Source organism: Motacilla alba, chromosome 1A, assembly GCF_015832195.1.
Source record: "Motacilla alba alba isolate MOTALB_02 chromosome 1A, Motacilla_alba_V1.0_pri, whole genome shotgun sequence".
NCBI lineage: Eukaryota > Metazoa > Chordata > Aves > Passeriformes > Motacillidae > Motacilla > Motacilla alba.
Window position 1 is genome coordinate 62,648,217 of NC_052031.1, and position 72,089 is coordinate 62,720,305.

General features: G+C 44.4%; 1 protein-coding gene and 1 long non-coding RNA gene across 2 annotated transcripts; both read left to right on the plus strand.

The window, feature by feature from the left end:
- Positions 1-8,689: 8,689 nt before the first annotated feature.
- Positions 8,690-10,809, plus strand: ASCL1 (achaete-scute family bHLH transcription factor 1). The gene is made up of 2 exons (XM_038154370.1): positions 8,690-9,441; positions 9,632-10,809. The coding sequence occupies exon 1, from the start codon at positions 8,763-8,765 to the stop codon at positions 9,417-9,419; it is 657 nt and encodes a 218-aa protein (XP_038010298.1). The 5' UTR covers positions 8,690-8,762; the 3' UTR covers positions 9,420-9,441; positions 9,632-10,809.
- A 2,088-nt stretch (positions 10,810-12,897) lies between these two features.
- LOC119708240 lies at positions 12,898-40,726 on the plus strand. Its single transcript, XR_005258992.1, has 4 exons — positions 12,898-13,180; positions 35,325-35,534; positions 36,538-36,648; positions 39,743-40,726. It is a non-coding gene; the product is annotated as an uncharacterized LOC119708240 (long non-coding RNA).
- Positions 40,727-72,089: the final 31,363 nt, after the last annotated feature.

Consider the following 72,089-nt stretch of genomic DNA (forward strand, 5'->3'; position numbering starts at 1 on the left):
GTTTTCACTTTTTCAAGTCAACACATCGTTTTCGGTTCAGCCTCCAGCCCGTTCCTTCCCACTGCAGCTGCGTGCTCAGCCTCAGGTGGGTTTCACCTCGGGGTCACTCCCCTTGGACAGATATCAGACGTTCTCCAGGATGTGTTCTTTGCATGTCAAACGTCAGGCACGGAAGGCTCTGGCAAGGCACAGCAGCTGAGGGATTTGTCCTTTAGTAGGACCTCTGGGGCTGCTTCCAAAGAGCTCAGAGAGCAGGAGACACCACTCTGCTCACCGGACACGAGGGAGACACCCAGGACAGGGGAAGCATGAGACAGGAGTTAGCAGCATGAACTGGGATATCAGCCTGAGCATGGGGAAAGGGAAGAAGGTAAAGGAAGAAAAGGAGCAGGAAAGAGTAGGTCAGAGCACCAGGGCAGGAAGATGTAGAAGAGCTGCAGATGATGCTGCATATGGTGTCAGCCATGGAAAGCACACAGGGAACAGGGTGAGACACATAAATGATTTCAGGAAAGGTTAGTAAAGTACTGATATGAAGGAGCCCAGATCAGATTTGGCTTAATTAGAGTCACCAAAGGTGGTAAAGGAGATTGGAAAGCTGTAGTCCAGTATCAGAGGACAGTGAAAAAAGGAAGGAGCTTGACAAGTATCTGTCTTGCTATTTGGGAAAATGAAGTCTTACAAAGACAAACTGCCAAGGCAGGTAATCTTGCTATATTTTCATGATGAAGACAAATTCTCTTTACAGATATTTTGTCCTTGAAGGAAGCTCTACTACACACACCTGTGCAAACTCATATTGGTGAGCACAGAAAAGACTTACTGTAAATTTTTCATACCTACAAAGCCCAGCAGCCTTACAGTGGGGAAACTGAGTGGAACCATTTTATAGTTCTAACTGTGGAGTCAGAATCCATCCCACTGAAATTATCAATTATGTTACATGCATTTGAAGTGACTTCATGCTTTGGGTGCAAATACGTACCATTTTCAGAAGAGCTAATTCTTTGTGCACCCTAAAACTGTGCCTGTAGGGTAGAAAGTCATTTCTGAAGTGATCAGCAAGCCTGTGGTATGGGCTGGCAGGTCAAGATAGCGAAATGTGATGCACACTAAACACACTGGATCCTGCTCACATGGCAGTAGGATGGGGCAAGGAAAGGCAGAGCAATGGGGGAAAGTATCCCCAGTGATTGCCAGCAGTAGAAAAACTACTTAGTTTTTCTAAAAAAAACCTACTTAGTTTTTAACTACTCAGCCAGTAAATTCATTATGGTAGCCAGTATTTTGTGTCCTGTGTTTGTGCAGCACAAGGCGCAGCCTTATCCATGATAGGGAGACTGAAGGCCACCTTGGAAAAAAAATAACAGTGAGAACTCTGATTATAGCCCCTGTGCAGGACAAGACAGACTCCAGAAACTAATCTTGTTTACTTTCCCCACACACCATGCCTTGCCACCTGGTATATTTTTCAGTGAGATAAACTATTCTTTCCTCTGTTTGTGCCTTCCTCTTTCTTTCCTTATTCCTTCTCTTTTCACTAATCTTTAATCTCTCTTTTACTTTGTTATGGCTTTTACATGCTTTTGGTCTTCATTCCTTCCCTTTCTCCATCCCTTTTATCATGTGTCTACTCTACCCAACAGCAAGACAAAGTGAAATTACAAATACCTAGAATACTGCTCATGCCAAATCTTTGTAATCATCTATTTTGCCTCCTAGCCCCTGCTTTTTTGTATTTATTTTGCAAGATCACTCTCACCCTTGATGTTACACAATCATAGTAATATCACCAGTCTATTACCACCAGTCCACTGTTTGATCAGTCTGCGCTGTCAGAGGTTGCCTGGTAGCAAAAGGCACTGGCTGAAGGAAACAAAGTTCCATCTTGCTGGGAGGAATTCCCAAAGCTCTTGTTTTGGAGCAAAGTGGTGCGTGGGGGTGGGTGAGTATGTGTGTGCCCAGTGATGTTACTCTTAGGAATACGCAGTTGCACCAGCATCTGTTACCTTGGGCCATTTCAGAGTCCAAACTGCTGGAGCTTCCCTGTCCTCTCTGAAGTACTACTTCAGTGTACCAAGCATGGGTTCATCCCCCTTCAGTGACACTGCCAACCAGGTTTTCCCACTTGGGTTTTAAGCTTCCTCATGTGCCTTATTCCCTGGCTGGTGTGAGCAGCTGGGCTTTTAAGTCTCTTAGTCCTGCTCTGGGCTTTTGCTGCTGCACGGAGCACCCCCTCTCCTTTCAACAATATGCAGATATGCACTGATGTTCCACCTTGCCTTTGCCTAAAAACACGTGTTCTCCCCCCAAAACACACTTCCTTTGGGTACACCCACACACATGCACACACCACATGTAGTCCTTTCTGGCTGTGCTCTCAGCCACAGCTCACAGGGCTCTTTGCACTGAAGTTGGCAAGCTCCCCTGGCCGGCACGATGCGAGTTCAAGGGGCCACGGACTTTGGCTGCTTTTCAGACTGCTCTTTGCCACCCATTTGCAGAGTGGCGGCTTCCCTGGAGCTGTGAGTCTTTGTGTCTGGGCAAGGATGTCCCTTTCTGTGCCAGGACACTGGGCCTATCCTTGGCCTGCAGTTCCCTGCTTCCCTGCTGGTTCAGGATATCCCAGTGCATGTGAGGGTACAGTAAGAAGTAGAAGGGGAATTTTCCAATGAAAACAGAAGCTAGTGGAAAAAATTCCGAGATGAGGATTCCACTAGTATCATAGGTCATTTGTGTGTGTGTGCATGAGAGGGGGGCATCCCCCTTACCAACGTCGTGTATGCATTTACCAGAGATCTCAGGGTGCTGTAGCTCTCCCTTACACCCCAGACAGACAGCATATCCTCGCACGTCCCTCTGCATCGTGCTGGCAAAGCCACCCAGCTGTGTCCCCTCTCACTGCAGAGCCGGGCTCCCCGAGACCTCAAGGCTGCACCCCATTCCTCTCCACCCGGATTTCCCCGGCTCCTTCACTCCTGGGCGCGGGTGGCCGGGAGGTGGCACTGTGTCCTCACGGCAGAGGCGGCTGGCGCCACCGGGGACCCCGGCTGTCCCCGCTGCCTGCCCTCCCCGGGAATAGCGGGGGATCCGCTTCCCAGCCTGCGCAGGCATCACCCAAACCTCTCTTACCCCTCCTGCCAGGGGACCACCGCTTCTGAGGAGCCGGGAACAACCCACCCCCCACCCAAAATATTCAGCTCTCCAAAAAGTGGCGCTGGGGGTATGCGGGAGGGCAGCGCGGTGTGATTTATCCCCTGGGGCTCTGACAGACGCACAACTCGTGGCCGCACAATGGGGCCACCCGGCAGAGCCGGCAGCGAAGGGCTCCGCTCCGCTCCGCGGAGGGCAGGGGAGCAGCGGGCGGCACCGCCCGGCGGGACCCGCGGGAGCTGCGGAGGGGCAAGCGGGGCGGGACCGCGGGGGGAAAAGCTGCTTCGGCGGCTGGTTTGGGTTTGGGGTTTGGGGGGGGTTGTTTGTTTGTTTGTGGGGTTTTTTCTCTTTTTTGGTGTTGGTTTTTATTCTTGGGTGGGTTTTTTTTCTTTTTCTTTTTTTTTTTTTTTTTTCCCAGCCCTATATGCAAACTGTCACTTCAGGTTAGCACAAGACCTGATGTAGCTCATTAGCATGAGCTGTATCTAATACGCTTAAAACCTCTAATTATTTATTATGCCCTAATTGGCAGCCCAAGAAATGTCTGCAAAGTGATGAGTGTTCATCCCAAGACGCCTTTCGAGGAGAATTCAGCAGTGTCCCTGGTCAAACATCGTTTTTAATTCTTCATTGAGGCACAGGCTTTATTCCTCTTGTAGACGATACAACACCAAGAAAACTCGAACTTGCTACCCTGATAACCTTCTCCACTCTGGGCAGGATGGTCAACAATTAATCAAGAATAAGGTTTCTTGGTTAAGTTCTTATTTCCTTAAAGGGATGCTTCAGAAGAAGCATTAAACTTTATCGACTATGCAAAAGTGCAAACACACATTCCTTAAAAATTACTTACCCAAGGGATCATGCCTTTTCAGGAGAAAATCTCTTTCCTGACTTCTGAAAGTTGCAAATGTTGAAAATTATATTCACATGGAAACTGTTTCAAAATAAGTTCAACTCTCTGGGGCTGACCCCCCCACACTCCACTCAAAGTGCCTTTTTTTTTTTTTCCCTTCCAAGTCTGTATTATGTTTCTTCAGGCAGCACCAACTATTTATTTATCTTTATTCTTTCTCTCTTTCTTTTCATTCATTATTCTCTCTCCCTCTCTTTTTTTTCCCCCTTTCCTTGTGTGTGTGGCTTCTCGGTCTGATCTGTAGCTTGTTACCACCCACTGCACGCTCTCTCCTGCAGCCGAGGTGTTTCTATACAAACTTCAGCGTCCAGTTGTCATATTAATTATTACACTGAGTAATGACTGAAATAGTCAAAATAAGGGGAGACTCAAGAGAGCTTTTTCTTGCTGCTCAAAGATTCAGCAAAGAAGCCTTGCAACAAAGCACTAATTGGTCCCCAGAAATACTCTGACAAGGCATGGAAGATAGGTTTCATAAAGCCCAGCAATTGTGAAGGGGGAAAAGATCCTTGAATAGACCCCACGCTTCTTTTCTAAACTCTCTTGCTGAGCAAAAAATGGACTGCTTCTTGAATACTGGACTGATCTTGAATGCTATACCCAGCAGAGAAAAAAATGCACCATTTATTGTAAGTTTTTTTTCCAGCTATTCATGTGTTCTATGTGGAGAATAAGCTGGTTTTGTTTACCATGAAAGACCTTTTACTTTATTTTCACTCTTGGGGGGGAAGCTGGAAAGGCGAGGGGGAGGGCGAGGGGAGGGAGAGAAACACATGTGCCCAAATCCAGACGAGCTGCCTACTGTAACAAAATGGAGTGTAACAAATCCTACAGAAGTCCCGAATGTATCGATTCTTTGAAGATCTATATAGATTAACGACTTTCGTTCTGCTTTTCCAAGACAGCATTTAATCATAACGTAAATGGCCTTTAAAAAAGAAAAGAAATGGCAAGGGGGAAAAAAAAAAAAAGCATACCAGAGCTGGTTTTTTTTTTTTTTCTTTAAAAAAGGCAAGGACTTCAAAAGGCCTCATGAGTATGGCTACAATTTAGGCACACAAAAAAGTCACTAGAAAATAATGACAGTTGTTCAAGATTTAAAAATAAATAAATAAATAAATACCAAAATAAAAGCGCCAAACAAAAATGGCAAGGGCTATTTATCATTATATTAGAATTAAGAATTTTAAGGTGCAGGTGCAGGACTTTGCATAGGAGTGGGTGGAGGCGGGGGACCTTGGAACAATATTTATTCTCTAGGAATCTGGTCCCTTACTCTGAGCGGTGAGCACACAGAGGAGCTGGTGAGATTGGAATTACCTCAGGCATAGCGGGTGAGTTCGTTCCCCGGTGGCAATGGGAGGAAAGAGAAAAGGGAGGAAAAGGCTCTGCCCCCCTCATCTATCCCCCACACAAACACACACCATGACCCAGGGTAGCCAAATGGGTACAGGGCCACAGAGGCACAATTACATGAGTTACACTTGGTGACCTCTGGGACTCACAGTTTTTGCCTTTTTAAGAGCCCTCTGAGACTGGAGAAGAAGGGACCCAGAACATCCAGTCTTATTCTGCCACTTCCCGGAAAAAGGGCAGGAATGTCCCTATGTGGTGTTTCTACACCCGTTCTGGAAGCAGGCTGATCCAGAAAAATTTGTCTGTTTAAATATATATATATATAGTTTACAGGGCTAAAATTACTTTGATATTTCTGTTAGCACTTCCCAAAGTCATAATGCAGAGCTGGTGATGCAACAACTGCTTCCAGCGCAGTCTGTTCTGACATCAGACAAGGGATGTTGAACAAACCATCCAGGAGACCTGGAACTGAAATAGGAGAGCTCCCCATACAGGATGTACAAACAAACACTTTATACTGCTAAGGTCTGGCTGTCCTGCCCAAGAGTGGATAAAATAAGTTAAAACATTTCCCATGTGATGAGACAGTAGGCTAGAAGTCAGACACTGGTCAGTGATCAGTGAAGAGGCCCCAAAATAAACATGACCACACAGAACTACTTCACATTTTTCCTCACACGTGCTGAAAATCTGGCATGTTTAATGTGACGCAGCATTAAAAGCTGACATGTTAAAAAATTACACAATTACTAGCTAGCAGGTGCACATTGAGGTTCCCCTGCTTAGCCCTTTTTTAACTCACACGCACAGCCAGGGTCAGAGATCCAGTGGCAGATGAGAAGAACTGATTTTTTCAGCTCTAGACTGCTGTAATTGAGGTCAAAAACAGTACAGGGCTTACTTTTGCAGTAATTTCCACTGAAACCTTAACATGGACTGTGCAGGTCCCCTTCTTCCATGCTTTGGAGCTGGTGTGAGTACCAGGGATTAAAGCCACCTACCAGGGACTTCCTAGAGCCATAATATCACCATGGAAAGGCTGTCATACCATGGCTCTGCTCCTTTTAGTGGATTAGAGAGTACACACATCTGAGTTTACAGAATGGAAAGGTGCAGAGAGAAGTGGAAACGAGACAGAGTAGAAGGTAGAAAATGTGCTAAAGATTTCAGAAATACATGGATATGTGGAAGGCAGGAGGGCAGGGGGAGAATGCCAAGATCAGCATTCTCCAGTGCTGAACCTGGTCATGCCTCCCAGGCTGCCTACACCTCTGCAGCCCCAAGGGTCAGTGTGACCCCCAAAGAACACCAGCCTCAAACTCTCAGCACCTCAGTGCTGCTTTGCCTCATTTGGTCCTGAACCACAAGTGAGACTTCACCTGAGAGCAGTGATAATTTCCCCTGCATAGGCCAGGTCCATCCCGACTCCCCAGTTACAAGCCAATGCCATTGCCTGCTTGGAAAGCTGGTGCTCCACTTCCACTTTGCAGGGTGCCACGGGAGGAGCAGGGGGTCAGTGGCTTCCCCGGGCCCAGCAAGCAGATTGTGTGGCCTGGGAAATGGGATCTGGCAGTGAAGGGTGGGCTGGCTCCACACCTGCCAGCTCTGCCCAGCACACCCCTACTTTATGAGGCGAACCTCCTCCCTACCTGCGCTGGACCGCCCGCCTGGGACGTGCCCAGGAGTGGCTTGTTCTTTCTCCCCTGACAGGCTGACCCCGTGGTGATCAGCATTCCAGAGGGGTAATTCGAGGTGACTTCTCCCGAGAAGCCTCTACCCTGCTCCGCTCTCAGCCGCCCTCCTCCTATCACCCAGCCCGGCTCACCCGCGCTTGTCTCTGGCTAATAGAGCCATCAGGCGGTCCCGGGGCGTGTGCGGTGCCGGGCACACGCTGCTCCGGCCGCTAGAAGCGGGGCGGGGGGGACGGCAGCCCCCGGCGGTGGGGCTCGGACACTCATGGAGCTCAGCACGGCAGCGCTCGGTGAGCGGAGAGAGCGATACCAGGCTCCCGGTGCTCTCTAGGGACAAGGAGGGGTCCCGCACACGAAGTTTCCCTGAACGCGCCGCGTCCCGCAATGGCAAGGGCGCTCGTCCCGCGGGCACCGCTTTGCCTGCCCACGCCACGGAACGCCTCCGTGCCTACGCATCCCGCACCGCGGCTCTCCCCCCCTCCACACCCCGGCAGGTGCCGCTGAGATGGCCCCAGCAGGGGATGCCCCGCACACCCTGGGGCTTCGCCGGGAGTCACCCGCTGCCTCTCCCTCAGCGCGGTCCGCGCCCCGTCTCGGACGCCCCTCGGCGGGCAGGGCTCCCCCCGTCCCTGTCCCTTTCCCCCTCACGCTTTCCCGCCCCCGCACCCCCCCCTCCTCCCCCGCGGCGCCCACGCGCGCCGCCCCCGCCCCGCCCCCGGCCCGCGCGGCGCCCCGGCGCGGGTGTTTGCTCAGGGCCGGGAGCGCGGCACGCGCCGGGCGCACGCACTTGCGACAACAAACCCGCGAGCGGCGGGGGCGGCGCGCGGGGCGGGGGAGCGGCGCCGGGGGGCGGCGGGGGGAGGCGGGGCCGCGCGGCCGCCAGCGCGTGTGCGGCGGGGGCGCGGGGGCTCGCGTGTGCGTGCGTGTCTGTCTGTCTGTGTGTATGTCTGTATGTCTGTGTGTCTGTCTGTCTGTGTGTGTGTGCGTGTGCGTGTGTGTGTGTGTGCGTGTGTGCGTGCGTGTCCCGCGCTGAAAAGGCGACGGCGCTCCGCGCACCGCGGCCGGCAAAGCCGGGGAGCGTGGAAGGCGCAAGAGCAGGGTGTGCGTGTGTGTGAGCGCGGGGGGTGGCGGGGGGAGGTTTGTCTCTGTGAGTGTGTGTGAGAGAGAGTGTGTGTGTGTGTGTGTGTGTGTGTAGGAGAAGAGGGGGGGGCGAGCCCCGTCCGCCCCTTATAAGAGACACAATCCTCAGCCACTTTTTTGCAAAAGGGGCTTTGCAAAGCAGCCTGCGCACACGCGAGCGCCACGAGCCTCCCCGCGGCCGCCGCACGGAGGGCGAGAGGGAGGGGGGCGGGCAGAGCCGCCCGCCGTCCCCGCCGCCCGCCCGGCTCCGCCGTCCGCTCCCGTCGGTCGCTGCTGTCCCTTTCCCCTGCCGTCTGTCGCCTAGCTCTTTTTCTTCTTCTTTTTTTTTTTTTTAATTTTAAATTGAACGTCGCAAGTTTTTCCTTTTTCTCTTTTTGATTTTTTTTCTTCTTCTTCTTTTTTTTTTTTTTTTTTTTTTTTTTTTTTTTTTTTGTGGTGGTGGTGGGGGGACGGAGACCGGCCGTCACTCGGGCGCCCCCGCCTCGCAGGACGTCCCCTCGCCTATGGCCAGCGGCAGCCCCGCCAGGATGTCCAGCGCCGCCGGGCAGCCGCCCTTCCTGCAGCCGGCGTGCTTCTTCGCCGCGGCGGTGGCCGCCGCCGCCGCCGCCGCCCCTCCGGGGCCGCCCCCGGGGGCGCCGCCGCCGCAGCTCAGCCCGGCGGGCGGACAGCCCTCTCCGGGCGGCAAGCCCTCGGCGCCGCGGGCGGCCAAGCGGCAGCGCTCGGCCTCGCCGGAGCTGATGCGCTGCAAGAGGAGGCTGAACTTCAGCGGGTTCGGGTACAGCCTGCCGCAGCAGCAGCCGGCCGCCGTGGCGCGGCGCAACGAGCGGGAGCGCAACCGGGTGAAGCTGGTGAACCTGGGCTTCGCCACGCTGCGGGAGCACGTCCCCAACGGCGCTGCCAACAAGAAGATGAGCAAGGTGGAGACGCTCCGCTCCGCCGTCGAGTACATCCGCGCCCTGCAGCAGCTGCTCGACGAGCATGACGCCGTCAGCGCCGCCTTCCAAGCGGGCGTCCTCTCGCCCACCATCTCGCCCAGCTACTCCCACGACATGAACTCCATGGCGGGCTCCCCCGTCTCCTCCTACTCCTCCGACGAGGGCTCCTACGACCCGCTCAGCCCCGAGGAGCAGGAGCTTCTCGACTTCACAAGCTGGTTCTGAGCGCCGGCCGCGCTCCCGGCAGGTGGGTAGGAGCCCGCGGAAGGCCGGGGGGACAGCGGGGGGACAGCGGGGGGACGGACGCGGGGCGGCGGGGCCGCAGCCGCCGGGGGAGGGGGCGCAGCGTGTCCCGCGGTACTTACGAGCGGCTCCGCGGCCCGACGCTGCGCTGGTCGCGGCGTGGCTCTGATCTCCTCTTTCTTTTATTGTTACAGGACAGTTGCAAAAGGGAAAAAAAAACCACAAACCAACAAAAACCAAAAAAAAAAAAAAACCCACACAAAACCAGATCACACACAGAGAGACAAAAATCCACGCAGAAAAAAAGAACCTGTTGCGTTTCCAGTTCCCCTGCCGTCGGAGGGCGGTGCGGGCACGTCTCTCGGCGGGCGGGCACAGCGCTGCGCGCCGCGGGGGCGGTCGGGGCGGTCGCCCCGGGCCCCGGAGACCGGCCGGCCTTTGCACTCCGTCGCACTGCCACGGACTGCGCCCCGGCGGAGCGGCTGTCCGGCGGGGGAGCCCCGGGCCGCGGGAAAGGGCGCTGCGCTCCTCGGCCGGCGGAGGAGCTCTTCTTCTTCTTCCTCCTCCTCAGCAGAAAGGTGGCCCATCTCCGCACCTCGCCGCCGGCGCGGCCCTTCAGAGACTGGCGTTCATCACCTGTGGACAAAGTTAGTTTCCCGATGTCTGTGGAGATGCTGAAGTTAAGCTATGCTGTACTCAAAGAAGTCCCTGGAGCCCCATCTACCTTCCGTCTCCCCGTGCCTCTCCCTCCCCTCGATCCAGGCTTTTCCTCTCGTTTCCATCATAGAATGCTTCCAATCTTTTTTTTTGTGAATTTTTTTATGATAAGAAAATCTATTTGTATCTATCCTAACCCGGTTGGGGATATATTAAGCTATTTTTGTACATAAGAGAGAGAGAGAGATTTATAGAGGTTTTGTACAAATGGTTTAAAATGTGTATATCTTGATACTTTTTTTAATATGTAATGCTTATTACCTCTTCATGTTTAGACTCGTAGTCAACGTTACCTTACAATTGCCATTTTTGTATGTGGTTTTGTAAAGGACTTGGATTTCCTCCAGATGTACTTTAGCACCAATGTGTCTTACTTTATAGAAATTTTGTTAATGTATTAATAATGTCATTAAACAATGTTCAAAGTGAACAAAGTTTATGCAGCTATTGTCCAAACACAAAACGGTAGCGATTTGTTCTCATATGCTGCCTTTTGGGAAAAAAAAAAAAAAAAGAAAAAACAGACAAGCAAACAAACAACCCCCCCACCACCACTGCCTTTTCTTACTGTTTTATTACAAACTGACAAAGGTCCTGTATAACCCTATTTTATACAAAGTAGTTTCGTAATAAAACTTTTTTTTAATTAAAATGATCAGCTGCCTACCGCATGCAATTTTTTTTCCCTTTCTGCCATTGACAAGGATGAATGTAAGGACAGAATGTTAATCGATGTTATGCCGGAGCTAAGTTGCATATGAAGTGTTTGTACCTGCTGGATGTAACATATATATCTTTATCTATCTCTATATAAATATGCAAAGATCTAGCGCTATCACCATTGTTTCCTTGCCCTTCTGTGTTGCAAATGTGTATCCAAATCAAAAGGAGAGGGGATGATTAATGATTGCATTGTCCTTCCTGAAATCACTGCACATTACAGAATTCCTCCTAAAGCCCAAGTCTTAAAAAAAGAGGGCGCTGCATCCCGCGTTTCGGGATGTGGTGTGACCCTGTCCTCCTCCGCGGCCCTGACCCAACGGGGCAGGAAAACGCGGGGGATGGCGCAGCCGCCGCCACCCAAAACACGGGGCGCTGTGTTGCCTCTGCGAAGACTGGCTGGGTAAATAAAACCCTCGCGGGGAAGACGGGCAAGCGACAGAAGGGAGATAAAATTAAATAAATAAATAAAGTAGTAGAAATCGGTGGCAGCGTAGAGCTATTGGTCTTTCCAAACTTGTTATTCTGCCCAAATAGCGTGATCTGCCTGTAAAAGTACCCAATTACCAAGACTCAAAAAGAAATTGGACTCTTCCCCCATTCCCTGCTTTTTTTTTTTTTTTTTTTTTTTTTTTTTTTTTTTTTTGGCTAGCCTGCTTGTTGTCAGTTAGCAAGGACGTGACCAGAATTCGCCTTCTTTTCGCCTGGCTCCTGCATCGCTTGCAAATTCAGTTTGCGTGCACCAAGCCAAGCGGAAAGCAAAGCTCAAAATGCATCTTACCAAAAAAAAAAACCAAAAAACCCAAAAACCAAAAATCCCCCCAAAAACCAAAAAAAACCAACAAAGACTGGAGAGAGCCAGTGTGTTGTACGGAGTTAAAAAGAAAAAAAAATAGTCCGCTCCGCTACAAATGTGCCGTAGAGTTGCGAGGGATGCTCTATTTTTATAAAAGAGGAGGGAAAAACTTTGGTGGAGGAGCCCGGAATTTTTCCTCTGTGTGTGTATGTGTACCTATATATATATATATATATGCACGGAAGCATATGCATAGATGCATACATACACGTGTGTATTCCTGCATTGCTTTTCAAGCATACACGTTTGCCCCTTCGCCTCCTCCCCCCACGCCCTGAAATGATCAATACGTGATTTAATCGCGGGGGGGGAGGGAAGAGGAGGGGGAGGACGGGACGGGAGGACGGGACACGGTGGGGTCACGAAATCCCTCATTACTTTAGCACAAACACTCATTGTTTTAACCGCTCGTGGAACTAATGTTTAGTTATGAAAATAATAACCGTTATATGCCGCCGTCCGCTCTCCCTTTACAGCATCTCCCTTTTTATTTACCCACTTTTGCAAGTGTACAGATAAGGTATGCAAAGAAAGTGTAGCGAGTAATTTATAGCTATGAATATAACATTAGGATAATGTTTCATTCTGTTACAAAGGCGAAATTTCTCTTCCTTGTGTAGACAGGTGTTCTTTTTTGCTCACTTCTGAATAGTAAATATCCAGACTCATTAAACTAAAGGCAAAGTTACGCTGTTGTTCGCTACAATGTATAAGACAGGCTCAGAAATTCACCACCTCCTCCCTCCCTTTTCCCCTCAGCCCCCTCCAGAAAGAAAGAAAGAAAGAAAGAAAACACACACACACAATTTTACTGAAGATAGGGAAAGGGCAAAGCAGGATTGGGGTAAATCTCATTACATCTGCTCTAATCGCTTAGCAACACAAAGCCTTTTCTTGTATTAGCGCGGAGAGCCTTTCAGCGCTGCCTGACAGACAGTATTCAGTTAGCATTAGTAAACTCCATAAATCAGGGACTTCTTTGGGCGCAGTATAAGTTTTAGAACTACTCGGGATTTGGTTGGGGGTGGGGGAAGAGGAGCGGAGAGGGGATATGCGTGCGGATGAAGGCTGCTTGGCCACGGATTTATTAATTTGTCTACCTGTGTGTTTATTTATCGCAATGCACGAAAACTGTCCCGTCAACAAATGCCTCTCCCAGACTGAGTGCCCTCCCCCAAGCCACGACCCTCGGGCAGCGGGGTAGCCCGGCGAGGCCAGCGGCGGTGGGCAGCGCTGCCCCCGCCTCCCCACACCACGGCCCGCGGGATCCGCGGGGAGCCGGGGGCAGCCTCCCCGCGGCGTGGGGTTTACCCTCACTCCCCATTCCTGCTGCGCCGCTCTCCCCTCCCCACAGCCCCCCGTGATGCTATCTTATGCACAAACTTTTCTCCGCACGCGGGAGCAGCGCCGGCCCCGCGGAGCCTCCGCGCCCTCCATCCCTCCCGCGCAGGTAAGAATGGAGGGGGAAGCCCCTCAGGCCCTGTCCCCGGGAAGGGCTGTGGGCACCCTTTGAGCCTCCTATTGCGCCCAGCCCTCGTCTCACCTTCCCCTCAGAGAGGCGCCGACCCGCACCCAGCCCCCCTAGCACTGGCTTTTGGGGATCCCGGGGGTTCATCCCCTGTTCTAAAAACCTTTTTTTTTTCCCCCCTCTCTTTTTCCTTTTTTTTTTTTTTTTTTAATTTATTTGTTTGTTCCCCCTCCTTCTTCCTTTTCTTCTCCTGCCCCTCCCCGCGGCGCAGGTCCTGCCTTTTGTGCGCGGGCTCGCAGGGCAGGCGGGGGGGCGGCGGGGGCCGGGCAGGCAGCGGGCAGCGCCGTCCCCGCGCGTGTCGTGCCTCAGCCTTTATCCCGGCGGCGGCGGCGCGGCGGGGGCCCGCCGGGCTCGGGGGCGGCGTGCGCCCGCCGCAGCTGCCGCCCCGCGCTCCCCGCCCCGCGCCGCGCCCGCCCCGCTCCGCTCCGCTCCGCGCTGCCCGGGCCGAGCGGCGGCCGGGGCCGGCAGCACGCGAGGAGAGCGGGCACCTGCCCAAGGAGAGGCGGGCGCGGCCGGGCGGGCGCGGGGGGGGCGCACACGGGGCGCCCTGGCTCGCCGCTCCGTAATGCAGCGCGTATTACTCAGTGCATTCAGGGATTAGCTCGACTTGAAGTGTGGGGAGATTGTGCGCCTCCCTGCTCCTCGCCTCTTGGAAAGGGGAGAGGGGAGAAGCGCCCCCCCGGTCGCCCCCTCCGGTTCGTCTCAGCGCGCAGCAACTTCAGCTCCCAAGCGAGCGAGCTCTTAGCGTGTCAGGCCGCACAATGCGGGGCTAATTCCTGCTGCAAAAGGCAAGTGGTGAAGAATCAATCGCAGGCTTTATACAATCAAAAGGGATGATGGGCTTGGGGTTGCAAATTTTTTTTTTTATTTTTAAGTTCCCTACCCCAGTCTGAATTTCTCCTGCTCCTTACCCCCGTCCTATCAATAATCCCATGCAGGCGATTGCAGACCGAGGTAAAGCTATCATTTGTATGCGCCTGAAGATTAATTTCCCCCATGTACCAACTCAACGGCATAGTTATCTCTTTAACAGGGAAAACAGTTTGGCTCCATTGTCGGGTTGCCAAGACCGCCTTTTGAGAAAGGGAGCCCGGCTAGCCTCTGATCAAACTCAAAGGTTAGTTAAAAGACAAAAACAGCTGAAAATCTTCATGAATAATGCTGTTTCCCCGAGCCCAGTGTAGTGCAAGCGCACATTTCAATGCCAGAGCATTTTGTTATGCTGCTCGCCTAAGTCAGAATTTCACAGAAAAGGCAGAGAAGAAAAGCTCCAACAATTAGAGGGGGCCTGTCAGAAAACATTAACGCCTTCCTCGCCCAGCCTGTCAAGCGTGCTGGAAATAAAAAACGGGCATAGCGAATCGCACCTCCACCCTCCGGAGCTGCAGGAGGGGGGTGGGGGGGAGTTAGGGACAGAGAAGTAAAGAGAGAGAGACAAATGGACAGGCCCAGGCAGTTAACAGTCCCCCTCGGCTTTGCAGTTCATCCAAAAGCTGGAAAAAGAAGGGAAAAGGACCTGCAGCTGGATGTTCTTGCTTGATATTCATGCTTCTGTTTCATGCCCCAGAATTATATTTGTTCTCAGGACCATTGCACACACTCACACACACACACACACACACACACACACACATGCACAAACACGGGTGCACGCACTCAGACCATCCCTTTACACCTTCAGCCCTTTCCTGCATCAGCCCTGCAAAGCACACGAGGTACCTGGTGAAACAGCAGCCTGGCAGAGCTGTTGCTGCCTCCTGCTTTCTTCTCCCCCCAGTCTCAGGTCTAAGTTTCCATGTCTGTAACCATGCAGATGTCCAGGGTGGCCAACCTGCAGCTGGGCTGAAGGACCTCATGTCAGAGAAGCTGTGCTCATGTATAGCACCAGAGCTATCTCACTCTTTAGAATTTTTTTAGGAAAATGTGTTTCCAATGTACAGTTTTAACTAGTGAGATCAACAACCCATAAGCTCGAGTCCTTTTTCCTAGTTAAATACCTACTGACAAAGACACTAAAATTTTTAAAGCTTCCCCTGCGCTGGTGTTGATTTCTCTAAGTGAACATCTAGACTTTGACTTTCCTGGCCAAATCACAGAGTTTTGCCAGTAATTTAAATAAAAAGAGAGTTCTGGTTCATCTCTTACTGTGAGCGAAACCTCAGACCATCACTTAAACTTTTTTTTTTTTATTTTTATTTGGCCCTTGTTGCATTTGTTGTCTCACTGAAAAGGCACGTATATGTTAATAACTGAAAAGGAGCAGATCAGCACTGAGCAGCTTCTACATTCAGCCTTCTGCTGGGTGGGAAAGAGTGGGGGGGATTACTTCTGTGCATTGCAGTATTCATATGGGTGTTGAAAAAATGAAATTTCAGCCAAATACAAAGTAACTGAAGGGAAGGAGTACCTCCAATGTCCAATCTGAGGTGTTCCAGGGGTTATATCTGTAAAGGGATACAGCAACACAGTTCAGACAGCATGTGAAAGACATCAGACTGCCCATGGTTAGAGAGCTGTATGATTCCAATACATCCTGTGGGGAGAAAACTCTAAGCTTGGGGACAGGAACCCCAGCCCTCCATCCATACACACCCTGGAGCAGCACAGTACGTCCAGGAAAATGGTACCTGCTGCTCCCCTTCAGAGAAAGCAGGTATCTCCTGCAGCTTTGGAGCCAGATATATCCCTTGAAGGATGTATGAAAGAGAAAAGCCTCACAAAGCACTGGGACTTTCATTGGCTCTGACACTTCTGTCCTGGAGAAACACAAGCAACCGGTAGAAGAGGGGAGAAGTTTCAAGAGATACTTTTTCTCCCTCTATCTGGCTACCTGGTACTTACTATTCTAATTACAGAGGGGTAAGATGGTAAAAATGCAGGCATGGGAAACTGAGGGCATTGGCCATGGGCTGAAGCTGTCTAGATTCATTGCTGGCTATGACTTTGTCCTGACTCAATCCTGGCTCAATCCTGAGATCCACAAGTGCTAAGCAGAGACCATAAGTAGTTCCTCACAGGTGCCTGGGGACATGCAGCATTGGGAGAACATGAGAAAACTGGCAAGGGAGAGGGAGCCTCTGATCCAGACTGTGCTTTGTGCAAGGTGCTGTGGGAAGAGGCAGTGCATAATAATAGTCTGCCTTATTTTTCTGGGGGACAGACAATCCATGCTTCCTTTTATCCCACTGCAAATAAGATTCAATCCAGTTTTTGGTCCCTACCTAACACCCAGAAAAGGGCAGTTATGTGTCCTAAAACATCAGACTAAACATCTGTATGATGTACAATATGTGACCTGTAACTTGCTTAGGAGTAAAACTCCTTTGAAAATGTTACCCAACAAACCATATATTTCAATTTTCTCTTAGACTACGTAAGCAACTACAGCAGTCAATTGCAAAATTTTCTGCTGGTCACTGCTGCTTTGCACAAATATGCAGCTTTCTTGCTTTCTGCTTCTATATATTCCCAATAGCACTGGGGAAGGAAAGATAAACTTCACAAAGACTCCCTATAACCAGCTCCAGTGGCATAATCCAGGCTTTTGCTATAGGGGAGGGGAATTGTCTTCCTAAATGGAGCCCAAAATCATTTGGTTCAATATCACAGAAGCAGATCACTGAAAGAGCACAGGTTCCAGTTTTGAGTGAGGTCCTCCTCCTTCCCCAGCAGTCACACCACTCTCTTGCTCACTCTCCCCTTCTGTGGCTGGCCACAGCTTGGAGCTATTTTAATTTGCACTTGCTGGACTGTCAGAGCTATATTACTCTGGAGGAGGAAAAGCCCCATATTAGTAAAGTGTGAAATGCAGTTTTGACTGAAAAGGGAAGCCATTTCGACATGATTATACCGTGACAGTGCAGATTAAAACCCTGCCATATGGCCTAAGATAGGTTTGTTCTTACTTTCAGGTAACAACACATTGCTAATTAAGTGGTGATGACATTTCCAAAGGAAAAAGAAAAAAATAAAAAGAAAAGCCACTTGTATGTGAAATAAAGACAGTCAAGAGAAGGGAAGACATCAATCGGTGCCCATAATAGTGGAAATCAGCTTCCTTTTATCATTGTGGTTTGGCCTGAATAGAAGAGAATTTGTTTGATTTGTTATTGAGTAAACAATAATTCATGTGGGCACTTGTAGGTTGTAGGTGTGAACACAGTGCTCCTGAAAGGCACCCGACTGACAGTGCAGGAGAGCAAAATCCTGCATCACATCCAGGACAAACACAGCATGGGCAACAGCTCAGAGAGGCTCCTCATCCTGCTTTGCCAAGGCCCTGCAAGGGAGTGATGGAGGTTTCCCTGAGCAGGGTGGGAAGCCAGCCTGTCTCTTAAATGGCAGTCACATTTAAGCACATACTTTAATGTCTCTCTATCCTGGAGATCTTTGCTTTTGCATTTCAGGGGATACAGCAGCAAATGATGGCAGAACCAGCTGACACAAAACCCACAGTCCTGCCTACACCCACTACTGTGTCTCTGTGGAATAGCAGTTGCTTTAAGAGACTAAATGGAATAGTATCACACTGTTGGTTTACAAGCAAAGGGTCACTTTGCCCACTAACAACCAGCCCTTTGAGAGTTTCAGATGAAGGGTGTTCTTTAAAGACCCAAATTTTACTAGCAGTTTCTTTTACTTGGACATATATACATGTGCATATATTACTCCATGCCATACAGACTCCATTCAGAGCAGCTGACTCAAAAGTCTGAAAAACAGGCAGTAGGACACATTTTGCTTCATCTTGTTTTATGTTTCATAGCAAACCTCATTTTAGGTTGCTCTAACGTACATCATGTAGGTCTGCCTGGTTATGAGGCCTGACTTAGCAAGGACACTCACAGTGCCTATCCTGTCAAACAGGAGGTACTGTCAAAAAACAACCAAAAAAAGAGGCACAACTTCCATACTTGCATCTCTTCCTGACTGTGTTGCTGCTCAGACGAACTCCAAAGCTTCACGTGTTTCTCATAGATTTTGCATGCTCAATGATTTGAAGCTGGAATTCAGCAACCAATTAAGGATCTAGACAGATGTATGTCCATGGACAGGCCTGGAAGCACTTTATACTTTCTGCTCTCAATTTTTTGCTTCTTTCTCTTCTACCTCTTTAGCGTCCCACTTCTCATATCTGGGGCTGCACCATCTTGAGAGTTATGCCTGAACCAACTTCCAGGGTAAATACTCATTCACTTGCAAACATCTTCAGGAAGACATTCTCACATCTCTCCCTAGCTCAGTATATTGAGAACAAGTGTGGGTTGGAAGGAGACCAGCAAACCATGAAAAAAGCACACATGAAGACTTCAGAAGAATCTGCTAGCAGGTACTACATACCTTAGTTCCAAATCCCCCTGGTCTTCACTAAAGGTTTGTGTTCCGCCCCTTAGGGATGGTCTGGTGAGGATGGTGGCCAATTTCTCCTGCCTCTGAATCTAGCAAGCCTGCAGAAAATAATGCTGGGTAAAAATTCTGGCAATTGTCTCAACATGTGCAGAAAAGAGGATGGCATGGACCTGCAGTGTCAGAGGATGCAGTGCAAGATGCTGTGGCAGAAATCATGACAGGGAGAGGGGGCCCTACTGAACAGCAGTGCTGTGTACAGCACAGAGCAGGGCTCTCATGAGGAAATGGGAGCATATAGGAAGAGCAATGCTGAGGAGATCGTCCTGATACACAGGCAGTGGGTGTCAGATCCTCCTGGCACCCAGCCCCGGGAGACTATTCCATAGCAGCCAGCAGCACCTCAGGGCTCCCACAGGTCCCTCTCCTTGTGTTCATGCATATGTCAGAAGAGATGTGTTTGTGCAGGTAGAGATGCTTGTAGAGAAGGCTGGCAGGAGTGTGACACAAACACAGGAGGATAATGGCTTTATCCTTACTTCAGCAACTTGGTCTCTATCTGAAGACAGATATGTTTTCAGATATATTTTCACCTTCTCCAAGAGCTTGTGGCAATCACTCTGAGGAGATTACAACGAACAGAGAAACAGAAACAAAACAGCTGCTGGAGAAAGCAGTGAGCAAACCTCCTTCCCTCCTCCCTTGCTCCAAGTTAAATGTCAGAAGACCACTGCAGCCCCAGGGCAGGTGAGGAGGACAATGACACATTTGAGGAGCACTTTGCTCAGTCTGGGCTGTCCCTTGGCTTCTCTGCATGGCCAACCCCCATCTTCTTGGCACTCCACTTTTAGTTACCACTACTCCTCTCTCTCTGTGTGGGGAACTGCTACTGACCAATGGAGCATTTATAAATAGAACAATGTTTAATTAACACAACAGTAGGACAGACTTGTTGAAATACTTCCCAGACAGCAGGCAAGAGTCCTGACAAGGAGACTATTATGGGAATTTTAATGAATCCTTCCAGAGTGGGACAGCTTCCATACACCTACATTGCAATGACTAATTTTGTTTGTGAAAATTGTATTGGTAAATGATACAGAGTGACAATGACGCGAGGGACCAGCAAACTGAATAAAGTCACTGGGTGACTGTGTGAAATACTGCCTGCAGACAGAGCAGAGTGCTTACTAAACGCAGTGCAGTCATGGGTCCGAGTGCCCAAAAGCCCAGCTACAAATGGAGTTTGCATAAGGCAGGCAAAGAAGCAATTAAATAACCCAAACAAGGATCTAGCTGTGCCAGATGACACCACAGCATGAAAAGAAGCAGGGGCTGAGCAACTACTTCTGTGAGACACAACCAGGAGCATGTGCCTTATTAACACCACTGCTAAATGCATGCTAGCTGCTGCTGCTGTAATTGAAACCACTCACAGATATCCTTGCCATCTCCCTTTCTAAGAAAACAGGAAATTAAAATTGTCTGCCCCAGTGCTGGGCTTGTGTAAGGTTGCCACCTATGATACAGCAGCCTACTTCTTCTAACAGGGATGTGAGAAATGTGAATCAGGGGGCACTGGAAGGACAAAATGTACGATGTCAGTGCATTCCCTTGAGATCACCTCCTCCTAGCTCTGGAAACTCCTCTAGCAGAGACATTGTACACCATCAGTAACCCAGTGGTCGTAATTAGAAAGTACTAATGAGCTCAGAATTTCAGAAAGAGCTTTTTATCCTTAAAAATCTTAAGAAACAAAGTTCCCAGGAAGACAGTTTGCAATGACAAATGCGTTATATTCAGATTTTCCAGTTCAGCTCTCCACTGCTGTGCTGTACAGACAGTAGCCAGCAAAGGACTCTCTACAGGCCCTGTTCTTCTGACTTATTGTTATACATCTGAGGTTCTTTTTCCCTAAAGATCTAGATTTTAATGCATGGATTCAAGATATGCCTTATCTATCTAGAGAGCCCGGGCAATACCAGTTTTCTTCTCTGATTTTGCCATTTTCTCTTCCTTATGGGCATATCACATTTTTTTCTGGAGTACAAAAAGTAAGGTGAATGCACATTGACTACTGAAACGTGTTGCAATGCATTTCAGACAAAACAGTGTTGGAAAGTGAGCTTGGGATGGAAGTGTATGCTAGAATAGTGAGAAGAGCAGTAAAATAAAGATTTTGGTGCATTACTTCAAAAATTTAGGAGCAAAATAATTTCTGAATTGTTGGGCTTGACAATGATGTACACAAAGCTGACCAAGAAAATCATCAAAATTATTGTTGAAAACTTCAGTAACACATAAGGATTTCACAGAACTGAAGTCAAACTTTGCAAACTGCTTACTATAAGCTTTGGTTTTCGGAGGAAAAGATATGAGGAAAGAGAGACTATATTCTTTTTACTGCTACAGATGCTGCATTCAGAGGTGTAGGTCGCAAAACATTGATTAATTTTTATCCCCACGCATCTGTTTCCTGTTGAATTCTTCCTTTTGCATAATGTGGAGTCTTGCCTGTCAGATTAACGCAATGCTTCACCCCCAGACAAAAGTGCTGGCCTCTGACAAATCCATCTAGAGCACACCTAGCTCCATCGGTGGGCATATTATAAAAGGTAATGAGCTTGACACCCCCTCCAGCTCCAGCTGCTGCAGCAGCGTGTAATGAGCCCTGCTCTATGGGCTCCGGCACTCGCTCTGAAACGCCATTGAGAACTGAGACAGCATGCCACTGAATTTAATTTACTGCTTAGCATCAGCTGGCCCCAGATGATGGAAGGTCATCTGTATGGAGGGTCAAGTGGGATAAACAGCTCCAAATCTCCCTTCTGCCCAAGGGCTCAGAGCTGGTAAGCCCCAGGGCACACAGGCACAGACCTGATGGGGGCATGTTGGCTGAGCAGGCTCCACAGGCAGATTCCTTTGGAGCATCTGTTCTCCCAGATGAGAAATCCCTCCCATTGACCATATCCCACCAGCATTTTCACAGAAATTTTGAGGAAATCCATTGCAATAGGCCAGGTTCCTTGGGGGAGTTAGTCTGCCACTGTAGGTATTTCTTTTCTGGTAGAGTAACTTTCCTACCTTCATAACAAGACATCACACTGCATTTTGCTTGTAAGATATCAAGAATTTTCAGATCATAAAGTACCATCATTCTGTTTCAAGAAAGCAAGGCTGGAGGGAAAGTTTGAATAGCCCAGAAAGGGCCAATGCCAGAGATAGAAGGAAAAAAATGAAAAAAAGGGAAGAACATGGTGATACTACCTTTAGTGTTGTACATGTGAAGAGCCAAGGCAGTGATATTGTATTTAACTCTTCCCAGAGATTTTTTTCTGCCATGCCATAAATATGTTGTGACTTTAAGCTTTGTGTGTACATGAAACTAAACCCAGTCAATGAGAAAATTTAAAAGATTCATTTGTTATGTTCAACCTAAGGGCTGGACCTGCCTCTGCTGAGAGACTAACAAGTCATCCCACGCTCCAGAAGATTATGATCTTGGAAGAGCAGGACTGAGAAATGCAGATCTGGCAGGGAAGAGGGCCTATTTCCCAGTGAGAAGATAAGTAATGCCCTTTAAGGATGTCCTAGACGTAAACCCAGAGATGTGGCTGTGCAGTAAAAAATGGCACAGCCAGATTCAGGCGTCTGAAAAGCATAAAGATGCTAATGGGAATGGGGGCCTGGGGCATGGTGTGCTCCAGGCAATTTCTGCATCTGCTCTTCAAAGACACAGCCATTGAATCCAATGAGACCACCTGAGGAGTAGGAAACCTTCCTGAGAGAGCACAACAGGCAGAATCAGACCCCTAGGGAGTGTAATATAGGTCTTTAAAAATTTGTCTCACTGTGTGGTGGCAGGTTTCTCGCTGGCTTCTTTGCCTTCACGCCCGCCCGCGTGTCTGAACTGCACGGTGTGTGTGCTTGGTTTGATGCAGCCCTTAAGTGTGCACGTTCTTCACTGCTCTCAGGACACAGTCACACGTGGGGCTGGCAGGGCCCAAAGGCAGAGCTGCACAGCTACCTCCATGTGGGCAGGCTGTGCGGCACAAGGGCAGGTACCATCATCGCTCTGCCTGCACACTGGTACTGCACAGATGTATTTATGCGCCAAACGCTTCCCTTTCGTTAGATATTGCCACCTCTTCCAGTGCAGACAAAGACGTGTTTTGAGGCTGTGCTCCTTTTCTGTGCAGATGACAGGTGAAAATGAAGGTTTGATATAAATATACACTGGTCTGAAGTGGATCGGGAGCAAGATCTGGCCTAATATTCCACCCTGAACAAACAATTTTGCTTTGCTCAAAACTTTTTCTAAAAAGAATAAGCTCAATTAAGAAAACCACAACAGCACAACTTTTAAAAAATACCATCGTTATTGTTCATGTGGGTTTTGGGTGGGCTGTGGAAATTGATTTACGAGTCAACCACTTTTCTCTTTTCTTGCCATCTCTCGCTTGAGTGGTTTGTAGGCCTTGGCCCTTTCTTTCACTCAAGGAGAATAAGGTTGTCTATGGAAGAGGTCAGCATTTCAAATTGGTGGAGTTCAACTGCACAAATGACATAGAACTGACAAGAAAAGACAGGGGGTTTGGAGGTCATAGACTGCATAGGTCCTGGTTAGGGTTTTTGCTTTGTGATGGGACCTGGCACCAAAATGAATTAAATAACAGGCTTAAGGACTATTGAGGGAGGGCTGAATGCAAATCAAAGATAAGTAGAAGTTTTCTTTCCTAAAAGGGGAATAATTTTTTTTCCTTACCTCCCCCTTTCCATATCTGCACAGGCAAGGTCTGCATGTTAAACATGATTTAGCAGGCATTATTCTGGAGCCTTTTCATCAGGTTTCTGCAGTGATTGCCTATCTTGGCCTATGATTAATGATCTGCTGTGCAATTTGGAGGCTATAATGACTCAACAATCCACACACAAACTATATAGTTGCATTCCTTTTGCAGATTTGCCAAGCTGTTACCAAGGGGCCCACAACCAAGCCGGATTGTTAGAGATAGCTAAACATTTCTGCAAATGCCATTCTGCCCTTATCTTGCTGAGAAGTGCGTTGGGCAGCAGGCTCATTTACAAAATTCAAAGCCTAGATTTTAGTGGTTCCTTTAAAAAAAAAATCTGGACTGAAATAATCATTAAAAAGGCTGGTAAGAAAAGATCCTGGTATATGGCCTCTCAGTGATTATACAGACAAAATACTTTCTTTGTTTCCAAATTTTGAATCTGATTAATTGATGCCTAATGCTATTAATGCAGTTTGAAAGCGAAAAAAGTTAATCTTTGAAAACCCATGCCATAAATGAAATCTGAAAATCCAAGCAGATTTTGAAGTGAAAGCTTTGTCTTCATTTCAGTTTCTGTACAGAAATAGGCTATGGGATTTATTTATAGACTTCAACTGGATCCCTCTCCAGTTAAAAACTGTCTGTAGAAAACTGCTTTACAAACATTTTTTTGAAAGCATAGGCCTTGATAAGAGTGATTTTGGAGAATCCAGTTTCTATTTATAAGGTTGTTTTAAATAAAAGTAAATGTAAAAAGGAAAAGTGAAGATAGCTACTGATGGAGTCTGTCTTTCAGACATAAGTTATCTTCCGAAAAATAATTTTAGGATAATACAAATATGTTCCTGTTTCCATTGTTAGTTATTACATGATGACCAAATAATTCCACCACAACTGAAAAGATTTCTCATACTGGCTGGGTTACAGTCACATTCAGTTTAACAATTCATCTAGTTTCAGCTTCTGTCTTTTTTGTAGGCAAGAAGGATTGTGAACTAGAGGGGCAGTATAGCATATCCATGCACCCATGTCCATCCATGTCCATGTTATTGCTATTGTTGTTGCCATTTTTATTGTTATTAAAATGCCTGGGAGCTTTAAAAACTGTGCTAATATTGAAGCCTCATAACAACATTGAGTTCCATGAAGAATGCTGTCTCTCAGGCCGGTTCATAATTCCCTGAGACCCTGACTGCAGAGAGGCTTCATGGTCCCAGATTTAAGTACAAGTGTAAGTGATTTTCTGCATCCAGGCTTAAGCAAGTAAATCACAATTTAGTTTATGTCCGGAGTGAAGACAGACGTATCTCCAAGCCTTTGGGAAGAAGGCCTTTCTGATTCCACTGTAGGCAACAGGAAGCCTCAGAGCCCAATGTGTCAGAGAACACCTGTTTAAAGAAACATTTTTAACACTATAACACAAACAGGAAAAATACAATATGCAGCCTGAAGACTCAGAGCACTTAGAGTTTCCTACTCCTTTCCTACTGGCAGGGGGAAGGAGCAAGAAACATCCAGCTATGAACTCAAGCAAGCAAAGCAGTATTTGCCCTCTCTTTATCCAGGCTTTCATCCTTATGCTAAGAGTCAACCCACAGCTATGCACTGTGGATATCCTACTGTTTTATAGGTTTTAAACTAATCTTTGCCTCAAATATGTACATAAATAAATAAAATCAGCTGTGAGCAGAATGCTGTACAGCCATGATAGTGTTGCTGTGCATATAAGTCTATTAATCTCTGAATGGTTGTGTAGCTGACACTGCCTTCAGGGCAAAGCATTGGACTACATGAGAGTCAACAACCTTTCAGTGCTCTTCTAGCCTGTGGTTAGGCAGGACAGACAGAGACCATTGGTAGCTGGAAGACAGTGCCTCAGAGAGGCAAAAACCTGCTGCTGCAGTGGGATTGATCATTGGTCTGTGTGAGACAACCACTCTCCTGACTCAGGGGAAGAAGCAAAAGCAGCAGCAGAGAGACCTTTCACTCTCAGCATGCCATGGCCTCTGGCTTCCAGCCTTCCTGTGCCTCTGAAAATCAGTGACTGTCCTCTCAGGTAGATGGAGTCACCAAGTCTGTTTGGGACTCCCTTGACTCCACTGAAGTCAAGAAGCAACAAAGTATGCACTTTCCACACAGTAAAGATAGTATCAGAGCAGGCCTATACAGAGGAAATATTTTGTCTGGGAGCCCACAGGTGATTCTGAGAAAGATGGAAAAGTCAACAAAAAAATTAATGCTGATTTAAAAGCATCTTGGGTTGCTTCTTCTATGTGAAAGTTCCTTGGCATGTTTGCATCCACATGGATAATAACTTGGTTGGGAACTAGGCAAGGATCCCCACTGGCATCAGACCTCCACCATCCTCTGTAAAAGATGGCACTAAGAGGGACACAGGGTCTCCACTACAGCCATGTCCTTGGCTGTTCTACTAGAACCAGTTGTTACAGATGTGGGATGTGCTTTCTGTGAGACAGTCAACTGCCTGCTGGGCAGTGTGATGAGCTCAACCTTATTTCACACCTCTCACCTTCTCTGTTTCTTTAGTTCCCTTAGTTTGAACTGCTGCTTAAAAGTAAACTGGATGGAGATTTCCAGAGATCTTGGGTGGCTGGACACTGTGGTGTCTGGGTATGCAAGAGACACACTTGATACTCCAAGAATGACTTGTGTACGGACACAGGAGAAATAAGAATCACTCCAGCTTTGCTCATGGCACCTTTTTGTACTCCAGATGCTTCAGGAGGAAAGACTGTGGTCTTCAGTGATAGCTCAGTATTCCTGGAGGGCCAGAGTTCAAGAACTGGGATTCAAGTCTTAAGGAAGTTAGAGACTTTTCCAGGTGTCTGCAAGGCACAAACTAGTGTGTTCTGGAATCAGAGAATGACTTAAGGCATACTTCCCCTTTGAGGAAAGTAAATTTTGTACCCTCAAGAATGAGGGCAAGTGTGTAATTTTACACATGGCAGTGAAACAAGAAAACTGAATTTCATCAGAAGCTGTAAAATCTGCCCCAGATTCACCCAGAATCAATTCAAGCACTGGCATATATATATCAATGACTAGTTGCCAAACTGATATACAGTGACTATCTCAGCTAGTAGATCATTTATTCAAAATGGGTGTAAAAGACAATTGTACTGGGCACTGGCAAACAGGGGCTGACATGGCAAACACCATTTTTATGGGTTGTTTTTAAAGTGAAAATTGTATAATTTGAGACAGACAAGCAGGGATGACCATAGTTATTCCTAGGTAAGCCTGTCCACAGAAGAACAGCTTGCCCAGAGTTGTTGTTTCCCTCTGTTCATTCAGGAACCATCATTTTTGCCCAGCTTGCAGAATCACATTTAGGATGCACGTCAGCCAGTTGCAAAGGCAGGAGCTAGAAGTTAACCCTTTTAAATAAACAGAAAGTATTGAGTGATCAGTCCCTCTATAGAGAATCCCTTTCTCCATGCCTTTTTTAAAGTTATTTGAGCACCTTTATGTGTTAAAGATGGGTTAAATGGGGTCATAGGGCTAAAATAGCTAAGAACTTTGGAGAGACTTGGAAAAGGAAGATGAATGCCTCTTTCCTACACTGCCTCTGGTCATGCAGAAGGACAACAGTGAATGGTCCAGAAATAAAAAACTGGGCCTTCTGAAAAATTTTGCAATATAGTCTCTGCCTAAATGCAGAGCAAGGCAGAAATCTCTGTTATGTCCTGTGTACTCCACTGGTTTTAGTAGGAGCCATGGGACAGACTTTCCACAGACCAAGCTGGTAGGCTTTGATGTATTTGCTCTAACACTAGCAGTGTAATCCAGAGATTAATAGAATAAATACCAAGGGCTAAAACATAGTATTTTTCAATGCTAAGAACAATTGTGTTATAAGGGCTGGACCAGAAAGGGTTAATATCTGCTCTTCCAGATGTGAACTTCATTAATTTAATCTAAAACATCTTGAGAGATAATAATACACATATTTCCAATTACAATTATTTAAACAGAAAAACAATTATTTAAACAGCCCTAATCTTGCACTTCATGAAACCCTTTACATTCACTGTAATGTCAAGCTCTGCAGGGGAATATGTTAACAGAGGAAATCTAGCATCTTCTAATTACAGTACTTCTATGAAACAGAAACAAAACTGAGTTTTGAAGGTTGAGCTGAGAGGAAGAACTATTCCATGGCAGATGGGAATGCAGAAGCACTAGGTTAGATAGATGAGTATACCATACTTATTTCACTTCTCTGTGGAGGTACTGGCACACATGTCTGGGAAAAGATGTATAATCATAAAACCCACGCGTAATTTTGGAGTAAGAACGCATTGCCATTGACTGACTAGCTTCCGTAGTTATCGGTCACAAAAGAGAACTACCATGTAGTTAAGTGCTCTAATCTTTCTAAAAGCCTGACACAGCTCACCAGAGAGCCACAATCCAAAATCATTTACAGAATGAGTTGCATCTATGCAATATTTTCAGATTCTTGCTCAGAACAGAAAGGCAACTTTGACCTCTCTCTACTGGGGAGAGAGAGCAGCAAACAGCAGCACAGCATTTCCCTGTCAGTCAGTCCCGTTTCACTCTTGGGGCTTTGCTTCAGTTCTGAAGGCCTTCATGGTGCTCCCACCACAGGCAGCTGCCTCAGGCTGGCCTCCTGCATGGCTCTGTCAAGCCCAGCTCTTGGGGCCACCATAGCAGCGAGGAGGGTACAGCTAAGAAAAAAATCCCAGTGCCAGGACGTCACGTTAATGTACCAAAGCTTTAAAGGACATTCCAGGAAACACAATGTGAATTTGCAGATAGGAAAAATTCAGATTATTACTCCAGACATGGTGCAGACACTGCACCAGTGTGATGTCCTCCCGGGCACTGGGAATGCACCCACTGCTATCATGCATACGTGGGTGGGCAGCTCAGAGGTGCTCATGGTCCACTGAAATTCACGATGGGTTGGGTGCCACATTGCTACACCTGTCTTTGTAAATCTTGGTTCTACTTACATTATCTGGTTATCTGATAAGGCTTTCCCAAAAGTGACAATGACTTCAGTACTTTTTAGCAGTAAAAATCTGCAAATAATCTGATAGAAACAAAGACACCAATTTATGCCGGAACTCTTTGTATGACATCACACAAAGAACAAAGACTATTTCTACCAAGTGAGACTTGCTGTAAAGTTTTTCTCTCACATCATTACACTTGATCACCAAAATATGTATGCAACTTTTTGGAGATGGAGCAGCTTGGTTCCTCTTCAAATTCAACTGAACCACTGACAATCTGCAGTTGACAAAATGACTGCAGAAATGTAAGCATAGGAATATGTAATTCCTGAAATAAATGCACAGGTATGTGCTTCCACAGGATTACCTCGACCATTCCGTGATGTGACTTGCTGGTGCCATGTCTATGCTGTACAGTTGTATGAGTGACCTCCTTCCCACCCTCCATCCCCCTTGGTAATTGGTCATTTGCAGGTGGACAACACAAGAAGTATGGTGGTTCTTGTAAGAGCTCTGGCACACACAAAGAAATCAAAATCTGTCTTATAACAATGAAGCAATCTTTTGTGCAAAAAGATTCAAAGTGTAGCAAAAGCTCATCCATCTAATAAATGACCCCCACCCACCTGCCAGTGGAAAGGCTCGGCAGTGCAGGGGACAGGGGCTGCGAGAAGGTGATGGGGAGGGATCTTTTTTTTTTTCGAATTGTGATTGTTTGGGTTTCTGGTCCAAGGTAAATGACAAGAAATCGAAAAACACCCCCAACACACATATTTCAACTAAAGCAAGTGCTTGGGATTACTTTTTCCCCCTCTGTGTCTGTTTGAAGGTATTCTCTGAAGTTGACAAGCACGTGTTTTGGAGACCATTGAAAAGCTTCTGCCATAAATAGAGGAGGCAGCTTGGCTTAAGTGTTGCTAGGGAATACCTGGCAACAGGCAACAATAGTCCTTTTAGAGGGCCCAGGGCAAACAGTGACCGTGGTAATGGGGTGGGCTTAAGGGAGGCTCCTTGCCCGAAGCCCCTCCACTCACACTGCGCCTCCAGCCCTGGGATGTGTTCCGGAAATTCCCTGCACAAAGCAGGCCATTCAATGGGAGGTGGGCCCGTGCGTGTGCTTTTCTGGCAGGGAGGGGGGGCCGCAGAGGGAGGGGGCCTGCTTGCCAAAAAAAAAAAAAAAAAAAAAAAAATCCAAACTTTTCTGTTGTGTTTTTTTTTTTTTTTTTTTTTTTTTTTTTCCACGAAGGCTAAGAGAAGCACAGAAAGTGCTAAGTTTGTAAAAGAAGCTGAAAAGGTTCAGAAAGGAACATAATGGGGCCAGGGAATGCCCCATGAATTTTGAACAGAGAGCAGAAAAGAGACCCTAAAAAGCAATTAGTGATGCTGCTTGTCGCTGAAGAGGGAGCTTGAAGGAGGTGGGAAGGCGCAAAAAGAAGAGGGCAACTCCAATCACTTAGTAAAGTAGAGGGAAAGGGGGGGCAGGCACAGGGAGAGAGAGAGACTGGCGCCTTCGGGAATTTTTATCGTAAAAGTAGATGGAGTCACACGGCAAGGGCAGCGTCCAAGGAGTGTCTAGAGCCGACGGCACATGCCAAGATGCCTTTTGGCTTTGCCTTCCCTGCCCATTTCTTCAAAACAGGATCAGCAGGACTCGGCTGCTGTCTCTGCTAGCCCGATGTGTCTGTCACAGGCTCAGCCCCAAATCCTCACCCATCCCTTCCAGGAGGATTCCTCAGCCAAGGGTCTCTGCCTGACAGACGAAGGCGAAAAGACCTCCAGTCTCTCTTCCTCTGCTTCCCTCATTCCTATTTCTAGAGCCATGCACAGACACCTATTTAGCCATACATTCCCTGCACAAATAAAAGTAACGCTGTCTGCTCATTAGCTGGGAGTTGTTAGGGGGAAAAAAAGGAAGGAAAAAAGGGCCGTCTGAACAGAGCTGAATAGCTATAACCTTAATGGGTTGTCAGAAGTCTGCAGGCAGTAGGGTGAGGGGAGCCAATCCCCCTCTAGTCTTTTGTCCTAGACATTGTTTAGGACCAGTGGTAGCTCATTAGGTCGGGACAGTAATATTCCTAACGATCCTGTGGGGCTGAGGCTTCAGAATGTGTCTTCAGCTGTTTTCCTGATGTCAATCTGATTCATGGAGAGGCATTTATCTCGACAGAGATTTTTGGTGGAAAGCGTTATTTACCTTTCATACCCTGATTACTAACCTTTGACAGAAGTTGCAGCTGGAAGGGGAAAAAAAGGAAGATAAGAGAGTCCTGTTGGCATAAACCGAGGTGTGTTATAGTGAAAGGCAAGCTGCAAAAGCCAAGTAGATGGGACCTTGGCCTACAATTTGACCCTACAGTTTGCCTCCTTGTATTTCAGATTCCATTGGTAAAGTAAGGATAATCATCCATTTTGTGTTCTGGTGGTGGTGGAGAACAAAACACTGGAGTGTAAGGTTTCTAGGAAATGAGCCAGATAAATTGTTAAATTATTACCTTTCCTGTATTTGGGATCCTAGAAGAGTTTTTTTGGGGTTTTTTTTGTTTGTTTCTTTTTGTTTGTTTGTGGGGTGGTTTTTTGTTTGTTTGTTTTTTGGTTTTTTTTTTTTGTTGTTGTTCTTTTGTTTTTTTCTGGTTTCTATCAGAAACAAAACCCAACTGAATTAAATTGTAAATCAGAATGGATTTTTTGATTGTGTATGATTTCCCTTACATCCTATACTTGTTTTCAGCCTAGAAATATGAATCTGCTGAGGAAGGGAGCAAAGTTAAACTCCCACCTTCCCTCATGCATTTCTTCAGGCATGGGCCTGAGCAGATGCTGTTCACTGACACAGGCCAAATCCCCCTCATTGGTCATTTGTGTTGCCCAACAGTGTCACAAATCCAAGGTGACATATTATTAAAGTGATGAAATTAAAGAATAATTGATCACATGGCAGATTTCCTTGTGATTAGGCAACATATTATTTATCCATTTGCCAGTCCTGCCAAACACAGAGAGCAAAGTACATTGTCATTCTGTACCCTCTCCAACAGTTCACTTCTTGTGTTTAAGGCCTGGGGTTTTCTAAGGAAACTCTCAAAGCTCCATGCAGCTGCCCTACATCCCCATTAAAAACCAGCCAAACTAACAAGTAATGATGAAATTATTTCCTTATTTATTTTGTGTTAGAAAACAGAGTGGACAATGAACTGCTCTCTGAAACAAAGGGGCAAGAACTACTCGTCCCTTTCACTCCAGTAAGAGGAGGGTAAGTACGCAAAGGTCAGCGTACAGACACTGCAAGGTTCAAACCAAGAGCACGACGCAATAGAAACAACATCCCCAGATCCTCAGGGAGTGCAAAGCAGCTGCCTCTGTGGTGCTCCAGAGCTGGCCAGAGCTGGAGCAGCTGCTGTGGGCATCCTGTGAGCCAAAATAGCTCCCGGTGACTCTGTCACATTCCCTACGCTAAGATCATGGGAAAGGATTTGGTACCCCTCAGGATATCATCAAAACACATGAAAAGACACACAGGAAAAGGCTTTGGGCTTCTCCACTCAGGTTTAGCTGTGATTGCATTTGGGTAACTCTGCTACCTGAGGAGAGTTGCAAAGGAACATTGTGCATCGTGAGGTCTCCACAAAGAACCATCCCACCACCCCAAGGAGAGATGGAATTTCAGACCCACATTTGTATATTCTAACTGTGGGGAGCATTATTTTGCTGCCAGTGAAAAGCCTGCTGGGCTAAATGTTATTCTTCGCAGGTTGCCTATTTATAAGCGAGCATGAGCATCAAGGGGTACCTGCCACCAGCAGAACATGACAGAGTGAGCAGGTCATGCCTCCTGAATAGATCCAGAATAGTTTTCTAGCTGGTAAGCAACAAAATAAATGTTGCTCAGAATTTAAGCAATGGGACATACCTCATCATCTGCAAGACAGTTCTTGCCCAACAATTTTACTGATTTCTCTGGTACCCCAGAAATATTAAATATTGATTCCCATACCTGGGCTGCAACTGGCAGAGGTGTCTGTGCCCATAATCACATGAATGAATCAAGCTTAGTACACTGTAGCTAAAAGGGTGGTTTTCTTCAGCAAACTTTAAAATAACCAGCAGCATTACTATTATATGACAGAAGCACCACAATAACTAATGGGACATGTCCTGCTATCTATCAGAACCAAGCACAGAAAAAATAATCATCAGAATCACTCAAAGGTTTCTGAAATATTTCAATCTCTTTTAAAATGGTCTCTGTGTGGTATTTCTAACAAGAGAAGTAAAGGGATAGGAAGACAATACTAACTCACACAGTTTTCCCTCATCCATACTGATTTATGTACCTTGTGAAGGGTTTGAAAACTGCAGGCCTCTAAGGAGCTTGTGAGAGTTGCACTGAGATCCTGACTGTGTGCAATTGTATCAAAATGACACAATTTTTAAATTTTATCATAAAAGAGACTGGTGAGGCACTGGACCAAGTTTCCTGAAGAAGTTGTGGATGCTCCATCCCTGGCAGTGTCCAAGGCCAGGACGGATACCTGCCCGTAGGAGGGAAGTTGGAACTAAGTGATCTTTCACGTCCCTTCCAGCCCAACCCACTCTGTAATTCCACGATGCACCTAACACATAACCTCCCACCCTGCAGGACCCATCTGCACACACCTGTGCCCTCGCTCACGCTCACACCTGTGTGCACACATCTGTGCCCTCGCTCATGCTCACACCTGTGCCCTCGCTCATGCTCACACCTGTACCCTTTCTCATGCTCACACCTGTGCACACACCTGTGCCCTCGCTCACGCTCACACCTGTGCTCACACCTGTGCCCGGAGACCTGTGCGCGCCTCCCGCACGGGCGCCCCGCGCCAGCCGGGCAGCACCACGGACAGCGCCGCCGTCCGCCCGTCCCCGGCCCGGCCCGGCCCGGCCCGGCCCGCTCGCCGGAGGGCCGGCAGCCAGGCTTGGGAATTCCTCTGGGAGCGACAGGCTGAACCATGCTGGAAACGCTACCAGTTCCCGCAAAATGCACGAACCAAAATCCCTGCCGAGTCTCTTTGGTTTCAAAGGGAATATTTTTAGAATCACCTGGTTCAAACACTAGGGAAACGTGTCTACTTGGAAAATATTCCTACGGCTGAGCATGTCAAGAAAAGTTTTATTTCCATGCTGCACCTCAGGACAGCAAAGGCACAGGCATTTTGCCCGAGATGACCATGTGCTCTCAGGTACATGTCTAATATTTTGTATGCAGCATGGTGATACAAGCCATAGCAACACTGCATGTCCCCATGCTCCAGCATGAACCCACAAAACAGCTTCTCTGCTAGCCAGTGAAGATTTCAGGAAGTGATGACCTGGCTGAGATGACACTCCTAGCTTTGAGGTGAATGTGGTTGTGGCTCTTGCTGAACGTGCAATGGTTAAAGCATGCTCGGTGTTACTGGGACACAACAGCTGGAGATCACCAGGCTTAGCGTTCACCACGTGGGCCTAAAAAGGCTGCTTCAGCAGCAAGATTGAATGGGCTGAGCCTGCTGGTGATGTTTAGAAAAGCAGGTTCACAGACAGATGACATACAGTCTATGTGTAAAAATTAATGACTGGCAGGCAGGTCTGAGAGACGTCAGCACCTGGGAGTGACTGGCTGTAGGCTCTGCTCATACTGCTTTGGTCTAGATATACTGCAAGGTTCACAGAGCTCAGACAATGTCTGATGTCATCTAACATCTTCAGCATCAAGTACTCACTCAATGTATTTTTTGATCAACTATACAGACACTCTTTGCTGTAGGAACACCCCCTTTCCTGATACCAGAAGAAACAGATTTTGGGTGCTACACAGCAGTATTCACCCAGCCAAGCCACAAATTTTGTGGAACTGGGGATGTGGAACTAAAGGAACAGTTAAACTGTGATTCCCAGATACCAGGTGTGGTCATTCCTCTAGGATTTTTAAAACACATCCAATAGAAAGGGTGTTCTGAGAATGTGCTGTGCAGAGCAAGGATTTTGTCCAATGACCATGAGACCCCTCAGAGTGCTCTGTGGTGTTCAGCCACCTATAAACACCTGCTGAATCTCTTGAATTAGCAAAGCTTATATGAAATAAAGGTACAGATGTACCAGATAAAGTCCCTTCACAGCTGTAATAGATCTGACAGTTTAAATGGACACCAGGTGGGAGAAAGAAAGCTTTGCAGCCACCCTTTACAGGAAGCAAATTGTCCATTTCCCAAATCAGTTTGAAGTGGGAGCAGAGCCCAGCAGAGGACAGCGCCTGGGGGACTGTCCCTCCGTGGGAGAGCATGCTGCCATGCAGGCACACGTGTGGCAGGATGAGCAGCTTTATCAGCCTGACACACACATGGGCTTTTCCTCTCAGCCAGGAGTGTTCGCTTGTGCTCAGCTCAGCACTGTCGACACATGCACGGCCTTGAACTAGCAAATTCAGAGCCAACAGGGTGTGCTCTCTCTGAACTCCCTGACAGCACAGCCATGATCTCTCTCACCCTGTCTGAGGCTCAGCCAAGCATGCAGAGTAAAAGACCCTTCACTGTCACTCTCCTTTGTGCTTTCTGGTTGTTTTGTGAGGTATGATGTGAGACAGGGAAAGACACTCCTGTCATTTATTACCAATCCTAACTTAGATTTCTTTGCAATCATCTTCCATGACAAACACAGTACCAGATACTGTGCATAGTGCTTGCAGTAACAAGGCTTGGCTTCATTACTGCATATTTTTTTTCAGCCTTGTGGCTGTCAAACAGCATTTGGGTCTAATTCATGGCATCAAACAGAGAGGCTGAATGCAGGCAATATAGATCTGGGCAGCAAGAGATGCAGCATGTGCTTGAAAAGCCCAAGTTGGCCTTTGCTCAGAAGTTTGCAGTAGCCCAATCCCTTAAACAGCTTATCTCCTCCCTGCTGCAGCACAGGGGGCAATGGTGCAGTAAGGACTCCAGCCCCTGCCTGCTGATGCAGTGACACTTTGTGCAAGTCAGGATGTTCAGCAGAACCCTAAGAAACTGAAGAGGAAGATCTCTGATCTGCGTTCTCAGAGAGGAGAATGGAACACACATCTTCCAAAGGCAGAGGACCAGGTGTATGAGCCTAACTGGAGGCAAGCATCACCTTACTCTGGTGAGTAGCTGCTTCATGATGCAGACTCTGACATGTCCCAGAATGAATGGAATGAATATTACAGCCTGAAGAGTGGAAAAAGCCTTCAATGATGTGACTCAATCTATTCCTACCTAGATAATCCTCTAGCAATTAAAACATAATCAAAAACGCTCTTATGTAAGGGTGGGCAGTTGTGATTTGTAGACGCCATTGAAAGGAAAATAGTGATATGAAGAAATATGAAGGCCTTAAAAGAGAAATCATCATCTCCCAGCCCAAATCATTAGTCAAGAAACTTTCCACAAAAGGAATAAGCATAGAAAAGCATTTTCAAAATAATTTTAGAAAAAAGGCAAATGTCCAGTAATGTATTAGGGATATTTTCCTCCAAAGTAATATATGAAGTGACTACATAAAAGAGAGGAAATGGAATTTTAGGTAGAGCTGTCTGAAATTATTCTGACAAGAGGACAAGGTAAAATTGCTTGTTTATATTGTATGAGAAGGTGTTCTCCACTCTTAGGTGTGACGGTGGCATGTGATGCCCGCTTTCCTTATTCACACAGGGATTCATGGTGCTTGCACAGAGCCAGGCAAATGTGAGAGTGCCAGGGCCAGCTCCTCAGAGCTACTCCCTGGCCAAGATCTGCCACACATCTGCCCAGATATGTGGTCTGTCAGACCTGGAGAGTGTTCATGTGAAAACCCTCAGGAAGCAGTGTGGACCTAACCTTGTGTCCACCACAGCACATTCCAGAGCTTCCCAGTGACTCTGAACATTGCTGGGCCATGCCCTGAAACACACCAGCAACCAAAGCACAGCACTCCCTCAGTGGCTGCTCTGTGTCATGAGACACTGTGTGAACACACCAGTGAAGAAAAGGAAAATCTTGTCCTGGATTTTGAATAGCCACAAGGATATAGATCACAGCAGCAGCAGCCAGCTAACAGTTTCTCTCAACTAGGAAAAAAGCTGTCTTTGCCCAGGCAGAAATGTCAACTTGTTTTTTTTTTCTTTCAGTTGTTGCATCAATAAATCCTTTCAGACTAGGACAATTAGCCTCTGAAATAACTAATCCTTGAAGGGAGAAGAGGGACAGACTTTATCTTTGCTGAAGTAACTGCTGCAAAGGTAGGTCCTTTCTTGTGGGGGGCAAAAATTCCATCTCAAATTCTTGAAAAATACTCATTTCACTAGCACTGAAAGAGAAACGGAGGGCTCACATATTTTGGAGACTAACAAACCATTTAAGAAACAAATCATTGTCCAACTTTAGGAAGCATCTAGAACAGTCTTTAGTGAAATAAATGACCAATGCTTGCTGAAAATTTATCTTAAAATTTTCATTAGTTGTTTTCAGCATTGTTACCAAGTTGTGCTATTTTCTTTTCTCAGAAATGTAGACTCCTTTTCTCTCTGCCTCTCTCTCCTTTTCTTAAAAAACCCAAAAATCCATAGCTTTTTTAGTGAAGATAATCAGTGAATTTTGAATTCAAAACCATGAGGACAGTCAAGGATGCTGTCCATCTCCTCCAAACAGAAATTGTGTCTTCACTTTGTTGCCCTCATCCCCCCCAAGACTGACTTCACCACATGGAACCTTCTCTTTTTGAAGTTTCTCTTGTCTCTAAGAAGGAGAAGATCCTTTCTCCCCCATCCCCTGTAGTGCTGGCTCTTTCCTGTGTGAGATCACTTTGAGTAATTAATTTCTAAAAAGTCTGTGCCTGTATTTGCACTGTAAACACACACACTGCATCAGAAATCTCCTTTCAGTACATTCTGCTAAGCTTAAACAAAATCCTTGATTTTGGAAACACTAGACAGGACATTGTAAATCACCACCTTTGAAGGCATAAGTCAATGCCTTCCTTTTGCTAAGTACACTTGTAAAAGTGCACACAGATATTTTCCAGAACTTTGAACAATTTGTTCTCCCAGTTAGACGAAAAATGGTTTGCATACACCTGTATGGAAAGTGATATCTAATCTTTTATGTTTGCGATTGGAGAGTGCTCAGGTCAATCAACATGCAATAGAAAGTAGTGGCAACTCTTATTTTCTATTTAATTTTACAGTCAAGGTTGAGTATTTGTTTTTGAAAGATTGGAGGAGTTGCCAGTGCCAGGGAATCGGACTCTTTTTATCTTTGGCGTGCTTGTTATGAGGAGGAGGCAGGTGCAAGGCAAGCGTTCGAGCGCCGTCGGCAGCAATAATCCCCACCTGAGCACTGCCCGGCCACCTGCTCTCCAGGCCCAGAGATAACCCAGGTCTAAGTTAGTGCACATCTAAGTCTTTGCCAAGTAAAGACTCATAAAAGACTCAAATTACGGTCACATCAGTGGGTATGACAATATATCAATATTTGATCACTGACAGTGATTTCTTCCGGATTCACCCCAAGGCATGCAGCCCGATCTGAAATGGCTTAACCCAACATAATGCACCTGTGCTTTATGGAGAAAAGGTTCAAAGCCTTGCTGAAGATGGCATCTAACTTCCTGATAACCCTCATGCCACCAGCCATCCAGCTTGTTATTAGAGCCAAGGCACCCTCAAAGCTACTGAATGCTGTGCTTGTCTTTCAGTCAGCAGTTACAATCCATAAGCTTCGCGTGCAGGGATTGGCCCCACAGTTACGGTTGGATTTATCATTGTTATGGGAAATTACTTCCCCTGCTTAGTGACACATCCATCCTAAAACACACCGTGAGGTGGCTGCTAAGGAAAAAGCAGAGGTGTGCAGAAGCAAGTCTGTTAGGAGGTAATGTAACTTCTCTTATGTTGAGTAAAAAAAGAAAGAAAAGACAGATGAGGCTTGGCTTCATTTTTCTGTTATCTAAATAGATTCATTTATAGCCTGTAAATTACAACTGTCTGCATGGCAAGCATTCCTTGCTCCCCAGTCCTGATACAACAAGGTTCCTTCCCACTGATTGAACTACGAAGTTTTACTCTCCTGAGAGATTTTAAAGCTGCACATTTCAGAGGTGCAACAAAACACACCAAGGAAACCATCAGCAGCAGAGAAGCCCTGCAGAAATAGAGCTTAAGCAGCTGACTTGTTTATTCCTTTCAAAGAAATACACTAAATGCCATTGGAAGACCTGCCAGCTAAAATTCCCTGTTTACATCCCTCTTGCTTTCCTGCAGGGCAGACATCCCTGGGCTAAGTGGAGGTGGCAATGGGCGAGCAGTGCCAGAGTCTGAGCTCCTGAGAGGATTGGAGGAAGATGTGTGAAGGAATAAATACTCAGTAAAAATCTCATTAGCACACAATTAAGAAGCAGAGAAAGTTATTTGAGGCTGATTTTTCAACCATGCCCGGGGAAAATTAAATAAAATAAAATAAAATAAAGGCATTGGCTTCCCTAAGTTTGCAAGGGACAAAATCATCCATCATGTGATGAGCATGATAAAAATGAGACAGTAAAGGAACTGGTCATTGCTGACGCCTCTCATGGAGCCAGCTCAACAAACCCACAGTGAAAATCTAGCCCAAACCATCCAATTTTCCCTCACCCACTCCTCCACTTTAGGAAACGGCTAAAATTCACAGCCGGCTCTCTGAACTGCAGGTGAAGCAGGGAGTTACCAGTAACTCCTTTCACAGTGCTGTTGGCTTCTTCTTTGATATGGTCTGGGATGAGCTGCAGGTGTCATTGTCACCACAGTTCACACAGATAGGGAATGGAGAGGTTGGATGAAATGGGGAAAAAATAGAGGGGAGAAAATGAAGATGCCTGGAGAAAATGACAGGTATGTACTGCTGGTGAAACATGGACTATGACAAAATTGTGAAGATTTTTAAAACTCCAGATTATGCAGAAATATTCTCAACTTTTAAATGTTTTGGGGTTTTTCTTTAAATAAAAGCATTACTTATTTCACTCTTCCAAGCAAAGGGAAAAAGTAAAATAAATTAAAAAATTAAAGTCAAAGAAATCAGCAACTCTTCTGCTAACAAGGTTGTAAGACCTTTTGATGCTACTATTCTCACTACCTATGAGCCTTCCAAACCTCACAAAAATTTAAAAAAATATCTTAACAAGTCCACTTGAAAAGCCCCATCAAGAAAACAAAGTCATGGTCTCATGTATTCCAGGAACTCCAGAGACTATAATTTTTAAACTCTGTAAATGTTACTGTTCATCATACTGTGTGTCTTCAGCTTATTGATTTTGTGTGCTACTCTTGTCAGGGCCTGTATTTCATTTTGTTCATACAGGACACATTTTCAAAACAAGTGCTGCCAATGGCTGACTGAGGATATACAGGCAATAAGAGGACAGGAGACTGCAGCAACACTGTAACTTTCATCATTTCTTAACATGGAACAAGGCCAAGAATATTTTAGGGTATTCAGGAAGAAGAAGAAAATAGAAAACAGCACGCAGAGAACTGTTCTACACTCTGAATGGAGTACAGTTACTTCATGCTAGATTTATTTCAGCAAAACATAACAGCTTTCCACAAAGTGGTTTAGATGGGATTCCCAGGTGACTTGTTGTGTATTTAAATACTGCCTGCGTAGGATTTAAATAAACAGCTTTTATATTAATTAGAAACAAATCCTCTCAATTGGAAGGTATTAACTAAATTGCACACACAACACTTACTCAGACTTTGATTCGGTCACATGCTTTTAAACTTGCCAGCCACTCATAGTCTAATATCCTATAACCACAGTTTACAACAGGGCAATAAAATATTGATTCAAATGTTTTAACCTTTCATCGATCGGCGTAACATGTAATTAAGTCCTAGGAGCAAGCGAGCAGCTCATTGCTAGCACACCAGCCTGGGTACATATTTACAGCCTAAGCCTAGCAGAATTGGTTTATGCATGTTTCACAGTAATACACATGCCAATTATCTCTTTGCTGGTTTCTGATTACAGTTCAATCAAAGACACTCCACACCGTGCAAGCAGGATCTGAATATAGACTGCCAGGCTCTTCATTGACCAAGTACATTGATTTCACCAGATAAGAACCTGACTCAGATGCTTTGTGCTACACTCTGCAAAATCCCTGTAAATGGGCCTGTGGCTCCCAGAAAGCACAGGACTTGTTAGTTCCACCTGATACTGGGAGTGCAAACTCCCTCTGAAGGCAGAGCAAAGCTGCCTGCTTAAATTCACAGGGGTGGTTAATAGCTCTAAAGTTTTTAGAGCCTCAGAATCATCCCTCTTCATAAGATAACTGCCTTGTCTGGCTCCCAGGAACAATGTTCTGCTTTTCTCAGCTTTGACGCCATTGGGTAAATCCATGTGGATTTTTTTTCTGGCTGACTAGCTGAAAAAAGATGCTTCTTCTCTTGGTTTACCTCACACCATTCAAAAAAGCTAAACAGATTCTCAAAATGTTTGTGATCAGATTGAATAGGCCAAATTAATCCTTTGTGCTTGCAGCCTGTTTTTCATTAATTAGTGGAAACCCAACCTGACAATATTCAATATCACAGTTTCCAGACTAAGAGTGCATTGCTGAGATAAATGGAGTAGAAGGAAGATGTCAGTTCCTGGCATTATCATCCTCCTGTACAATAGCATTTTGTTTGTTTGTTTGAATATGTATCTGATAGTGGCAGAAAATACTTTATTTTTCCCCAGAGCCTAGGACAATTCAATAAATTAATGTAAAAAAATATACAGACAAAGCAAAATGGTGGTTAATAAGCTCTTTTGGAAATCTCCATAATCTTGCACAAATCTCCTCTCTTTTGGGTGTCCTCACAGATGTGTTGAACTCCACTCCAGCCAGCTGTGTGAGGTAAAGGTGACCATGGTGAGACTATTACTTTTCCTAGATTTTTTCCCTTTCAAAAATAAACACACTGGCAAGAAATGTTAGAATTCTTTAAAATGGCTCCAGGAAAAAGAACCAGAAAACTTTCCAGTGATGAGCAGGTATTAAAAAAAAAAACCTCAAACCAAAAAACAAACAAAAGAATCCAACAAAACAAAGCTAAAGTCAGCCTGACTCCTTTGTAACCTTCCTCCCTTGCTATGGAAGAATGAAAGATTTGCTTGAAAACCAAATGCCTGTGTGTTTGCAGCTTATTCCCTGTACACAGTGACCAAAGAGCAGGCTGTGGTTCTGAGCAGACCACAGAAATGATAGCCAGGGGCTTTGGTCTGTCAGCAAGGCTGACACCCTGCCCCAGCAATGTCACACAACAACACCTCCATCATTTCCAGCGGCTGGAACACCTGAAGAAGTCAGACTGACAGCCAGCACTTTTCTCATCCTTTTTACTCCCTTGCAACTGGATAATAAGCCACTGTTTCTCTTTTGCAGGGATCCATTTCTCCATTAGCCATATTTTTCTGGGCTCTCACATTACTTCTGGACAAAATTTTGCTCACTGTTGAGACAAGTGCTGTGCTCTGTACCCCCTACTTACTGCTATCATACAGCTCTTTTACAAAGCAGAATGTACCTGATTTTTTTACTAGCTGTATGAGAGGTACATCCCAGCCCACTTGACTAAGTCATCTTTATTTATTTAAGAAAAATTCTCCATGCTCTAAATGGGTCATTTTTTAGTCAATGTGCCTGGACTTCAATTGCAACTTAAATGTTTAACAGCTGTGAGGGGGTTGCCTCTGGAAATCTTCTCTACAAAGTCTTTACTCTCCTAGTTTTTTTTGATGAGTCCTATGAACACACTAACCCAAAATCTAGGCAAGATCTGTGGCCAGACCCCATTGCTAATGGAAAACTGGAATCAGCCATGGAGAACCACTGATTAGTGTCCCCTGGCAGTCTGGCTTATAGGAAATGAGATGAAATAATGACTTTTGAAGCTATTGCAGAAAACACTAGGAGTGAATGTCTCAGGCTGACAACAAACTCCATTTTGCTCTCATTCTTCTTAGTGGAACATTCTTGAAAGACACGATGCCCCACAAGAGGTCAAAGGAACTTGGTGCTGTCCCAGCAGGCCTGCAGGAGACTTGCATCTGCATTCTCCTCAGCCCTCTTTAGATCCTCTGCTGGTAATAGTACAGCTGAGATTAGGTTTCAGGCTTTATTCCAGTAAGAAAGATTCATCTGGCTGTTTCTTTTCTAGCCAAAGAGACAAGTTCAAAAAACTGAGACCTGGAGCCAGCTTAATCATGCATTGCTTCCTAGGAAGAAGGGCTAAAAAGGAGGAATACAAAAGAACCTCACCATATCCATATCCATGTCCATGGATGAAACTTCAGGCAAACCAGCAAGGCAGAAATACTTTGCTTGGCAAGCTTTGCTGTCAGCCACATCTAATGCAAGAATGTCTTGTCTTGTACACTTCTGCTGATCCCAGCTACTGCATTATCACACAGGAGGCACAAATTTTCATGCAGAGATTGACCTTCAGGATCATGAAATTTTCACCCACTAGAAACTGTCCTGAGAACCATGTAACTAGACTGACCCTGCATTTATCAAATTAAATACTTTCTTATTAGGCAATACAGACCCTGTCAACAAAAGTGATTTTACTGGGTTTTTTTGTTTTACTAATAACAGGGAAAAAAATTGTTTTGATAATACCAAAATATTTGGTTTCAGTAAAATTGTTCCAAAACATAAAAAAGTGCTATTTTTTCATGTGTGTACACAGAAATGAAAAAGTAACTCAAAGGGAATGAATTTCTGATTTGTGAGTTCCTGTAAACCTAGGCATGATCTCAGATGTCCCCTCTCTTGGCTATGTTATGACACAGACAAAGTAAGATAACGATGTTTATTTACTGTCACCAAGACAACACCACCACTTTAAATTCAGATAGAAACTGAATCTGAATGACCACCAAGTCTACTGTTGTCTCAGGGCTCCTTCTGGGACAGGAAAGTGTCAGTCCTGCACAGCCCTTCCTGGAGGACTCGGAGCATGTCAGCTGAAGGAGTGGGATCAAAACGACAATCACAAGGGTGACGGGTCTTGCTGGGCTGACAGGCAGGGCGTGCATGTGGAGTGAGCACATACATGTGTACTCTGTTGCCCCTAAACTCCCTGCTGGCCCTTTTCTTGTGAGCCAGCGGGGCACCAAGCCCGCTGAGAGGACTGACTTGTGCAATTTCAATGCCCTTTAGTGATGCACAAGAACAGAGCCGACAGGGAAACAGAGGGGACAGGGCATCGCGAGGCTGCTGTTTATTTGCATGGCTGTGAAGCTCATGATTTGCCCCCACCACGTGATTCAGGGAGCAGCAATTACAGATATTTATACTGATAATTCTTAATAGCAAATATTCTAAGGAGACCTCCTTTCAGAGACTGTCACACTCTAATTACAAAACACAGCCATAGATGCCTTCAACATCTTGCTCAGAATCATAGAAATCCCACTGTAGGCATTATTCAGGGGGAACATCAACATGTCATCACTGACCTGTCCTACCTCCCTATTATTCTTACATACCTTTGTGGGGACCAAAGGGGTAGTTACCAGCCTATAGTTACCTGGAGGTTTACCTCAAAAGCAGGGCAATCAGTAAGCTAAAATATTCCCCTGTTCTCAGTGACAGCCAGCAGACAGAGGTAACACAAAAATCTGAGATGGGCTACTTTCTCCAGTGACCCAAATTCATGAAGTATTGCTTCCTTCCACCACAAAATGTTCCCAAAGCTACCATTCAAGAAAGAGGGCAAAATACCCAAATGTCCTGCTCTCTCCTTTCCCAGATTATTTCAGATGTCCATATCCAAATCCTTACCAGCTTTGTTTGTGGTAATGAACAGTAAATACTGAAATGCATCTCTTGATACATTTCATACTCAAAATTGGCACCAAAAACTTTCTCCAAGTTTAGTCTTGCAAAAGGAACTGTGCAAAATTACATCATTATTTCCCGAAGAGTTGAAGAAATATCCATTTTGCCTCAATGTACACAAACAAATCAACACACAAACATTTACCAAAAAAGTGAAACCAAAATATAATGAGCATGTGCTTATGTTGACTGTTTTGCTTGTAAAGATATTTTAACTTCATTTAGAAATGCCTTCCTCTCTCTGGATACACACATGTGGAACATTCAAAAAGAAATCCCAGTTTGCAGCACCCAGTTTGCAAAAGGAGTTCTTGGGAAGCAAATTTCAGAGTCCATACTCTTATGAGTCACTTTCTCCACTGCAAAATTATTGCAATGAAAAGATTTTTTTTTTTTTTTTAGGTAAAGCAAAATTAAAGTGAGCTCCTTTGCTTAAGTTAAAACAGAAGTGAAATGAAGAATCTGACCCATTCCTCTAATTTTACCAGCTCAATAGTAATCTATCTATGCTATTCACTTAGAGAAACCATTAATTTTGCTATGTGGCTGAAACTAGAAGGCTTCAGCTTTCTTTCTCTCACTTTCCTCCCCTCTTTTTGCTCTTTGTCTATGCACCTGTTTGCACCACTTTACCATCCCATTTGAAAAACTTTGGGTAATCCTCTGGCACTAACCCTGGTGTGATAATACTCCTGTTATTCAGCAGCATAATTACAAAGGACAACACAGATAAAACATGTCTTTCACTTCTGCTCTGAATATGCCAGTTTTGCCAGTCTTCAAGGTGAATGATTTCTAAAACCTTCTGTATTTAATGTTAATCTAAATTCTTTGCACAATGAACTTCCAGCACTTTAGGGAAAAATGGTTACTTTTGATACATCAAAGTGAATGCTAGTGGTCAAAACCTTTGCACTAGCATTTTTAGCAGCAGCCCCTGCTCCAAAACACTTCATCAACCCTGAACAGATCTGCTGAGGGACAGTCCAGTATTTGATTTTGCTTTGAAAAGGGCAAGAGGGAAGTGAAATGCTGGAACCTACAGCAGACCTGTGACATAGGCAGAAATAATTCCTTTGGCTGCTGCATCATAACCCTTTGGAGTAACATCACTAAGAGTTATGAACTGGATGGTGTTTGCTTTCTTTTGGTTTTTTGGGACAACTTTAACTACCTTATCTTCCACCTGCAAGAAAGTTTGCTACCCAATGAAAAGCTCAGCAACACAATTAAATCTTGCCTACTTCCCTAGTTCCTATTAGGGAAAGGGAATTCAGTATCTTCACATGCCTTTCCCCCTCCTGCTTTATCCCTCAACAGGGAAGGCAAAGCTGTTCTGTGTTTCTTAGCAGGTTTGGACTTATTTGGGCTGGAATCAAGTGGGAAGAGTCCTGGTAGCTTGGGTTTCTCCTCATGGATTTCAAACTTGTAGCCACTCTTGTTAAACCCACAGGAGCATTTTCCTGAATGTCTTATGTTGGTGCAATGGCTGAAACATGACCCATGAAGAAACCTCACTCAAACAGACGGGCAACTGGGAGCACATGGAGAGCTATAAAACAAGATAAACTATCCTGTATTCTCTTTTTGGTAGCCTAAACAAATAATCTAAGTTTAGAAACAGTTTTTCTCCACCACAGGATAGAAAAATGTCATTACCTTATGCTCCTCAGGCATGCTGTATTTTTCTCAGACTGCTGAGCTGTTTGGGGCAGGACAGTTGCTCCAGAGCCATGCTCAGCTCTGGACATGGTGATGATACAGTGATGATAACAGTAGCAAATTTGACAGATAAGAGGACTAGCAGGTAATTACACATCCATCATAAATCTTTAAAATATTTCTGATTTTTTTTTTCTGAAACCTTTGCTCAGTCAGAGAGAGTCTCCAAGGACAGTGCTTGCCAGACAGAAGCCAGTCTAGCACAGCCTCCTGTGATGCCTAAGAGAGAAGAATAAAGTTATTGATCAGTGCCTAAAGAAAGCCAACCACGTTATGTGGTCCAAATCAGCAGAGAGAGCTTTGGGTACTCTCTAGGTCATCTCCAAATTACTGGATTTTACCCTGACCCCCAGAGAACTGAATAAGGACTAAGGATAAGAGGGACATCTTCAGTTGCTTCTTCACAAATTTCTCAACAACCTTTTTTAGCAAAACTAGGAAAATTGTCACACAGGAACAATAATCAGCCACAATGGCAGCAAAAGATAAGCTGAAATAGAGAGAATGATTACTCTCTCCATCTATAGGTTTTGCTCCTCACAGCCTGTCTCAGCATTTCCTCGGTAACAACATCCAGCCGAAATCAAACCATGTGCAATGGGGAACAGACCTCCATATATTTTTAGCACTTGCAGAAAGGCAGTGATCGTTTCCAAATCCTGTCATTTTCTGCTCAAAGAAACCACGGGATTGAGAAGTTGTTTCAATGTCTGAATCAAAACAGAAACTATCTGGGTTTGCATCTTAGTGTCCATGAAAACTTGAAATCCATAAAGAACATTATCCCTAAAGAGAGAACAAATAGCCTGTGTACATATCAAGTCCATGAGGAACCTTCCAATGTCAAGAAAAAAATAACATCTGCACAAAAAGGCAAAAAAGAAAACTAATGAGTTAATTCTCTGTACACAGGTTCATCATGTGAAGGGTGTCAGTTATTTTGTGGATGGGCATATTTTTAAAGTTTCAATTTAATTAGGATAATTTTCTAACAGTTTGGCTGTTCATCAGAACCTCATCAGGATAGAAATTGGGCAGAAGCCCTTCTAGAACAGACCTGATTGTGAGAGATCTTTCATTCCATGGTCCTAGCCAGCTGGAAAGACTGTGAATAGCCTCTTCAATGGTATTTCAGTCTCCTGCTTTTGGACCCAGATGAAACCAGGAAGTGCTGCAAAACCATAAATACCATTAAAAGACAGAGAGGGAGAAAGATTAACCAGATTTTGGCCAAGCTCCAAAACTCTGCATTTCAGTTTGGGGCAAAGGTTCAGGCTGGTTTTCACAGATCAGTTTGGCCACCTCAGTTATTTCCCACTCTTACATGATATAAAGTGCCTTTGTTTATCTTTTACTCCCTTATACACTAAGTGCTGGTCATATTCCTTATACATCAGGCAATGCATGTGCAGAAAGAGAAAGAGGACTGAAAGCATGGCAAGACTCCACGGCTAATTTAGGATCAGAAATAGTGGGTGGGAGAAGCTGATTCCAGCTGCAAGGGGTTATATGGAAATATCCCTCTCAATTTTTCAAAGGCTTGTCCCATGCAGCACTGTTGGTCATTAGATAGAAATAATAATATGTATTATTGATCACAAATGAATAAAGGAATTCATTGCATAGGTCAGCAGGGACAAAAAAAAAAGAAAAAAAGTTTTTTGTTCTGGTTGTTAACAGAGAGAGGAGTCTTTTCCTCCTTACCTAGTCCTGTGTCCCCAGTCAGACACATGGTAGGAGTTGGTAGGAGCAAGGAAGGAGGGCTGCTGACCCCTTAACCTCCTGGGTTTTAAAATAGCTACCCAAATTCCATTAAACACAAAGAGGTGTCCTAAGCAGAGATGGGTGCATTCCCTTAGATTTGGGAACACTCTTTTCAGGTGTCAAGTAGCTCCTGCACCCACAGGGTGCCTTCAGCACTCAGCCTCAACACCCCACAGTGTGGGGTGCTGCCTCGGGATTTGAAATTGTGTTGTAGGATCATCTGAAAGGGATAAACTGACTGCTTTAGTGCCCACAGGGCTGCTGTGAAAGCAGAGCCACAGATCCTGAACATACCACTTGCCACTGCTGAAACAATACAGAGAGGACAGACACATCTGGAGCAGAGCAAGGCAACATTAACAAAAAAGGCAGGTAGAAAGCAGCATATGGTTTTCCAGAAATGATTTTCAGACAAATATATTTACTTTTCCTTTTGGGGAGAGCGGAGGAAAAGAGAGCTGCATGTCCTTTACAAACAGTGCTGGTATTATTCACACTGCCAACCAAACCACTTAAGCTAAAGAACCTTTGCAGTACCACAAGTGTAATACAAAAAAACAACCAAAAACCACTTACTTCCTTTTTTTTCCCCCCTGAGTATTGACATTCTTGTGCAGTATTAGGAGAGCTAATTTAGCTTCCAGTTCTAAGAATTTTTGAATCTATAGCCAGTAATTATTTGCATTCAGGGGTACAAAAGAGGAAAACAAAGCCCACAAATTCTAGCACATTCATGTGGGATTGGGAGTTGAATTAGGATCCTCACACCCCATTGAATTATCGGCCCCCCTATTAGAGCCTTATTAAAATGGTAATGATTATAATGCCAGTCATAGGCAGGCTGTCGCACCTGTCAAAAAAAATACCCCGATTATCCTGTTCATTCAACTGTCTGGCATTCGAATCCGTGTCTCAGGTTTACTGCTCTGTGAAGTTTTTCTTTTTCTTTCTTTCTTTATGGTTTTTTTTTTCCCTTTTTATGAAGTAAAATAAAAGATACAAGAACAAACACTTCCACAGAGGTGATAAAAAAAAAAATCCCCTCTAATTTAGCACATCTACTATCCATGTGGTGTTAAGGTATCTAGGATAGCAGTGTGAGGAAATAGATACAATTTCACTGGATTTCTCTATAATGAGGAAGAATACAGAGGGCTACAGTAAAATCTCTTTATAAAAAGGAACACTGGTTTTTAAGAACAAAAAGAACAATTGGCCTTCCTCTTTCCACGCACACGCACACACCCAGCCCATTTCTACACACAGCCAGGATTATGTTGCTCAAAGCAGTAAAGTCTTTCTTCATACACAAAATAAACACCTTGCATGGTTTAAAGGGACAGTGCTGAAAAGACCAGCATTAGTCCACAGGCTTGGCTAAGGAATAAATTGCATAAATTCATTTTCTCCTTTAAAAGTAGTGAACGTAGAATTTGAAATAAGCGGCACAAACCTAGGGTCTAATCCTGAACACTTTTAGTAAAAGGATGCTGGGGCTCCAAGACTTCAGCCAGTTTTAAATTTAAAATCCTACAGGGATTATTCCAATAACCTGTTGTTAATAGCAAAAAAAAACCCCACCACATTAATTTTAATAAAGATATATGGATATTTGGCTTTTCCTAAAGTAGAAAAACGGCACAGACAAGTTCCTGAGAATTTAAGAGATAAATCAGGTAGAGAGAAGATTAAATATTTTCCACCCTATTCAAAGATGCCTTTTTCCTTTCCTCCAGCCCTGTTGTATGAGTTTTTCAAATACCACAGCATAAAAGAACGTCAGTGGAAGAGCATTTAGAGGCTGAATGCCTTCAATAGCATCTAAGGCAGATGCTGTGTCACTGAGTGCCCTGGACCCTTTTGGGAAGTGGAGGAACCAACAAAAGACCGGTTGGGTTTTGTTTGTTTTGGTTTGTTTCAGAAAAACATTTTTGATGAAACATGAAAAAAAAAAAAAAGCAAAAAAAAAGCTGGGGTTTTCTTAGCACTGGGAATAAAGAAATGTGTAAGAACTGCACTTAGCAGGCATCAGCTCCTGAGTGCATAAAGCACTAGGAAAAAATCCCTTTATTTCAGAAGCCCACATATAAGCTTGCAAGGATTCCCATTCTAGGATGATAAGGGTTGTATCTTAATGTTATTTAAGTGATTCATTGTGTTTCTAAATACAATTTTTCTGAGTTCACAAACCAAAAGAATATTTTTAAGAAGAAAGGGAACAGAATTAGAAGGATGTTGTTGTGAAAAACAAGAAGTAACCATAGAATTGTAGCAAATAAATGAGTGAGCAAACAGCATGCAGCTGCTGCCTATTACCTCCTTGGTATGAACATACACACATTTTTATTTTTGGATCTGATGCTCCTCAATATTCTGTTTTCTGCTTTTTTAGATGGTAAATTTTTAGCAGTAGGGATGGATGCTGCTTGTTTACTGCCTGCAAAAGGAACACTGGGTCTTAAAAGAGGACTTTGGAATGATGCAGTGATTCCTTCCTTTAAAACCTCAGTTATCTCCATGCAAGTAGAGCTGGGCCAAACTCAGAAATCCTGTCTATAAATAATCACAATCACTTAACCCAATCACTCACACAACCAGAGACATTTGAGCAATGTCTTTGAACAGTGAGAAATAAGCACCATTTCCATTCTTCACTCCTAAGCGCAATGGGTGACCAGAAAGCTGAAGCATCAAATTTAAGATGTATGAAGGTCAGCTGAGCTTTAGCAAAGGGTTAAGGATGCCCCGAGACTATACCACCAACCTCATAGCATATGTTTCCCCAACTCTGCATTTTCTTGACTTAACTGGCCTCTGCCATCTCAGAGCTTCTCATCCCCCATCTCTGTCTCCTTGCTGTCTGAATTGCTGGAATAAAGATCCTCACTTCTGCATGCTCGAGAGAGCTGCAGTACTCAAAGTGATAGCAGGGAGCTGCAAGTTCTTGAAGGAATGAGAGATACTACAGAGAATGGAGAGATTGGGACAGGATAGATTCAGGTGCTGCCTGAATATGTTTCTGTAGGTGGCACATTGCTTGGATCAGGTGAGGAGCAGCTGGAGCAGTGGGACCACAGGCTGCTTCCCACTATCTTAATGCATCTCATCGTAGAATCTTCAACCAAACAGCTGCAAGAAAATTCACCAATCTGTCTTCTGAGAGCATTACTGAGTGAAAGCTAGAACTGATTAAATGCTACCATAACAATGGTGACAAATGGTTTCACTAAGAAGGGTCTCAAGATCACTTCACCAATGACTCAGTTGCCCAGAATTTGCCTGCCAGCATCCAGAATGCAAATATTTGAGGTGGTGCCTCAGATTGCATCCTCCTGTTTGAGGCATTTTACTGCTTGAATTTCACCAACACTCATGTGGTTCTGTAGCTTTTAATCTTAAGTGAATGAGTGTTGCCACCCTTGTTGATGTGGTAGCTAGAGAAACTATCCATTCCTTCAAAAAAATCCTCACTCAGAAACAGACCACCTACCCATTATCAGCTGGGGTTACCAGTTAAAAACGTATGAAGGGGTCAGATGAATGGAGAGCTGTGTGCATGTTTTATTAGTTTGAACAACAAGGGAATAGATGGATGAAAGATAAGGTAATGATTTGTGACAGGAGCCCAAAATTTGATTTCAACAATTAAATTACCCTTCTAAGAGATCCCCAAGGAAATCTATTAAAATACCATCTTCCCCTATCCCCAAAGTATACAAAAGCTGCCTAGTAACTGTCCAGTATCACTGCCTTTGTGACATGTTGGATGATTCCCAAGACAAAAACCATATGCTGTCCGATGAATGGTAGAGCAATCAACAAGGAAAGGCTATTCTTTAAGATACTTGCCCTAAGAAAAAGAAAGAAAAAAGAGAAACTAACAACTAAAGCAGAAAGTTTGCGCTAGAACTTACGGTTTGGTTTTGCTCACTTGGTTTTTCACCAGATAATCAGAACTACTCTCAAGTCACAAAATCAGATCCCTAGAAAGTGGGAAGGATTTTCACTTTTGAAGCCGTAGAACTCTGCACCAATGGCAATCCCCCATGTTCAGAGGAGCATGCAGCAGTGAAAAGTGGATTGCCTAATGCTTGATCATTACATTAACCCTTTCATGAGCTCCCTGGGACTGTTGCTGAAGCCTAAGCTTTCCATCTCACAACTTTCCCTCTCCGGCTATCTTGTACTATTGTTGTATCTAAGGTTACCCCACTGCATAAATATCACTATTTAAACCCAGAAGTTTCAGACATGAAGCAAATAAACAAAAGAACATATTATGAAATTCTGCATTGTTACAGAGCTAAGGGAGATTTGACTCAAGCTAGATATAACTTTTTGGCCTAAAAATAACACTTGCAGGCAAATGCAGAATGCAAAGTAAGACTGAGCAACACTGGACTTGGGCTCTTACTTACCTATGTCACATATCAGGTGCTCAATTTTCTTACTCACCACTGAAAAATGTGATAAGAAATGCTGATGATAAGAAATGCTGATGATAAGAAGCCACAGTTCAGATGTGGCATTTTGAAATACCAGCGTGGTATCTGCTACAAGAAATCAATATCATTCACTGATGTGGTTGGTATCAGGAACAAAGCTTGCTTCTAGTCAGTTGCTCAGTATAGTTCAGAACATTTCCCTCCAAGCTACTTTCATTTCAAATTATACTTAAAAAACAACTTCCAGTCATCATCTCTCTATGCAGTGAAACACATGATTTTATAAGCCATAAATAAAGGCATTTTTAAGTGAGAAACCTCCATTTTTTGGAGGCAGGCATATATTTCAGTTTAGTTCTCTGTCCACACACTTTCTCCAAATCCATAAATTTAGGCATCCACATAAATTTCACTGAATTTCTCTTTCAGAATAACAAAACCTCATCAAAAAGTGCAGATTTTTAAGCAAAGGACTAGTTTATGTTTAGGCAGATGCATTCAGTTGAGTGTTTGAAGGACAAGGAGAGGTCTGGTATGCAGCAGTAGAGGGCTACATGCATCTCAGAGAGGAGCTTTGTGAAGATCACCAGAATGCTTTACCTACCCAGCCTGAAACATTTTCAAGTCCATTCAACTAATCAACAATCTCATAAAATTGCTGCAAAATTCAACAGCAACAAGAACAGCAGATTTTTTTTTTTTACACAGCTGATTTCCTTTCTCTTAGAGAAAATTTCCAACTCTTGGGATAACTAAAGAAACTTCAAAGTATGATATCTATAAATTTTCCAGATACACTTTCCCTTCCATGTTATTACTTATGATCCTGAAACCAAAAATCCAGATCTGAAAACCGCTCAACCCTTCTTCAGTCTGGCCCCAAGTCTAGTTAACATTCTGTTCAGAATATCCTGCTTTGACTGTGAAAAGGAGCAGTTACCTCTTTCCTAAGCAGCTTTAGAAAGGGAAAATAAAAAAAAAAAAAAAAAAAGAAAAAAAAAGGAAAGAAAGAAAGGAAAAAAGAAAAATTCTGTCTTTGAAAAGCTTGAATAGATGCATACCATTATGAGTCTGGTAGGATTGACTGGGACAAGTACCTGAAAATACACTGAGGCCAAAACCCCCTCTGATTACCACAGTCAGGGTTTTACTCCATTGCTCCACTACACACATCTACACATAAATTCTGCATAGCTGCTGCCTAACCCCATGGACAGGTTGGGTCCCTCTTCTAGTATTACTGAGGATCCCTAAAGATGTTGTGCTGACATGAGTATGCCCATTACAGTCCTGATGTCTGGAATGCACTTAGACTACATAAGATTCCTTGTTGTGATGTTCTCCTGCTTGTCTTGCCTGAAAGACATGACAACCAGTGATCCCTGTGCCCATCAGCAGCATGCAAAATGCAGCAAGGCAAGAAGAATCCCCTGCCCTGCTGCAGTATTGGTTGGGTGTAATTCTCCAATAGATGACTATGAATCTCATACACAGCCCGCTTTCCAAAGCCAGTCCTTTGTGACTGCAGATCTTAATGTGATAACAGGAAACACAATACTTACACAGTCAGTGGTTTGTGTCTGTTTTTGAACGGAAATGATCACAAAAAACACGGCCTAAAAATGCTCATAGTGTTTTCCATTACCTTTGATGTCAGAGACCACTTCAGCTTTACACCCAAAACTTTTGTCAGGAAACGTGTTTGATACACATGCAAGGTTTCTTGGTACTTTTATAATAATCCATAAAGTGGATATTGACCTGTTAGGAAAAAAGGGTAAAGGCAGTCAAATATTTTTTCTCATTCTGATTATTGCAACAGGTAAAAAGAGAGGCCTCTAGTTGATATACAGTATAAAATGGGAGACCATTTCTCAGTGCTTGCACTGAAAAGCATCTTTGACGATTGTGGTTTATGAAAAACTTAATTTTTCAGTGACAGACAACAAAAATCACCTTCACTTTTCTTATGAACACTTTTGAACTTCCTTGTGACTTCCTGGCATGTTAAAATGAGGAAGAGACTGTAGGATACTCACAAGGATTTCTGAATGATTCCAAAAATTTCCAAATCAAATTCTTTTGACTGGAATGTAGCCATTAGTCCTGACTCAGGAAAAAACAACACAATGTGAACTGACTGAAAGAGCACATGGTAAGGAAGAGGTGGAAGGGTGCAGCAAGTTCTGTGCCATGGGCTCAGCCAACATCCAATGGCACTGTGAAACACCATGACTGCAGAGCACTCTTTCTGCGTCATCCCAAGTGGATCATCTGGAGGATGTTTGGGGTGTATGCAGTATTCTGGGCAGCAGTCATGACACAATAAATGAATGTCTGACTTGCCGGGCAGTCAAGCAGGTGGGATTCAGCCCAGCCACTGGTGATATAGGGAAGAACACAACACCATGGAAGTAATACATAAAATAAACTGACAAACACACACACACACACACACACACACACACACACACACACACACACACATACACACATGTTTTAGCTTTGATTCTCATCTCTGACTTTAACAGTATGATGCTGTTACTACACTATAAATGCCACTACATTTTCAAATCTCATGTTTCCAGGTGTGAAACATCCATTCATTCTCCATTTACCACAACAAGGTCTAAATGCTAACCCAATACAATTAACAAGCATCAGGTATGTGCTTCCAGGGAGCTTTTTGCCAGTTGTGTTTCCAGCAACCAGGAAAACTGCTGGTTATTCTCATGAATGGAAGGAGGGGAGCTCACCCAGGGGCACCCTCTCCCCATACTTCGTGGATCCCAGCAACGTAAGAGCTGCCCATGCCTCCTTTCCAAAGCCAAAAGATTGTTTCCAAATCTGTGAGCCAAAAGTGTGATCGTAATTTTTTTGGACACACCTCCATTTCCCTGGTTGCTCCTTTCTACACCTCTTGTTCCAGCAGAAATCTCATTGTCTCTTATCTTCCCTCTACAGGATCTTGTCTATTTTTAGCCAGAGCAACGTTGGATTTTATTTCCTCTTCTTTCCCTCCATCTAGTCCTCTCACCACAGCCCCCCACTGCCATCCTATGCATTTGCAACAAAAGTGTAAACTTCAGAAAGTATTTGTATTTCATGGGCATTCACACATTATGCCAAAACGATGGCCCAAAAAGTTTGGCGGGTAATCTCAACCCCAGAATTCGTGAGCTGATGATGAATGGCTGTGAAGCCTTTGTGATTGCTCAGGCTCCATTGTGGCTGGAACAATGGAGGAGGACACAAGTCTGGCTCAGGAGAGCAACGGATAAAACTGTTGGGGAGAATGGCGGGCTCCTGCCGACATGACCACTTGTTGACATTGAAAGGATTCAAAAACAAGTGAGCAGAAACAGAAACGATTCTGTTCGCCGAGGCTATTAGTTGCAACGTGTGGCAGTGGAGCGGTCACTCCTGATGTGTTTCCTCGCTAATGAGCCCTGAATGCCCTATTAAACTGGGATGCTATAGGCCCAGCGCCACTGGGACAATGCTATGCATGAACGACTCCCCCAGCACCTATTGGCTGCCCGCATGAAGGAAGCAACTGGCAACACTCAGATTTAAACGGGGCTGACAGTACAGTTAAATGATCATTAATTAGAGTTGCTGGACAGATAGGGACTCAAAGCAATTCTTAATGACAAGATAACAGTCTAGTATTACTCAGCTTTGCACAAGTTCAAGCTCGGACCCCATCTTGGTCTTTGTACTGTACACGACGGGTGTCAAATCGATTTTGGTTTCATTCCTATATTCACAAACCATAAGAAATCCTGATTCTGTGTCGAGGAAGTAATAGAGATTTTTATACGTAAGGATGAAAATAAACCTGTGTTAAGAATAGATTTTGTGTAGAGAAGTTCTCATTAGAAAATGAAAAAGAGAACAGTAAAAAGAATCACTCTTCTATTAACATGTTTGTAAATGAATCCATAAGGAAGCCACTGCTCATCCACTTTCTGTGCTCCTTGATCAGCCTCTCTCCCCAGTACTTAACACGACCTATTAATCCAACTTCACTCCAACCTTGCTCAAACCCCTGGTTTGTTTGATTGGTCACTCAATACTAATTTGGGAAGAGAACCCAGAATCAAGCTATCGAGCATTAGAAGCAAAAAGTCACAATGAGACATGAGCTCTGGCTTGAGGGCATCATCCCCTTCCATGGATTTGGGAAGAGCCTTTCCCCAAAAGCACATTATATCCTAATTAGCAGCTCCTGGGCTGCCTGGATCATTCAGTGGAACAACATATATGGTCCTCCCTTGCATCAGGATACTGGATTAGCACGAGTCTGATTTCCCACAAGAAATCCTGTCCACTGAAGGTTATTATAGGCTATACACAGCATAGGATACAGTATAGTATTAACTGGTTCAAAAATACACAGTGTGGCTCCTAAAGCCTTACAGGCCCAGGGCACTTGCGAAAGTTCTCCCACCAGGGAATGAAGTGGTGAGACAAGCAATGTGCATTTGGGATTAGAAGAGTGAAGATCAGCGTCTGGCATTTGTATTTTCATTTGGCATTGTAGATTTTGTTAGAATGTCTTCTTAAATTGTGAAAAGTATACTGCAATAGCCACTTTAGTTCCACAATAAGTTATGTAGGACCACATGTACACGTCATACTGCAAACTAAGAAGTTTATTGATTGAAACATAAGATTACATAAACTCTTAATAGCCCATTATTTTGAAACTTTTTATAATTCTATTTGCACATTTTAACAAAGATGCTATAGAGAGGGAGGTAGATCATGGCTATGACAAGATTGCTGCAGATTGTTGAGCAACTCACTTTAGCAATTATTCATATTTCTTATGGAATTCTGTCATAGGATGCATACAATCTACCATCAGTACACTCTATGAATCTTAAAACACCTACACACAGCCCCTAATACAAGAAGTCCCTGGTCCAGAGGATTTCTGCGGCAGCACTGGACACAGCTGCCAAGTAAAGAATTTTTTTCTTTCATCTCTTCCCTCCTCACCTCTGCTGAAAGGAATAGCCTTTTTAAAGGAAATGACTATGTCATGGTAAATCGTATCATCAAGAAATGTGTCACATTCTTATCTGCTTTTAGTTTTTGTCATGGGAGATTTTTGGGGAGGGATTTTGTTGTTCTTTTCCTTTGCAAATCTGGCTGTGAAAGCTTTCCTCAGAACATGCAAGCTAGGTCCAGAGTATTAGTTTCTCCAAAGGGAAAAGAGGTAAGTGACAGTCAAGCCTGGGATTGTGGGAGGAACATGGTTTTCCCTTTAGCAGCAGGGCAGCAAGCATTGCTCTACAATAACTACTAAAGTGCAAAAGAACTTGTGAAATGACATTCTGTTTAGTAGGTTCTAAACCCCGATTTCTAAGTGTAAAATTTTCCCAGCTAAAGAGGAATCAGAAAGATATTTAATGCAGAGAATAGTATTACTTTTCAGGTAGTGGGAGTCTAGCTTCACTGACCAACAGGGTGAGTGGAGAGGAGGATGAGGCTGTCTGCCTTCCTCCCTCTTTACTTCCCCTTTCTCCCTCCACAGTGCTGCTAGCATCCTTACAGCACATACAGACTCAGCAGCAGAGGGTGATGGACTTACACATTTTGATCCATTAAATGCTGGGCCAGGACATGGCAAAACTCACTCTGACATCATGAGGTTGGGGGTCTATTTTACAGAGGCAGCAGGTGGTCAGGCTCTTTGTCTGGCAGGAAAGGCAGCCTATCTACATCAAATTCCAGCACTGAGACTCTCAATCACATCTGAATTTTCAGATGTCCCATGAAAATCTGTTCTTTAATTTCTGACTTCTAGGCATTAAACACAGCCTCAGGCAGTAAATCTCTATATTTGTAGAGTCTGGCATGATGGTTTTTTTTTCATGAATGAATTTTAGGCACCTCCCTAGAACTGTGAAATAACAGGATTGATTGGCAGAGTGAAAAAGTGAAAACAGAGCCTAAAACCTTGTATTCTTCTGAAGACACTCAGTGATTTTATAATTCCCTGGAGTTTAGCATGACATATTCTGTGGGACTATACACAAAGCAGGTGAAAAGATGAGGGGACACTGTGAGAAACAGAAGGGGAGGGAGTGACATAGATATGGACTTTACTGTTTGGGGGTTTATTTCTATTTAGAGTTTTACAGAAACAGAGACAACTGTGTTATTGAGTACTTGCCTCAGAGAATCTGTAAATCGGCTTGTTGTAGTAATGTTTGTTCAACAATCCCCATTTTATTTTTCTAATTCAGGCCTCTGTCATGCATGTGGTGGCTGCAATGTCCACAGGTCCCAGCAGAGAGGGGCCCCAGGATGCTGTGTGCAGGATGAACACATAGGCTTTATTATGTTAAAACCCACACAATAGTTACATCCTCCTCTTGGTAAAGGAATCATTGAGGAGTATTGTGCATTTGCTATTGTCTCTCCCTCCTTTGATGCCTGGGCTGAGCTCTCATTAGGCCTAATTGGACATTTGCAAGTGCCCTCAGTGGAGGATATACCTGTGTGTTCTCCATACACAGGGATTGATTGGAAAATGGGATGGCTCCTTCAGGGAGGCTCTGAGACCACGTTGTGCTGGCCAGATGATCTCTGAGGGCCAGCACTGCCAGAGCATGGCTGACAGGCCCCATGAGCAGTGCTTGGGGTTGAGACCTCAGCAACAGCAAGGCAGAGAACTGCAACATCCCAGAAACTCCCCTGCCTCATCTGGAGAAGGAGAGGGATGACTGATCTATGCACAGTTTGTCCCAGTGGGTTTAATTTCTTCACTTTTTCTCAAGCAATCTTACAGCTTTCAGGTCAGACTGTGCTTCTTCCATGGCACTCAGGCAGTCTGTTAGACTGAGCTTATTTATGACAAAAACAAGCAAACTGTGCTCTTTAGCATATGCTGGACTCTTTTTAGTTGTTAATATCAGGAAAAATAACATTTCATTAAAGGTAAGCTGGAGGAAATATGTAGCCAGCCTTCCTACCCACCTGATGTGTCTGTTACAAATCTCATCTGTTGATTTAAACCTCGGTGTTCATTTATACCCTGAGATGAAAACCAACACCAAAACAAACCCCACTTTTGTCAAGGAATATTCAAAGGAATGTCGTGTCAACAAAACTTCAATGAAAGCGAGGAGCATTGAGATGCATAAAACTATAATGTCTCCAGTCCCACATAGTTCTGTACCATATGGCCAGAGAGAAGCAGATGGGCCAGGTCACAGCGGGGGAAGAGAGGGAGAGACTCAGGATTGTTTATCTGACCCAGTGGGCCAACACTAACAGACTGTCCCCAGTGACCAGGCTATTATTAACAGAAAGAGTTGATAAGAACGTGATCGCCACATTTATTTGCCCTCAGGTATTTTTCACATGTGATGGCAAATGAAAATGACCTTTTATTTTGCAGGTGTTTATTTTGGGGCTGGAACATTTGTCTCACAAAGAAGCCATGAATTGCACTCCACTTGTCTTTTATTCATTTTAGATGCCAGCTATCTCTGTTTACTTAACTAAAGTTCAGAAACTTGCTTGACTAACAAGACAAAGTCAACAATAAATAATGCAAAAAGATTTTTTAAAATTATCATTATTATTGCTGTTACATGGTTGTGTAAACATCAGTCCAGCAAAAATAAAGCAGAATAGCATGGGTACTATCTGAGAAATCCTGGGATGTCCTGGATGAATCCTGGATGAAATCCTGATATTGATTTCAGCAGGAGAGTTCTATCTTACTGTGTTTCTCAGTGAGCTGGTAAGTATTAGCAATAAGAAAAGTTCCTCAAAATATTAAAGTTCAAGGCAGAGTTACCTAAACATTACATGGAAAGATTTTTGGAGGAATTATTGCAAGAAAAACCCTCAAAACCAAAAAGGTACAAAATAGCATGAAAAATACTTGCATAGAAAAGACAGAGACAGAAGTCAGCTATTTTTGGTTATGATTCAAAGATGCCAAATATCTCACCTGAGATGCAGAATGGACCCATTATGGGCAGCAACACTGCAAGTTTCACTCATAAGCTTATCTCTGTTGGATTTTATGGCTTTTCCTCTCAAGCCCATTACAGCTCCCAGCTGCTGTCTTCCAGAAGGACTAAGTACCCCTACTCTCAACTTTGCATCTAAGAGACCTCACCAGGGGAGAGCTCAGCATCTGCCCCATCGTGGGTGCAGAGCTCCTGACCTCCTGGATTCTGGGCCCCCAAATCACAGCCATCCTTGTTCCTGCTGCTGAAGGAGGGACCTCAGCCATGAGCATGGGGGATCACTGCTCTTGCTAGAGCCAGGTTTCCCTGTGCTTGCAGCAGTGGGGATCATGTCCCTGTTTGGTACCTCCAACCAGCTGGAACATTTACCAAGGTTTCTTTTTCCCCAAGACTGGATGCTGATGCTCCTTTTTAGGGGAGTTATTTCTCAGCTGTGCCACTTGGATAAATAATAGACAGAGATGGAGAAGCCAGTTTTACAACAAATATATAATTTGCTCATCCCATTCTAAGCTATTTTGTAAAATGAAGACTTTGCTGACCAGATATTGTTGTTGGACCTTATGCACAACTAACTAGTTATTATTGCCTGCAAAAGCAGGAAAGCTCTGTGTCCAGAATCTCTAAACCTTATTAAAATGGCCATTTTGGACAGTGTCACTCTAATTAAAACAGAGACTTATTGCTGCTAAATGACATTACTAGAGCTCATATAATTTGGGCAGATCGTTACCTCTTGCTGAGTTTGGAGCCTCTGGCTGACCTCTATGTGCATCCTTCCCTCGATACACCATCCTTGGGAAACTCAGCACTTGCACAGAGCTAGAGGTTTGGCATGGACAGGGGTGATTTTCTGTGTCCCAAAGGTGCAGTGGAAGGTCTCTTGGGCCTCTCTCTCTTACAGCATTTATTTGAGGCTGGAGATGTGCTGAGGGAAGAGGGGTTTGTCTGTGTGTGTGCATCTGCGTACGGGTAGGGGCCGTGGAAAAGGGGTAATCAAGCCCTTCAATGAGAATTTTGTCCCTACAAGGTCGTCTGAACCAGTGTTTGGGGCTGTGGACTAGCTCCAGATTAGGATCCAATGCAAACTGGCTGAGCACACATCTTGCTGAGTGATATATACTGTAACTACTCTTTGCAGTCTTTGCAGGCTGGAATTAAACTTTTCCACTATTAACTTCCAACGGGACAAGTATTCCCAAACTACAGGAGCTTGTAAGGAAAGCCCATTCCTCATGTGTGGAGGTGTCAGAGCACATCTAAGAGAGGAAATGGGACAACATTTGTCGGTTTACCACTCCTGGATTTTGCCCTCTGCTGAAAATAGTAAGGTTGCTACTGAAAATTAAGGTTATTCAAGGTAATTCAAACATTTCTGGGTAAAAGAAGTCCTGGAGCTCCTGCTGTGAGCATGGGTGTGAGGACACAGTACCTCTGGATGTGCCCTACTGGATATGATAACCCTGTTGTGGGAGGCACACAGCCCCGACCTCAGCCATTACACAGAGGGACAGAGATACAGCAGAGCCACAACAGACTACCTTTATTTTCAGTTCCACAGAGACCTCAACTCTATTTTTCTAAAGTATTTTGCTCGTGTACCTCTGAAGTAACTTAATCCAGTTAATTTTAATTACTTTAATCTTAAAAGTACTATAAACCAGCTCTGGTTTGAATACCTGATAGATTTGCTTTAAAGATTTTCTCTTTGCTCTTCTGAACTGTCTTTTCTCCCCACTTCACCCACTTTCAGAGAAAGCTTCCATTGATTGGTCAGACACAGAAATGTTTCTGAAAGGCAAGCAGCTACACTTCTGGGAAAGGGAATGATATATTCAGAAACTTCCTAGAAATGACAAAAAAGCTATATGAGGGTGCCAAAATTCTGGTCACTTACAAGAACTCTTTTAACACTCTTACATACAGAAGCAAGAATGACAAAACCCAAAGAAAATAGAAGATGTAAAGAGGGCAAGAAAATTAATTCCTCAAGTATTAAATGTCTAGAGACAGAATATTGGTCATTTAGTGCAAGTCATTTCACCTGCTCACCAGGAATGCAATAGAAACAAAAATCAAAGTGTAACTAACTCTGTTCAATATACATTGTCCCTGCTTGATGCTGCAAAGTACATTTCATTACAAGCCAAAAGAACAGCCCTCACTGATGCTTGCTCAAATGTCTCAATTTCTGGATTAAGCTGTCCCATTGTTTTGAAGCATAGTTATGGTTTAGAGATCAATGGGACATGGACTATCCTAATCTACTATGAACAGCCCATAGCAGGGAAGGGATACTCTGCACTAGAGAGCCATCTAAGTCTTCTAATTACTTTGGCTACTGATAGATTGGCTCTTACCCCCTTGAATTCCTTTGTCACTGAGGAGTTAAAATTCATGAGCGTCTATGCTGCTGAATGCTTACTCCAGTGCTGCTATTTTCTGCGCCAAGCTAGCCATCACCGCAAAGAGTCGGAGGTCTGTCAGGCCATCTGTTACATAATAGTCAACAATCTCTAAAATCTGGGGAAACTGAGATGGAGAGAGCAAAGATGATGAAGGGTTTAAAAAGAACAGATTGCTGCATTGCTTGGAAGGGAGGGAGGCAGGGGGAAGGGGGAAAGGCTGGATAAAAAGCCCTGATGGAAGCAGAGACAAACCCGATTAGCACAGCCAGCAAAACAATCCCCCCAAAATATTAATGCTTTCTCCAAAGAAGTTGACAAGGACACCAGATTGGTGGGGAAAAAAAAGCTTTAGGGCAGGAAAGCTGAAGGAGGCCACGAAAAATTACAGCTGTAATTTAGGCATTGCTGCACACAAGTAGACACTGAAGACAAAATTTAAGAACATCCTCTAAATCAGTAAAGAAGACCACCACAAATAATTTTTGTCTCTGTGTTATACAACACACTGTTACTGTACCACATACCAGGGAAGTATGTGTAATATTTTCATTCCACTCTTTCCTCCTTTCCTCCTCCCTTTGCAAAGGAGGCGTTTGCTGATTTTAAGGCATCAGAACAGTAATGACTTGCAAGTAGGGCTCAGCCACCTTGTATTTGTCTTGCTTTGTGTCCACATTTTAAAAAAGACTGACTATATCAGGTGCAAAATGTTCTCAGGAGACATAATATCCATTTAACTGCCTCTGCAGGCACTGAAATTGTACCAGCAGTAATACTGGTTGGGTGAGCCACCTAGCTGCATTTAAACTCTCCTAACATGAGCTGACTTTTAGTCTGCTCTGTCCAATTCTTATTCTTGCTGCCCTGGCTAAAAGTTTGCAGAGCTTACTCTACCAGCAATGACCATAATGCTGGTGTCTTCTCGAGTTCCTTGTCACATGGGAGTGTGCCAGACTAAGCACACTGAAGGTCTGGCCACCAGACTCCTTGAAGCTTCCTCCAAATGGATGTCCCTTCCACATCAAGTTACAAATTTTACCCCCAGACTCTCTTGACATGAAAAACCACTGAAAATCAGAAGTCTTATGGCAGTATTGGGAAATCCTTTCTGCTCAAAGAGAAATGGGAAGCAACAAGCAGCCTTTAGGTTTTGATTTTGTCAGCCCTCTGCCTTTCAGGGACTAGTTCCTCTCCACAGGACCAGAAGCCTCTCACAACATATAAACACATGATCTTCACTCCTGTAAAGTTCAGGTGCTTCAGAGCATTTCCTCAGACCACACTGAAGTTTTATGTGCTCGCTTGCTCAAGTGCTTTGCTTTATTATCCATTTGAGCAAATAATTTTTAAACTACAACAGAATACATGTGGCAGTTGAGGAAGGAAGAGAAATAAATGCATTTTCTGAATGCACATATACAAACAACTAAAGATGCAGGGAAAACTTTGCTGGCTAACTTTTCTTATGACAGTAACCACTCCCAAAGCAAACGCATCATAATGGAAGCAATTAAAATCTGTGTTCATTCACTCATTGTTGTTGCTCCAGGTTAAGGTGGTTCATTAACGGATATGCAAGTGCATAGTGTAATGCATCCCTCCTAGCTGTATTAATGGATCACATAAAATAATGCTGACAAATGGAAAAGATGAGCTTTTATAGGTCTGATAAAAATACACAATAAATGCAGGCAGTGCTGAACTGGATTACCATAGTGCCACATGAGTTGTGTAATGATGTTAGCACTGGCGCCTGCCTTAGAGCTGATGCTTCAGAATACTAACATTGAGCCACTTGATACGTGTTTGATGTCTAAACAAGTCACATCCTTTGCTGAGAGGAACAAATTGTGATGGAGACTGGCTGCGGGGCTTCAAGTTTCAGATAAAAATCTGTCCAGAAGAATTCCATACAAATAATTGTCCAAAAAACTTTCTACTTTTAATCATATGAAATATGTGTTTGGACTTTTTATTTCTTTTGTTGGCTTTTTTATAAACATCCAAATAACTTGGTCCCTGCTCTAGTGCTAAAGCCTTGTCTAACATTTCGTGCTGGGAATGCAAAGCAGGGCACCAAGTACAGTAGTACAAATAACACTTTATTTACAGTTTCATGGCTTTGAGATTTCCTGTCTCCATGATCACTTCCTACTAATTTCCTTCTGTTTTGTTTGAAATGGTAGTCTTTTCAAAGAAAGTGCCCAAAGAAACAACGCCTTTGTAAGGTTTGGATTAAATCACGGAGGTTTTTATACTTCTTTTTCTGTATTTCCCAGTACCGTTTTTCTGCATTAACAGAGTTTGTGCTGTATGTCTGGATGGTTCAAACAGCATCGTGATAAGAGAACTGCAAAAAGGCCAGCACTGAAGGGCCAAAGTCTCAGCTGGAGGAAGCTGGCACAGCTCCACTGATGTGCATCAGCTACAAACCAGCATCATTTGAAGAGCCAAATAAATGTTTAAATGCTGGACATGAAAAACTTCCAAGCACTACCACGACACTTGGAAAATTTCCTAATGCTTGAGCACATACAAAACATTAAGATAAAATCAAACATTGTTGTGTTGTAGGAAGTAAATAAAAGCAACTACCACAGAAGCAGAGTTTCTATACAGGGAGAGTAGCTCAATCTAAAATTAAATCCACAGAGTATTTGACATATTTTTATCTTGTCTAGTGGTTTGAGTTGCCTAATGAGCAACATCTCCTACAGCTATATTTAGACTCCTCTACATTATGCCAAGTTGGCTGACCAAAATGGGACAGATCCCAAATCCTCTGCCACTTTTCAAAATGAAGCTAACAATTGAAAAAAGAAAAAAATCTGTGCAAAGACATAACATTGAGTAGCATGAGTAGACTTTACACTTAGTGTTATCTGCTTGTTCTATCCCTGGCCAAAATTACCTGTCCAAAAATGAAGGCATACACCCCATTTCCACTGCTGACCTCTGACCTTCCCCTTCCTTCGGAGCTCTGATTTCTTTTCAGGCCTTTCAGACCTTGAACACTACTCTTACTTCCAAAAACTGACAGAAAAGGAAAGTTTATTATTTAATTTATTCGTGGGTTATGCATAGAATTGTTTAGTAAAAAAATACCTCACACATGCCAGTGCTGCTGCTGAGGCTGCTTTCCTTTATATAAGTGGAGTGTTGGCCAACCAAATATCATGGCAAACAATGAAGGTATGGATACTGGAAATGTTTGCCACCCTTCTCACAATTTTTCAGGCATGGATCTGTTGACTTTACTTGCACTGTAAGTCAATAAAGAGGCAACTTCTTTCAAGACCATCAAAACTTTCTAGCGGTTCAAGTACCCATCTCCTCAGCATCCTCCTGCAAGAACACTCACAATATTAGTTTTCAGAAAATGAGACTGTTGCCTCTGGGCAGAACTCCAGTGTCTCAGAGTGTGGCTTTTACAATGTGTAGTTAAGCTCTGCTTTCATTTTTCAAGTTGAAGGAAACCCTCAAAACCTCTTACTCTTTCCCTTCACTGAACACAAAAGCACAGTAGTTTAGCTTCTTTTGGCTCCACACCACCTTCTTCACCAATTAGTCATTTCTTAGTACACAATACAAGAGGAGTAGTAGTAGTAGTAGTAGTAGTAGTAGAAGAAGAAGAAGAAGAAGAAGAAGAACTTTGAAAATTCAAAAATTTTATGAATATACAGAAATTCTGAATGAAAGGAGGGATTTTATAACTGTCTATGGCTTTCCATTATATTGAGCTAAAATACACTACAGCCTTTGTACAGAGATACTAATATTCATTATTTTTCTCAGTGAGATGATACACCAAATATTTACAAGTACTGCACAACCGAAATGGCTTTCTGATCTTCTGGAGGGGACATAGAGACAGAGAAGAAAAGATTTTAACAGGCAAGAATTGATGTTTTTTAGCTTCTTTTACACAGACCAATCCTTTTTACTTTAACAAGCCTATTACTTTTTTTTTTTCTTTTTTTTTTTTCCCCCAGCTGTCTCTCATAGAGGTTAACTGCTTACCTGGCTAATTATAAGGAGCACCCAGCTTTTGACTGAAAAAGTCCTTACCATAATCTATAGCACATTTACTAGATTTGAAAGATCCAAGTCACGTGGGAGATGACGGTCATGTCTGCATCATAAACTGGAGGTCAGTGCAGAGATTCCACAGCTGATGGAGCCCTGAACAGCAATACTCACATGTTTTAGTGCTCCACAGCCTACAACAACTAGCATGGGTTTGGGAACAACTTATCCACAGTCAGGGCAGTGCTACTGCTGAATCCACACACATCCTCCTCCACAGAGAACCTTCTAACACAGCTGATGAGTGTCTGGGCCTGCTTTGCCTCACACTCACCTGGGATGGCTCCCTCTAGACCATAGATCCTTACACATCCACTTTGACGTTTACATGGATGTAAATAAATGTGATCAGTGGAGAAAATCTGGTCATATTGTTCTCTTATTACACTTGAGGTTTTACCAGTATTGTCAGACTGGCCTACTGAAAATATATGTTCCTCAAAGGCTCATTATAAAATATTCCCTCTTCAGATGCATCACTCCATATAGGACAGGGTGTAGGATTGTGAGCTCACTTAAAAGTTTGTCTTCAATCTTCTGTTTACTGTCTCCAGGAGTTAGAACAAAAGCGAGATCAATTCTTTCTCATTGTAGTGATAGACAGGAAGATTTTTCTGGAGAAGAGCTTGAATAGTGAGAGAACTGATCTCTTAGAGACTTTTATCAGCCTCTGATGATGCCTAGAACCTCCAAAAAGGATTAGCAATGGCAATTTAAAAAACCCAAACAATACCCAAACTCCATGCTAAAGTAGGTCTTGGTTAGAACCCAGGAATGTCTTTTCTAGGAAAAGGACATAAAAACAGAAGTTGTAATGCTGACATTGGGCAAAAAGAGAATAGTTTGTGTTTTATGGGGAGAGAGAGCAAATATGAAGCCATTCCCTACCTCTTATAACCACAAAGTTGTGGATCCCCTCCTCTGCCCTCAAATTCAACAGCTACACTGGTTTACACTTGCAGTTCCATCAAGATGATAATGGCATATGAATAGCACATATAGAAATGACACACAGAAAGGAAGAATCAAGTGGAAAAGCAACATCCAGCATAACCTGAAACTTGAACATCCTACTTCAATCAACTTTATATCCCAAGTAAGGGTGAGAGCTTAGCCAAACTCTTTAAGTATGTCTTTGATCTGTTCAGATGTTCAAGACAGAATCCAAGACCAAAAACCTGGCACCCAGGGGAGCTTTTGTCAAGAGAAAGGTGCTCTTCAGGTCCCCACTGAATGAGGAAAGGGGCAGAAGCTGTGTGGGGGGTGCTCTCCAGCTGTGGAGAGATGCAAACGCTTTGCTGCTGTCCTAATATTTCACACCCCAGACCAGGCCACAAGACAAACAACCCGGGTGTTGTTTCAACAGTCTCATTTGCCATGGTCTAACACTACAAGAAGGGAAAGAAAACCTTAGCACCCCTCCCACCCCTCTCCTTGGACCAATTGAGCTGTCATTGTCTGCACAGAAAGTGATTGTTCAGTTGAAAACACATTTTGGCCTGATGCAAACGGAACAGTCTTGAAAAGTGGAGTTTCCTTTTGTGCCTCCCTTCCAAGGAGAGTGAAAGACAGCAAGAAGAGAGTCAGGAGGGAGGGAGGTGAGCACTGTGCACCATCAGCACCCCATGCTGCCTGCTCTGCAGCTCACTCTCAGCAGGCAGCCCCAAAGGCAGCCTGTGGCCTTGCCAGAGGGGTGAACTGCCTTGTTCAGGCAGTGACAGATATTTTCAGGGGGAAATGCCCTGAGGGACCTGGAAGAAAGTGTTGGGGTAATGGAGTTTCAAAACCAGAGCTTTGCTATGCAGCAGGTTGCAACCCTTGGTTAAAGTTTCTCTTGCAGAGGTTGGTAGCTTAGCAACAATGAGGTTTTTTGGTTTGTTTTGTACAAACAGAAGAAGCAGCATCGGGCATGTCAGAGTACAGATGTGTCAAGGCATCAGGGGAGAATCACTGAGGAACAGTGATTTGCAGCAGAGATGAGCAGGGATACCCATCTCCAGCAACACGGGACTCTTCACACATGAGAATGAGATGGTCAGGACATGGAAAGGATTTGCAAGGTCCCATCCAGAGTAAAGCCACTCCCGTTCAATTTTACTTCTATATGCTAAGAGTTTATTTTCAGTTTTAAAGGTGATCATGAAGTAAATGTCACAGAGTTGACTTCCTATTTTGAAGAGTATCTCCGACTACTAAAGCTCACTTGAATTTGAATTTGGGTACAGAATAATGTAATATATAATCAAAAAAAAGGCAAGTCATATATCCAAGTAGCAAATAGCTGTTCTGCCATCAAGCAAACTGGGAATTTGTATCTTGGGGAGTTTTTGTAGGCTAACTGAACTACTGATCTCTGTTCCCATTCAGCATCTTCCCAGGCAGCAGTTTTCACTTTCAGCTCAGTACTGAAAATCAACAGTGAAGAAGCTGCCACATCACCACATCACGCCCCTCATCCACTCCCTTGAGAACTTGCATACACAGCCGGTATCTCTTTCTGTTCAAGTCAATATATATTTTGATGGTTAATACCAGTGCATTTCACAAACTCTCAACAGAGAAAATACAGAAGGAGAAAGGAAAAGATGCCCTAATTACTCACAGGTAACGATGTCAGGTTCTCACTATACATTTATACCCCTACCTTCCACTAATGGATTCATTATTTAATAAGAGTTGAGCAACAGCAGAAGGCACAGGTTACACAGCCAGTCTGATGTATAGCTCTAAAGCACAAAAGAAGTGACCCTCTGTTCCAGTAAGTTTTCACCTTAAAAAGGTGAGAAGCCAAATTCTTCCAGAGCTTTCCATTCAGCAGAACTAAAGGCAAGCAAAGCAGGAGTACCCTACACCAGCAGGTGCCTGGAGGTCAACTCAGTGCCCCCATGGGACACTGCCTGCTCTCCATGTACCTGCCAGACATGCAGTGAACAAGGCAGAGCTCCAAAGAACAGGGGAGCTTTCACCATTAACACAAGGACATTCCTCTTAGTCACTTTGAAAGAGAAGCAAACTGTGCAGAAATGCCCTCTGCAGCCAGACAAATTTGTGCAAACAGCCCTCAGACCACAGGTTGACACAGGTCTTACTGACACTGGCAGCACCACGGGGTCATTTGCACACAGACAGCTTGGGTCTGGCAGCACATTAAGGACTAAGGCTTTTGTTACACTCTGCCACAAAGCTCTGGTTGTTTGGAAGTGTGCTTGAGCAAGATCAGTTATTGATGTGGAAACTGATGTAACTGAGGGACTAGAAAACGTGGTCCCTTCATCCTGTCCACTCACTAAACCACCTTTCACTGTCTTGGAAAATACTGTTTGTTCTGCAAAAGATTGTGGAAAGAGAGTAAAGTGGACTTAGGACACCCCTAGGATCAGCTTGCCAACTCCTAACATTTAAACATCTTGAAATGGAGCATTCTGTTCCAGAAGTTTGGTGAGCCTGTTCTGGGTTGGAAGCGCTGGAGGGCAGGGGAAGGTGAAGTGTTGATGTGTTGCTGGTTTTAGTTTTATGACGACAACTTCTCTCTCTTTTAGACACAAACACACATACATATCTTTCACAATTTATTTGATGTGCAACAAGATTAATTTTGTCAGGTTGCACAAACATTTATCCTAAGAAACCAAGTATTTCTACTACTTGCACGAGCTCCCAATAAACAGAAGGTTCCAGCAGATCTACAGTGGCACCTCACCTGAAAAAAATTTAATTGTCCAACTTCATCTCACCCAAAGCTTTCAAAGGATAATAACATGGAAGCAAATATTCACACCTTAAGAATTCCATTGGATTTAACACTTATTACCTGCCAGATGAAAATCTTCCATAGCAATGATCCATGCCATCAACAACTGAAAGTTTAGGACCAACCTTTTTTCTTGAATGAAAAACTTGTATTCTTATACCCATAAGTGATTGTTCCACTTCTGCAGCAGGGCCAACACACCTTCATTATGCGAAGCACAACCCAATAAAGTGTGCCCACCATGATGCAAGAGAGAGAACTCTCACTAATCAGCACACATTCTGAAAAACACAGCCCAAGTTACACAAATCAAAATCTAAATGCAATTCCAGACTCAATATTCTAAATTGAAAGTGACTCCTACAATTATAACTATATTATAACTATAACTATCCATATTTAAAATTATAGGTTGAGTGAACAAGACAAAAGAGGGGCATGGAATGACATAGAAACAGAAGGACCTCTGTGTCATAGTAAGTCACAGATTGTTGAATTCAGTAATATTCACAGGATGAAAGAATCATTCCTCTTCCTGACCAGAAGCACTAAGCTCAGGGGAGGAAATATCTAGCAGGAGAAGCAGTTGTTCAATTAGCAAAAGTTTAAAAAATAGAAGAATCAGAGTCTCTCACAGAATTGGAAGCTAAGGAGGACTGTAAGGGCAAAGTTTAGGTCAATGTCCAAAGGCTCATAATTCAGGATTAAGAACAGGATTTTCTGCTGTTAGACAGGGATGTGACAAACGACAGAGGAGATAGAAGTTCATGTGAGACTGGTCAAGCAAGAGGGGAATTTGAGCTAGAATTATGATGCAGATGTGAGAAATGTGATGTAAGGTCTGTTGAGGAAACTTCCAGTAGAGAATTATCAGTAAGTAGCAGTTGAAAGACTTTTTTTGTACTGATGGCTGGAGGTCTACTTGCCCCGTTCCATACTGCCAGAGACCCCTCTCTGATCACCCCAAAAGGCTCTGCTGCCACTCCCCTGCTCTGGGCTGAGCTGCAGAGTCAGCCCTGACATGGCACCGCTGGCCAGCCGGGCTGACTGGACAGTGTGGAGCCTCACTGGGGCCTGGAGCAGGAGCTTGGGAGCTGAGTTTGAGCTTCTGAGCTGTGTTTGAACTCCTGAGCTGTGTTTGAGCTCCCACACTTGCCCTTGGACCCCACATGAGCCACATTGTTGACCCTGACCTGTGGTCTGACTTCTTGGCTTGACCTCAGACCTGCCTCATTGCTATGGATGCGTCTCGAGCCATTGGGCTGCCTTTGACCCTGGTGACTGCCACTGGATGTGCCCTGCTCTCATCTTCTCATCTCTTCAGTGCTGTGGGGCTGGGAGCCCCCTGCCCTGTGCATCCTGCTGCCCTGCCTCACCCTTGATCCCCAGCTCTCCTGCCCTTGCTGTGCCCAGATGCAGGAGCAGAGAGCCAACCTGGAGCAGTTTCAGGGTGATGAGAAGAGCCCAAGGGAGACTGACAGGCTCTGCTTTGGTCAGCCTGGCAATACCGCAGCTGAGCTGGAGCACAACCACCTCACTAAATATCTCTAAGGTAAGCAGGCAGAAAAAGGAACACACTAAAAATGCGTGTTAGCATGAAAACAAACGTCTTTTGGAAATTAGACACAGATTTC

Coding starts and splice junctions, on each gene's coding strand:
- ASCL1 (XM_038154370.1), top strand. CDS start 8,763: ATGGCCAGCGGCAGCCCCGCCAGGATGTCCAGCGCCGCCGGGCAGCCG.